This window comes from Dermacentor andersoni, chromosome 2, assembly GCF_023375885.2.
Source record: "Dermacentor andersoni chromosome 2, qqDerAnde1_hic_scaffold, whole genome shotgun sequence".
In the NCBI taxonomy this organism is placed as follows: domain Eukaryota; kingdom Metazoa; phylum Arthropoda; class Arachnida; order Ixodida; family Ixodidae; genus Dermacentor; species Dermacentor andersoni.
Genome location: NC_092815.1, coordinates 203,332,319 through 203,404,407, shown reverse-complemented (window position 1 = coordinate 203,404,407; position 72,089 = coordinate 203,332,319). Strand labels below are relative to the sequence as shown.

Below are 72,089 nucleotides of genomic sequence, written 5' to 3'. Positions count from 1 at the left end.
CGAAATGAGGTTGCCGCAGTTTCTTTAGCTATCCTTTGCAGCTCCTAAACACAACTTAGCAGCAGTTGAATAACACGATTCGAAGCTTCCCACCCTGCCTCAATAAGTCTTACATTGAGTAACAAGATTCCAAGGATCCGGCACGGTGCGCTTTACCGCCTACATAATGTATCAGGGCTACAAAATTCTTACCATACCACATTACCTCTTATATAAGGTAACATGATTCGAAGGTTCCCAACATGGAATGTTATATATTACATGAAGTACCAAAAGTCAGCGGTTACCACCCTGCGACATCACGTTTTATATAGGCAACAAGATTGCACACTTACTACCCTGCCACATTTCCCCTTACATACAGCAGGAAGTTTCTTGTACAACACTAAATAAAGCTATGTCGCTACTGCTCTACATAAGCTTCGTTTACAAGAATGTGACAGAAGCGTATCGTATAAGCGTTGAAGTGTATCCCATCTCGAAACAAGCTTACTCGCAGTGAAAGCGTTTCGCATGAAACGCACCTGGCAGTGGTTGTTTGAGATGGAAAATGCGCGTTTAGTGGGACCGTGCAAACAAAAGCGTTCACACGGGCACTTGTGCAGGGCAGGGCGAATGCTCTAGCTACCTAACTGTTTACACCCCCCCCCCCCCCCCCCAAAAAAAAAATATTTTAGCATTGACAACAAAGTTAGGCACAGACATTGTAAATGTGTATTTGCATTGCTTGAAGTGTTTTCTTTTTGTTTATTTGTTATTTACCCTCCTTTAATAATACTTTGGTGATATGCGCCCAGTTAGAATAAAAGCTGAGATCCTGATTTTCCGCAACGTAATCTGTTTTGAAAAAATTGGAAACATTAGGCTCCCGTGGAAATTATTTCATCTGCTGAGCACAAGCGAGCTTGCATTGTACTTTTAAGCTCTTACACAAGATCGAAACATTACATCGAATGTTCCACACAGCTATGCGCCTTTCTTGAAAACAACCTGCGTATGTTAAATGCAATGTATATCGGACACATGCTCTGGCATCATTGAGAACAAAACAAACCAGGGAACAAAAATAAAGACTGTCATGTCGTGACTGTCGGTAAAAAATTATCACTTTCTAATTACCAGTGCCTCTCATGCTATGAAAAAACGAGCCTTAGTATTGTATGAAAAAAAAAGAAACTGATCTTAAAAGCTGCACGGTCTCAAAATCCTTGTACTGCTTTGATATCTCCGGGTGCTTTTCGGTAGATCGTGGTGTGCTGAAGGATAATTTACTGAATAAGTTGTTTGTCCTTGCATTCTATCTTTTTCTTACCGGGACTTGAAAAATAAAGTTAGTGTCGATAATTATTTCACTTCAATGTAAGGTTCCTGAGCGTATGATTTTTTGCTGCTACCAATGATTTATATTTTATTTTAAACTTTCTCTGATGGTTATTATGATTATCGCTGTTAACGAATAACTTCAACCTGCTGCAGTTGACTCTAATGTTCGGTACTACCATGAAATTGTTTAATTTTTAACGCATTTTTCTTGTTGCTTACTACAGCACCGCTGACAATTCAGCTGAAAATGCCGCCACGTTTTCCTGGCCCGGAGCAACGAATGAACATTTTTTTTTGTATCGCAACCCGCTGTGGTTGCTGAGTGGCTTTAGTGTTGCGCTGTTAAGCAAGAGCTTATGGGATCGAACCCCGGGCACGGTAGCCGCAATTCTAGGGGGAAGGGGGGCGAAATGCAAAAACGACCGTGTACCTAGATGTAGGTGCAGGTTAAAGAACTTCCGGTGGTAAAAACTAATCTGGAGTCCCCACACTACGACGTGTTTCATAATTAGATCGTGGTTTTGGCACGAAAAACTCCATAAAATTCTTTTTTCTATGTTGCACTCAGCCTTAAGAATTTAAACAACAAATACAAGCAACGCAGCCGCGCAGTTGGATGCTCTACTACACATACGATGAAATTCTTAACCGTCAGCAGCAAAATAAAAGCACATTTTTACGTTGGCACTGTTGCAAGTCACATGAAGCTGATCCGTATCTTTGGAACTATTCGACGTGGTCTTGCCGCAGAGTAGGATTTTATCACACATTAGAGCACTTGATTCCATTTTGGCACTTAATCTATGCATCATAGACATAAATCTTCTTGGTTCAACGCAGCATGCTCCTCTTGACCAGCGAATGTGGGCACAACAGGCTCCCAAGGCCTCCCTGGTAAACCATGTCGCCACGTGGTTGTCGTACAAGGCCTATCAGAGAAGTGTTGAATCGGAGCAGCACCGGTGGACGCTGAGGGGTCTGGGGTTGACATCCGAGCAACTTTTCTTCGTGTCTCACTGTGTGCCTTGGTGTTCGGACAAGAAAGACGACATCGCGAAGCGCCAGCAGTGCGTTCAGCCTTTGCTGAACATGCCAGAGTTTGCCAAGGCCTTCAGATGCGGTCCCAACGATCGGATGTTCAGCAGCTCCAAGTGTCCGTTTCTCTAGTGGCTCTCTTGATAAGTTGCGTCAATGGCGATCACGCGCGCGTTGCACTTAAGATCTTCGTCCTGCGTGCGGCGGGAACCGACGACATTATAGAGACACCGCGGTCGATATTTATTGTCTTATTGAAGATTGTGAACGTGTAAAGTCAGGTTATTTTCGTTGTAAACACACAGTTTTTCGTGACATTCGTAAATATACTTCAGAAACAACTGTAATACATATGTAATAGTTCGGTGCACTGAATACATTGCCTTTACACATTGTTGTTCTTATTATTTTGCAAATAAAGAATGCCTTTACACTTCTTGTTCGCTGCAAGGCGTAATCTCGTCGAAGGCGTTTTCACAGTTTTAGTATATTGTGAACCATTCGTTTTTTCATCGCAATCTTCACTACTGATCATCTCAACTATAGGGCAGAAAGTTAATTTTCCAGGACTGGAAGTAAGGGGGACTCCGGCATGACAAGCCTATTTCAACCCTCTCTTTCGGCATATATATTTACACTCTAAAAACAAAGAGAATTCCGGGCATTCTCTTAAGGGAGTATCTGCTTGTCCCATATTTCACTCTTTTCGAGAGTAGATCGACTCTCTTTGATAGAGTGTAGGACAACTCCTACTGACAGAGTTTTGTTATTCCGCCGCAAGGGAGTGCTAGTACTATTCCTGAGTGCTAATAGTCTCCGCACAGCGGTAATAGTACTCCTGCAGACCGAGTGGTTCTACTTCTCCAAACCGAGTACTTCTACTACTCCATGCCGAGTGTTTCTACTCCCCCAAACAGAGTACTTGTACTCCTTCAGAACAGAGTGCTAGTACTCTTCCCAGTACCCTATTGCAAAACCCAGTGCCACTGGGACCCAGTGCGCCGGATTATGGTCCCAGTGCCGCGCGCTGGATGCTGGAGTGCTGGGCAGGCGCGGCGTACTGGGAGGCGCTGGCTACTCGTGCGAAAAACAGCTCTAGCGCGTTAAATATGTGGTGCCTGGACACCGTATATATTTTTTGCATATAGGAATCAACAAAGAGCGTTCTAGTGCAATAAAAAGAAAGGGAAAAAGCGTAATAAAATGCTCCGACCAGGATTGGATCGTCCGACCTATATATCCCAAGCCCGGCACTCTACCACTCCCCGCCACGCCAGCACACGAACATATGCGGCTAATTTGCCATATCAAAATCGAGAAGCAGTTTTAGTTTCGCAGAGCCACGTCTCGCACAGACACGGTAGGTGCGCTATCGCCCAGCAACTAAAACTCACGCGTGTACTAAAAAGAGAAATTTGCTGTCCGTATTCAGTAGCATGCTCGGAGGTGCCACAACATCGATTTTCACTTGCGGTTGGTGTTTTAACTTCGACAAAAGTCCTAAATGAACCGCCGACCCGGGACGCTGTATGGGCTGTTACTGCCTATTTCGGTAGCCGTTTCTTGTTCTTCACGCGATGGATATGCAACGTTTTCTTAGTTCAGTGATGCCTTTCAGTCAACACGTCTGTCTAGTCGTATATCTTTATCAGAGAAGCGCAGGCTAATGCTGGGAGGCTTCGGCGATAGCACGTATACCTGTGTTTATGACGCGTCAAAGTATATGACAAAGTACTGACACTATGACAGAAGAGAAATATGCGCCACATTACTGGCCAGCAAACGCTTTTCTGGCAAAAAATAACGTATATGGCCGAGGTTTCCAGATGAGCTGCTAAGGACGGGGCAGGCAATGTAGATAAATTGCCCAAGAAACTTTTTTTGTGTGCCATATTCTAAGGCAGCACCTCATTTGATAACGTCCTGTGCAGCGTGTGGATGTTCCTTACTGAGAGTACAGTGCATTTAGAAATTTGTTGTATATCCTCATGTGAGGCCGCAGGTCTATCTAGCTTTGCTTATATTCAGGGTTGCCAGATTGGGCTAATAATAGCCAAATTAGGCTACTTTTTGTCCGAGTTGGCGTCAGAATTTTCCTTTTGGCTATATGGCTATTCTTGGGCTGCACCTTTTCCTGTGTAAAAAAAAGTAAAAATAGTTCAGCACAAATGAAACGCACGCTAGAATCAAAATGCAGACAATATCTGGTTAAAGAAATTGAGCGCGTCTGCTACAAGATGAAAATTTGTAAATTATATGTTAGGCAACACATGTGCATGTCAAAAGGTCCAGGTTCGCGGCCATTTGATAATTTTAATTAGGAAAGCTGGCCTCAGGAAACACGTCTCCATCCGCAAACGCTACCCCCGCGCGCGCGCCAGCGAACATAGACTGTTGGCGTCTCCACATGTGAGCTTTCGGCGTACTACGTTTTAAGCATGAAATGCTTTTAGCTCCCGTTGACGGTGTGCCGCGGGTGACCCCAGCGCCAGAACGGAGTGAGAACACCGGGCTGAACCTAACCGAAATTTGCCGAATTTTCTGCCTGCCGCGTGGCGCCTGCGTGGCAATTCGCTCTGACCCTTCCTGCCCAAATTGCCCCTCCTCCAACGCCAACGTACAACATATCCTCTTCCGTTGCCCCACAGTCACCACGGCCATCCGTTCCGTATACAACTCCAAACCCCCCTCGTGTCTTTGCTATCGCTACCCTTATCAAATGCCGCCGTCGAACCAGTTTTCACCCAGGTCTTGCTCATTACAACCGACCTTCGAAATAGAATGTCGATCGAGACATTAGTAGCGCTCCTTCACAAGAAGTTTGACCTAGCCAGGAACGGAGGCTAATGCAAGGAGTTTAAACCGGGCCAAAAATTTTTCTCATTTCAGCTCTGACATTTTGTACGGACCAAGCAGCTTCACTTCTCAATAAGCTCGTGATGCTTCATCATAGCATACTTTTTATGTCTATATATCGTACTAGATTTTGTACCAACCTCCATTTATTGTGTTAGACTTTGTCTTGAAATTTTTTCGTGGTTCTTGTATCCGTTGCACTTATTCACGCATAAACAAAATTAAATTTACAGCACTATCTAGTGTGTAGCAAAGGAGTATAAAATTGCAAGGAGCATGACGTCATGACGTCATTTTTGATGCCCAAACAAAATAAAATTGGCAGCACGTGCGCTCAGCTGTGACAACCGGTAATACATGTAAGCAGTTCGTCAAAACATTTAGTAGATGTAGGTAATTAGGTAAAAAATTTCGAAAGTTCCTAAAAGAAACTTGAGCTGCTAACCTTGGCTAGCAACCGGCATTGTTAGATCAAAAAATTGTAGGCGACTCTAATCTTTGACTTAGGTTTCCCTTAGTGGCACTCGTACCTCGGCGTATTTCGTTAGGTTAACTTCAAGTGAACGCAACGTAGGAACCGAACTAGGAGGCAACTTATTTCCATTAAACAGCTGGTCAGAATCATGCCACCCTCTTGTGTGTGACGTCATTAGTGGCATCATTACTTCCGCTTTCTATTTCCAGGTTTGCAGGAATTTCACCAAAGTCATCATTACGTGGCGTGTCTCTGAATTCTACGATTATGTGCTTTGGTGTGCAGTAATCAGGGATTTCTAATTGATTCTAATTATTCCAGGCGCTTCCGTAACTCAATTTGTAACTACACTTATGCTCTGCTATCATATCTAAAATGAAACCCAGTGCCGTGCTATTTCCCTTCCCGGTCGTCTACGGAGGTGAACCGGAAGTGCTGCGCAAAAAACAAGTGTGACTCGATGCTCGTGCCACTAATAAACACAAAGACAAGCTGCTTAAAGAACTAAAGCGAAAGACAAACAACGTCAGCTTATAAAACAAGTATACGACATACAAGAAAAAAAAGTCGAAGCCTTAGACTTTAGTCGCGAAGTTGTATTGACGAAAAAAAAAAACACATGAGAATGGCGACTGCAAAGCAAAATGGAAAGATTTCAATACTGCCATAAACACTTACAATAGAAACAACATAGGCTCTTTGAATGGAACAATAGAAAGTGACCGTGCTGTAATTGCTGAGAGCTTCAGCAGTTACTCTGCAGAAATGACATGTGCTCTGACTACAACCAATGTATATAATTCACAATCAGAGGCCGCAGTAATAATTAGCAGTCCTAGTTCTGTCTGCCTTCAACGTACTGACCCAAAAAATATCAATAACGTAATCCTATCCTAAAAAATACTTCAAGTACTTTTATATTGCGTTTCTGTGTCCTTTCTAAAACATAGGTCAATTGGTCAGATATTACTGAAATGCTCCTTTTAGGCCTCGTTTCCTGCGCAACTTGGGATTTCCTACGTTTTGCCAGTGTTAAAAAAAAAAGAAAGATGGATATGTACAATTGCCATCCAATCTCTATATTGACTCCGTTCTTCAATATCTTTGAGGACGTACTGCTAGCTCGATTAGAAAAGTCCTTCGTAATACAAGAACACTACGCAAAATAGCAAGTACGAATATATAACAAAGTTGACAAAAACGAAAAGCAAGCATTGAAAGAAAATGATAAACTGTGGGTGTTTTCGTGGATCTAACTAAGGCTTTTAAGTTTGTTAATCATACTGTATTGTTGGAAAAACTTCATATATATGGTATTCGTGGCGCACCCTTAAGTCTCATTAGAAAATATTTGGCGAACCGTCAGCAGTATCTAGTGCTTATTAACACGGCGTCTTCAAGAGGAACACCTAACAGCGGAATACCCCAAGGATCCATATTAGGCCCTTCTAGTTTTCTGGCACATATCAACGATTCACCAAACTATCTTTGAAAATATTGTTTCGTATATGCAGGTGATAGTAATATTTTCTTAACCGTCGAACCGGAAGCAGAACTTTACAAAAGAGCGGCGATGTTTCGAAAAGTTTGCCGAGTTGACTTGAACCTAATTGTCTTCGAGCGAACATACCAAAGAGCAACAACCTAGTCCGCGCTGCGGGAAATACTCAATTGACGAACACTAAATCATTAAATTTTAATACTGGTTTCTCGCAAGAGGTTAATAAGACAAATTACTTAAAGTTGATAGCCAAATGCAATCGCATAGTCACATTCACGTATGTGCATTCACTGTCTACAAGAAAATGCAAATACTTTGTAAATTATTGTAAACGGTATTGTAAACGGTATTGAAACATTACAGCTGCGCCGGAAAATTCAAAGACTGAAACTACTTTTCTTACTAAAAAAACCATAAACTGTCTATGAATGCAGACCCCTTCCTTAAACCTAACACTACGCGCCAAACACGAAATCATCATGCACAATCATTAACCCCTTACAGTGCTAGGATTAACGCCTTTAAATACTCATTTTTTCCACGCACCATTGAGGAGTGGAACAGGTGTCCGCCAGATCTTTTAACCAGAGCTGATTCTTTTGACTCAATGTTTTCTTCACAGCATTTAATTTGAGAGCCATTTATTTCTACGTTTACTTTTTGTATTTTGCATATGAGCCTTGTATTTATTGCTGTATTTTGTGTTACAACTTGTATTTAACATTTTTCAATTTTGCTAATCCTGTTCTTTTTGCATATATTATGTATTCGCCCCTCCTGCTTGGGCCTACTGTAGGCCTGCAGTATGTTCTAAATAAAATAAATAAAATAAATAAATAAATTATGCTATATTCTCCATGGCACACACTTCGTACTCTCCATATGAGTTTCATACACTGGCATATTAGGTACGCAAGTACCCTTTGCGGACTCACGGACTCCACCACCTTATTGCCCATTATCGTTGCACAATATACTGCACTTTGAGTAATGCTCTACCTAAAGAGATTTGACTCAGTTCGATTCCGAAATCCCATGCTTAACATACTGCCCGTAAAAGGTTGCATTCAGTACTGTGTTCTGGTTTTGATTTACAAAATTATGCACAAAATTATTTAAACCCCTTCTGCAAAAATTATGTGAATATCCAATACCTACTGCAAACAATCACCCTGAAAACGCTAGTTGTACCGAACTCTCGTGCAAATTAGGGCTAATTTTCGTTTTTATATGCTGCATCACATCATTTTGAATAGGTAACCAAGAAATGTAACACCACAACCGTCATTTATTAGTTACAAAATTAACCTTCAGTCTTCCTTGCTTGCATCACTCAATCGATGAAAATGCAATAGATTTCTAAAGTAGAAAACATTTCTTTTCTGGAATTCCGGCACTCTCATGTCTATATAAAGACGTCTACGAGAGATGCTTCCTTTACAGCTCCTTAGGGAGTTACGGGGTCTCGCCTTTATATAAGAACTAATGTTTAACCCTTCATGCAAATTAAATATATTCTGAGCTTGAACTTGTGACTTGACCAATTTTTTATTGTTGTCTCGTTGTGTTTATTTATTGAGTAAAAATACCTAGATCTTGATGGGAACAGACTGGATGGTGCTCATTATGGGCGCCTAGCCAAGTTTCTTCAAATATTCACAGCGTCACCTTGTCCGAATCCATTCGAGAAGCTGCCGATATTTCCACGTACGTCGAACTGCAGTAGGTTCTGACTTTACGTCTTCGGAGCCTAAATGTGCGTTATCTGGTAGGAGAATGGTGAGTACTTTGCCGCTCAGGAATTTTCTTAAAGTAAGCAGGCTAGGCTCGGAATCGCTACTGCAGATGCAGGTCACGAATGAGTCATTGATGAGATTAGTCATTACAGTTAGTCATACGCAAGTGTTGTAGACCTATTGATAACATATTTGATCACTGTCTTCTACGTAGTCTCCCCACCGGGGAGCTTGTTCTGGAATGAAGTTCCGTTGGATAATCTCTCCTGCTCGGAGTATCCACCATACATACCTACCTACCTTTCATAAAGAAAAGGAACATGCAATTTTAGAAGCAGAAAAGAAGGGGGGATTTGTTGTGCCCTCGAAGGGTTTATTTGGTGTTAAAGCCTGTGAAGCACTGAAGGAGAATTTTAGACCTATAAATACTCCGAAGGCAGAGTAAAAAGCGATGGTTGTAAGAATGCGCAAGTCCTTTAATCTTGAAAGACTAGCTAGGTACATCATAGCGCTTCGGGCAAACCGCTAAGTGTTTTGTTTACTGCGAAGGCACATAGGCCCGGCATTCCATTCAGGACAATCATTAGCGAGCGTGGAACGTGGCAGGTGCAAGTTAGCGAGTTAATTTTAAAGACTATGAAGACACTTGTTATATCCGACCGCCTTGTTAGAAAGAGGTCTGATGATTTTGTTGACTTTCTAACGGCCAACCAGGACATAGGCCCGGCCTTTGCGGTAGATGGGGAAGATCTTTTATACTCCATTCCACCTAAAGATGTGTTCGTTGCGGTGAAGATGTGTTGAAACAAATGGCATTATTGCTTTCCAGAACGCCCCTGGCATCTCGGTGGAATATTTTTAAAGCTTTTATAAGCTCATCTTAATAACACATTTGTCAGTTTGGGTGAGCAGTTCTTCCTGCAGAAACATAAAATCTGCATCGGCTTGTGCATTACGTCACTTTTGTGCAATATTTTTAGCTACCATAGACTCGGCACTTGATGAGGCGTTTGGAGGTACTTCCCTCGGGCACAGAAGGGTTTGGCGCCATATGACCTTTCTCAGTCAAATATTGTAAAACGAAGAGTAGCGATGCTCTGAGTAGAATCGGCTCTCTGGAAGTCGTGGGGCACAGGATGCAGCTTGGATTTGACAATCAGATTTCCCGTCTTAATACGGTAGGGTTACCTGACTCGATGGTAGCGCCAGTGGTAGAAACACTCCTGCAGAAGGCAAAATGATCGAGGAGCAAAGTAAGGGTGAAAACGACTACTATGACCATAAGACCTGTAGCGGTACCGTATGTTCAGAGGGTCACTCAGAAAAGGAAGGTGGCAGGCAGGATTGAAGTCCCCCTTGTCCTATATAAAGGCAAGCCTGCGGAAAGAAGCGCGCCGAGCCGCATGCGAAATGCAATGTAAGAGTCGTGCATGAAACTATCCTGGCGTGTGGCAAGTCTTACATAGGCAAGACTTGCTTGGGTGATCGAGCCAGGGAGCATGGATGAAAGTTGACTGAAAACAAATCGGCGCACTTGCCTGTGAACTGCAATGCCTACCGCTGTAAAAAAAAATTATGGGGTTTTACGTACCAAAACCACTTTCTGATTATGAGGCACGCCGTAGTGGAGGACTCCGGAAATTTCGAGCACCTGGGGTTCTTTAACGTGCACCTAAATCTAAGTACACGGGTGTTTTCGCATTTCGCCCCCATCGAAATGCGGCCGCCGTGGCCGGGATTCGATCCCGGGACCTTGTACTCAGTTGCCTAACACCATAGCCACTGAGCGACCACGGCGGGTACCTTCCCCTGTAAACCACGTTTCCAGGAGATAAAAATTCTGGGGAGAAGCCAGGACCCGACTGCACGCGAACTGATGGAGGCATATCATATAAGAAAGGCAAGGTCTGTGTTAGTAATACTTCCATTAGGCTGTTTCAATCGGAGCGATATTTTTCTGACAAGTGGTTGCATCGCTACGCTGATGAGTGGTCTTGCTCCTGCGTTCTGTGCATGTGATATTTGTCTATATATTGCCACGTGCTGCCAGGAATACATCAGTTAAAAGTTGCCGGCCGTGTCGTCGTTTTGTGTTTTCTTCCCCTGTCCTCGTCTTTATTAACGGTAAACATGATGCACAGCATACAGAACTCCTCTCGGAGTTCAGCCAAAACGTGGCTAACACCAGCATGTAGCAGGCTGCGGTGTTCTTTCTTGATTAGCAGCGTGGTGGAGGGGTCTCAACCTGGAAGGAAAATCAGATGCTTTGAGCTCTCCCGTGTGCCGCTGAACTGAAGCCGTCCTGCTAGACGCAGTAAACTGCTTTCGTCATAATATTGCTTAAATTGTATGGACATTTCTGGACACACGGCCATTTCTGTAAACCATGTTGCAAAGGATCTCGCTTTTTTTTGGTGGGGCGGGGTTCGTAGGTTCTGCCTCGGACAAGATGGCGTCTGGGCGTATTCTTGATTATGCATTCAAGGTGGTTCCGAGGAAGAAGTGCGATTGCGCAAGGTTTCATAAAGCGCCTCGCTCTCAGGTGAAGTAGCAGCGGAGTGTTTGCAAAGAAAACGTACCCGCCTGTGTACCGGCCATCATCGGACGGACCACCACTAGCCGTGGGCCAATCAGGAGGCCACCGCGGGCCGTAGTTTCATTACCCCGGATTTGGATGAGGAACATGAGTTTATAATCAGCCAAAACTGAAATTTCGCTTATGTCCACAACGCTTCCCGTGTCAGAAAGACCAAAACCACTTCCAAATCTGTAATGTTAAACTGACCCAACAATTCTGATGTTTACGTGCGATTTTCTATAATGATTCAATCCATCAATCCTTCAATTGACTATTCAATCAATAAATGTAACTTTATTTTCAAAACTCCAAAAATGTGTGCAAGGATGTTTGGACCGAAAGCCTAATTCGGCTAGTGGGTGGTGAAGGAGAAGCTTGGCCTTAATATTCACCAACGACTGCATGATATACAATAATATATTTAAGAAACGTGTCTGGTGTCCTTTCTTTGTAGCAGCGTTATACCATGCATACAATTAGTGCAAGATATGGCAAATGCGCTTGATTACGCAAAAATTTAAGCACATTTGATTTTCTCAAGAACGCTCTCAAGTCTTTTTTTGGTGCGTCTTAAACAACGATGCACTGAAAAAACGTGGAACACTACAAATGCTCAGGCATTTATTTTTCTCGTAACTTAACATAGTTGAGGCAAAAACTACATCACAACGAAGGCATGTGGTATGCTTACATTTATCACACCCTAGTTTAAACATCTTCAAAGCATAAAACAGAGATATCGTACTTTAGTAACATACGGCCTTTCTTCGAATACACCTGCCCATCATGTAAACCGTAACCTTCTTTGCTGTCACACGCAGTTGATCGCATTCAGAACCACTCGTTTAGTCAGTAACGACTATTACTACCCAAGACATATGTCTAAAATAAATCCTCCGTAGTATAGGAATTTTAGAGAAACGTCGTCTACGTAGAAAGCTTTTGAACATTTCTTTCAGGTGTACTGCGTTAAAACGGAAATAAGTACAAGAAACGCGTTCACCTGTTATTACCGCAGTCTGCGTCTTCCTTGGAAAATTGTTTTGTGAAAGTTCATGACTAATACTTGCCACAATGATATTTTTCAAAGCATTCTTGCACATGCGTTTACACTGTAGAATACGCTTCCAAGCCGTTACATACTTCCAAAGAGGACAGTATTGTGGAGGTTCTATTTAGTCGGTGCTTTTTCTAGCTATTTCTGCCACACGTACGTTATTTCGTTGCTTTCATTAGTTGTTGCCTTTGTGTATGCTGAAGGTTGTAGTACTAGCCTCCTAAAGTAATAAACTGCACTTGAATGCGAAGCTTTAGATCTTATCTTTTCAGGTCTAATTACGCAGGCGCCCTTCGTATTGCCGAGATGATGCTGCACGTTTTCTCGTAAAAACAAATAAATCAATCAATAAACTAATGAAAATTTTTGCAAATGAATGCTTAGCAAGATTAACCTGATCTAATATTTGTTTTTTTTTTTCACACTACCTGTAAGTGCTGTTCGAATTCGCCGAAAATATATCTTGTATCTAGCCGCGTTTATGGCCACATGCGTATGGGAGACTGAAACCACGACGTTAGAACCATTTAGAATTACTTTGCGGTGCCACCTGCCACGATCAGCAAAATCCGTATACCGCGGATAATTCAAGCATGTTTTCAGGCATTTGAAATATGCGAAATTGACTTAAACTGACTCTACTGACATGCCTCGCGCTGACTTCCTAGTGAGAGCCCCCACCACGCAAAAAGAAAAGAATCGTAGCGCAAAGGGACGAGAAAAAAAGCGATGAGAAGGTTTGAAGTATCACGCAAACAACAAGAAAAAATAACGTAGCGACAAGAGTTGCATAGTTCACATACAGATTTTCATCAAGTAAACAAAAAAGTCGTAGTTTGCGTCCATTTATTGTTCATATTTCTGCACTTCTATTCGTTTTCGAGGGTTTCCGTTTGTAGTCCTATGGATCACGAGCATGTATTCTGAACTGCTTAATTGGAAGTATTGCAACTGCGGTGGCAAAAGGGACTTCAATAGCTTTTCCGCGCAAAGTGTACAAGGAATGTCATAGACCACGGCCGCTCGATGCACAAGCAATGTGCGGCCAGCTACGTCGCGCCGCGGACAATATGCCGGCGGGTCTCGGCCGAGTTTACAGTTGCGACCACTTTTCTTGGTGACGGGTTTTCTCGGGGATAATTTCGCGATTTCGCGCCGGGGCTAAGCGGGCGTTGGTTCGCGCGTCAGAACGTGTTTGCCTCGTGCTCTATGCATTCATCTCGTGATTTTTTGCATGTGTGCATGAGGAAGTTTGATTGTGCTTGCTGTCCTGTGCTTGCTTTGTGAAGGCTCTTCGGTGTCTGTGTGTGTGCCGTAGCTAACGTTGCTCATGTGGCGCGATGCTGCGCAGCTATTGTGTGCCACTCTGCGACACAAAAATCAAAAAGGACCCGGCTGTGAATCACGAGTTCGTCTGCGACTTGGAGCATCGAGAAGCGTGACTGAAAAATATATCTTGCCAAACAGTGTCGGGGAAAGGAAGCGAGTGGGAACCGAGCGACAGGTCTCTGTTATGTTCCCTACACCTTACAGGAAATGACTATAGAAAGAACACGAAGCTTAGGCTCCTGCTTCCGACTGCAGTACCGACCGTGCTTTGCAAATATCCGCAGTACCTGGTAAAAGAAAATGTTCAGCCCAAAAGACGCCGTCGAAGAAACTTTACTGATGACACAGTAGTTGAGGCTGGCGATGATTGAGGCAGCTCAGGAGAAAGTCCCAACATTGAAAGTGCCTCGCACTTTCTCAGCGACGAGGTGGAGCCCTAGTTCCAGAGACTGCTAGTTTTTCTGTTGACCAGGCCTGCTAAACTACATCAGATCTTGTGGACGTCCTACAACAGTCAAAGAAAGTAGTCGAGAGATTTTTTTTTTAAGTTGCCCGTCTAGGAGAAGAGTTGAAAAAATTGGAGTCCGGATGGGACGAAATGAAAAAAAAAATCCTCTTAGTTTATGAAAGCAACAATGAAATTCAGTCCTTTCTTAACGTATTACAAAGAGCGCAAAAAGGAGACAAAGCTGCTGTATTTATCAGCAGCCAAGTGGCCACTTCAGGGGACAAAAAGCCTGTCTACAATCAAAGAATCCTGCGGGAATGCGGTTTATGAAAGAGTGCTCAAATAAAGGGTACGAGCATGTTCGATGCAGAGATCTTTTGAAACTTCCTTGTCGTGCTACACTACAAAAGCATGTAAGACACTCGAGCGGGCGAAGTTGGTCTGACAACATTGATAAAGGATTGGCTGCGTGTGGAGCGCGAAGGGCATTCTGTAGAACAATTCATGAGCAATTAATCCAATGAATGACTTAAATGTAGATATCTAGCGATGTAGCATAATTTTTTTTGGACAGCGCCTGAGATGATTTTGACGCCAAGCAGGATAGGGAGGGGGGAGGCGATGTTTGGTCATGCAGGCGTTGTCGAGTCATACTTGTCAGGAACACTGGCAAGAGAGAGGAAAAAAACTCCGTTAAAAGGGCCGCACTCCTTAGATAAGCTCCAGCATGACTCAATATGCTTCGTCTTGATCAGAAACAATCGACTGATGATTATTTGCAATCATAATCGTTTTTATTTCATGTAAGTTAGCTTGCATTACTTTGGAAACTCGCTACAAGTTCTCCCTATGTAAAGCTTTTTTCTTTGCGTACGTATTAACGAGAAGTGAATAAAAGTACTGATAGATTGCTTCAAGCAGAACCTCTTGATGGAAGTGCGTTACCCGGTCGTGCACCGTACGTGCAACCGTCACGGACAGCGTTCGCGCGTATTCTATAACAGATTTCCACCCCTGTGACAATCTGTTGGCGTTTGTGGCGTAATCAGCAGTTCTAATGACGACTTAAAGATTTCATCAGCAATTTCAAAAAGTAAAACGCATTATGTATGCCTTGATTGGACTGGACATTGCGCGTGCCAACGCAGCCGTGAAGGCGCTCTCTATCAGCAACCGTCCCCGAGCTATGGCGCCGCAGCGGGCGCACGGAGAACTAGGCCCGAGATGCCGTTCAGGCGTGACGCAGCGGGCCGCACTCTGTGCTTTTGCACCGATCGGCCGGGCATAGACAATGTCAAAGTGTACAAAGACGCTTACGCTGTAGCTTAAAGGAGGCGTCGTATAAGCGCTTTCCAACCATGGAGCAAGGCCGCTTCCAAGATCGGCTATTTTACACGCGGCTCTGAACCATTCTTTGGTGGCCCTTGTCGCCACTCTGAGGATTTGCCCGTTGAGCGAAAGTCTCTGCCAATGCATCCTCATCTCATCAGGCGCCTGCGCCTTGGGCGCCGCTTGACTATCAGTTCCCTCTCGTTCCGAAAGACTTCTCCGATGCCGGAGGCAGGCAGCCGAGACCGCGAGCTGTTTGGAATGCCTCCGTCCATAGCGACTAGGGAAACCCGGTAAGCGCTGAAAGTTCTTTCTTTTTCTCATTTTATTTTTTTTCCACACTATGTTTTCATACATCTCAAGTTTTATATATCTCAAATGCCTGAAAACTTGTTTCAATTATCCGCGGTATGCGGGTTCTGCAGATCGCGACAAGTGGCACGGCATAGTAGTCCTCAATGGTTCTAACATCATGGTTTCGGAGTCTCCCGTACGCATGCGGCCATGAGCGTGGCTAGATACGCGATATATTTTCGGTGAATTCGTACAGCACCTAAAGGTAGTGTGAAAAAAGATATTAGATCAAATTATTCCTGCTAAGCATTTTTTTAATATGGGAAACTTGAACTCACCTCCCACAGTACACAACATCTCCAGGCTTGTAGTGGCGCCTGGAACCGGCAAAAGCGCCGAGAGGAAGTAGGGCTATACAAATCCTGGTACAGCCATATTAGGAAGACCTACTAAGCTTCAACAAGACACTCCTTCACCAGAAAAATAAGTGGCCTCCCTGGTACCGTATTCGGCCAATCCCCCCCAAATGACTCACAAATTACCCAATGGCCCTCAGTCCTCAGCAGCTGCGGAGCACCTGACCAAGACGACGGTTAGACCTGTAACGCAGCAGAGGGTGCTAAGAATCTCTGGGTGCGGACAGGCCACCAGTGGAAACTGACCCTTTCAACCTTTAATTGCTGAACTCTGTCGAGTGAGGCTTGCTTAGCAGGACTCTTTGAGAAATTGTCAGACATTGTTTGGGATATCATCGGCCTAAATGAGATTAGAAGAACTGGTGAGGCTTATACATTACTGAATAACGGACATGTCCTCTGCTATAGAGGTCTCGCAGATAAAAAGCAATACGGGGTAGCATTCCTAATCCACAAGGACGTAGCGGACAACATTGATGAATTCTATAGCATTATTGAGGGGGTGGCTGTAGTCATAATCAAACTCAATAAGAGGTATAGATTAAAGGTAGTACAAGCCTACGCTCCAAAATACAGTCACGGCGATGAATAAGTAGATCAGTTTTATGAAGATATTGAATTAGCGATGAGAAAAGTGCAAACTTAGTATACTGTATAATGGGCGACTTCAATGCAAAAGTGGGAAAAAAGCAGGCCGGTAAACCAGCAATTGGCTACTACAGCGTTGACTCTAGGAACGCTGGAGGAGAGTTTCTGATAGAATTCGCAGAAAGTAATAAGCTGAGAATAATAAACACCTTTTTCAGGAAGCATAGCAACAGAGAGTGGACCTGGAAAAGACTTAATGGTGGAACAAGAAATTAAATTGATTTCGTACTTTTTACCGACCCCAGTATAGTGCAGGATGTAGAAGTGTTAGGTAGGGTAAAATGTAGTGATCATAGGTTGGTGAGGGCTAGGATTCACCCCAATTCGAAAAGAGAAAGGATAAAATTGGTCAAGAAGTACAGGCCAACCTAGAAGAAGACCAATTCAGGTTGACACTTTCAAACAAATCTACAGCCTTAGAATAGAGAGATGAAAATGGCATAGAGGCATTGAATGAAACCAATAAATTATATTATGGGGTTTTACGTGCCAAAACCACTTTCTGATTATGAGGCACGCCGCAGTGGAGGACTGCGGAAATTTTGACCAACTGGGTTTTTTTAACGTGCACCTAAATTTAAGTACACGTGTGTTTTCGCATTTCGCTCCCATCAAAATGCAGCCGCCGTGGCCGGAATTCGGTCCCGCGACCTCGTGCTCAGCAGCTCGAAAGTTTCTGGAATGTTATCGGTGGTTCCGTCCGCTTCCAGAACTGAACCTTGTGTAATCTGATTGCATGTATGCGCGACGCGAATTGCGTAGAACCTTGTGGAAGACACGCGGGTCCCAGCGATTACTCTGGAACACTCGACGACTGATGTATAAAAGCCGACACGCTTGACCTACTCATCAGATTTGCTACCATTGCCGACTGTGTTCGCCGCTATCGTTGTGCTTTGAGTGTAGCCTGCTTTTGAGCGCACAGGTTCGCCCAATAAAACAATAGTTTCGCCATTCATAGTTCCGCTGCTTTCTTCGCCGTCACTACGACGTGACAATATAGTAAATGCAGCGGAAGAATTCTATACTGAGCTGTACAATACCGTAAGCAAAAACAATACCTACATTCAAAGTAGTAATGAACAGGTTAAGGAGAGGCTCCTTCGATGACTTGCGATGAAGTTAGAAGGGCCTTGTTAGACATGAAACGAGAAAAGCAGCTGGAGAACACGGACTACTAGTCGATTTAATCGAAGATGGTGGAGACATAATGCTTGAAAAACTAGCAGCCCTTCATACCAACTGCCTATCGACTTCAAGGGTCCCACAAAACTGGAAGAATGCGGACATTATACTAATCCAGAAAAAGGGAGACGTTAAAAAATTGAAAAAAGAATTTAAGCCTATTAGCTTACTTCCAATATTATATAAAATATTCACCAAGAAAATTACCAATAGAATAAGAGCAATACTGTGCTTTAGTCAACCATGGGAACAGGCAGGTTTCAGGAAGGGATACTCTACGATGGATCACATCCATGTCATCAATCAGGTAATTGAGGAATCCGCAGAGTTCAATCAGCCTCTCTGTGTGACTTTCATAGATTACGAAAATGCATTTGATTCAGTCGAGATACCAGCAGTCGTAGAGGCATTACGTAAGCAGAACGCTTACGTAAATATCTCGAAAAGTATGTACTGAGATTCCACACCTACCTTAATTATCCACAAGAAAAGTAGGAAGATACCTATAATGAAAGGCGTCAGACAAGGAGACATAATTTTTCCAATTCTATTCATCGCATGCTTGGAAGAAGTCATCATCATCATCAGCCTGGCTACGCCCACTGCAGGGCAAAGGCCTCTCCCATATTTCTCCAAACCCGCCGTGGTTGCTCAGTGGCTATGGTGTTAGGCTGCTGAGCACAAGGTCGCGGGATCGAATCCCGGCCATGGCGGCCGCATTTCGATTGGGGCGAAATGCGAAAACACTGGTGTACTTAGATTTAGCTGCACGTTAAAGAAAAAAACCCCAGGGGGTCGAACTTTCCGGAGCCCTCCACTACGGCGTGCCTCATAATCAGAAAGTGGTTTTGGCGCGTAAAACCCCATAATTTAATTTTAATACTTCTCCAACTACCCCGGTCATGTGCTAATTGTGGCCATGCTATCCCTGCAAACTTCTTAATCTCATCCGCCCCCCTAACTTCCTGCCGCCCCCTGCTACGCTTCCCTACTCTTGAAATCTAGTCTGCAACCCTTAATGACCATCGGTTGTCTTCCCTCCTCATTACATGTCCTGCCCATGCCCATTTCGTTTTCTTGATTTCTACTAACATGTCATTAACACCGCGTTTGTTCCCTTACCCAATCTTCTCTTTTCTTATCCCTTAACGTTAGACCCATCATTCTTCTTTCCATAGCTCGTTGCCTCGTCCTCAATTTAAGTAGAACCCTTTTGGTAAGCCTTCAGGTTTCTGCCCCGTAGGTGAGTACTGGTAAGACACAGCTGTTATACACTTTTCTTTTGAGGGATAATGACAACCTGCTGTTCATGATCTAAGAGTGGCTGCCGAAGGCACCCCAGCCAATCTTTATTCTTCTGATTATTTCAGTCTCATGATCCGGATCCTTGGTCACTACCTGCCCTAAGTAGATGTATTCCCTTACCACTTATAGTGCATCGCTACCTATCGTAAACTGCTGTTCTCTTCCGAAACTGTTAAACATTACTTTCGTTTTCTGGAGATTAATTTTTAGACCCACCCTTCTACTTTGCCTCTCCAGGTCAGTGAGCATGCATTGCAATTGGTCCCCCTAGTTACTAAGCAAGGTAATGTCATCAGAGAATCGCAAGTTGCTAAGGTATTTCACCAATAACTCTTATTTCCAATTCTTGCCAATCCAGGTCTCTGAATACCTCCTGTAAACACGCTGTGAATACCACTGGAGAGATCGTATCTCCCTGCCTGACGCTCTTCTTTATTGGAATTTTGTTGCTTTCTTTATGGAGTACTACGGTGGCTGTGAAGTCGCTATAGACATATTTGAGTATTTTTACATACGGCTCGTCTACACCTTGATTCCATAAAGCCTGCACGACTGCTGAGGTTTCGACTGAATCAAACGCTTTCTCGTAATCAATGAAAGCTATATAGAAGGGTTGGTTATATTCCACACATTTTTCTATCACCTGATTGATAGTGTGAATATGGACTATTGTTGAGTAGCCTTTACGAGATCCTGCCTGGTCGTTTGGTTGAGAGAAGTCTAAGGTGTTCCTGATTCTACTTGCAATTACCTTATACATACTCTGTAGACAACGGACAGTAAGCTGATCGGTCTATAATATTTCAAGAGTTTGGCGTCCCCTTTTTTTGGAAGAAGTATTCAAGCTATTAAATTGAGAAGCCTTAGGACTAAGGATCAACGGCGAATATCTCAGGAACCTTAGATTTGCAGATGACATTGTCCTGTTCAGCAACACTGGGGACGAGCTACAACAAATGATTGAGGACCTTAACAGAGAGAGTAAAAGAGTGGGGCTTAAGATTAATATACAGAAGACAAAGATAATTATCAATAGCCCAGCACGGAACAAGAGTTCACGATTGCCAGTCAGCCTCCAGAGTCTGGGAAGGAGTGAGATTACTTAGGTCAATTACTCACAGGGGACCCTGATCATGAGAAGGAAATTTACAGAGTAAAAATGGGTTGGAGCGCATTCGGCAGACATTGTCACATCCTGACTGGAAGCTTACCATTGTCATTAAAAAGAAAGGTAAACAATGAATGCGTTCTACTGGTGCTGACATAAGAGGCAAAAAAACTTGGAGAATAACAAAGAAGTTTGAAAACAAGTTAAGGACGGCGCATAGCGATGGAACGAAGAATGTTCGACATAATGTTAAGAGACGAACAGAGTGGTGTGGGTCAGGGAGCAAACAGAGATATCCGATATTCTAATTGGCATTAGGAGGAAGAAATGGAGCTGGGCCGGTCATGTAATGCGTACGTTAGACAAACGGTGGACCATTAGGGTTACATAATTGGTGCGAGGAGAAGGGAAGCGCAGTCGATGACGGCAGAATAGGTCAGGTGATGAAATTAAGAAATTCGCGGGCGCTAGTTGGAGCCGGTTCGTGTAGGACAAGGGTAATTGGGGATTGCAGGGTTTATGTCCACTGCTTTCGTCCTGCAGTGGACATAAAATAGGCTGATGATGGTGATTATTATTATTATGAATATTTGTGTTTGGGGACTAGGCCCACGTTGCTATATTCTTTCCTAACCCATTTGCTCCACAATTTCTTCTTAGCTCAATGGCATCCCTAGAAACCGTAGTTCTCCTGTGAGGCGGTATCCAGTGCTGTTGCTCATAATGTGCCCAGTGTCATTCTGCACTGGCGCGGCGTACTGGGAGGCGCTGGAACTGATGCATAAAACAACTCAACAGAAATACAAAAACGCGGAGCGGGCATCTCGTGAATAAATTTGTAAATAAGGGAGGAGAGAGAGAGAGTATTTTTACTGCAATAAAAAACACAACAAACTTTAAAGGGCCCGACACCAGGCTCCATTCTAAATTGTAGTTATGCCCTGCAAGTTGAAAAAACGCCGTCTAGAGATTGTTTTACCAAAATAGATTTTTAAATCGGCATATTGCTAGAGAATATAGTATCAAGGCGTCTATTGGGGTCGCAGAGCAGCAGCGACAAACGCAGCACCAGCAAATAGGGCGCCGTCGGAGAACGAACTGGGCACGAGCCATGCGATGGCAACGGGCATTTTCAGCGTACCGGTCTTCTTCGTCACATTCACCCCCGGAAATGAAGAGTAGCCATCCTGGCGACCTAGGAAGAGGTGAGCGGATCGTAATACAGCTTCAGCCGGTCAATGTGCACAGTCTCGCGCCATTGACGACGCAGATCGGGAGATGGCGATACGGGTTCGACCACGTATCGTCTCGTATGTATCGCATGTCACTGGTGATGGTTGCGCAACCACGCCGTAGGACCCGTGGTACTTCGGGAGGAGCTTGGACGAAAGGCCAGGAGCAGCAGCAGGCGGGACCCAAAGCCACACGAGTGAGTCGATGGGGAAAGGGTGAGGGGGTGGGCTGAGGTCATGACGCTCTTTTTGGCGGCGCTGTTGAGAAGACGTCGAAGAACGGACCAGTTGTCGGCATTTGGCGGTGTACTGAGTGACCGTAGAAAAAGGTGAGCATGCAGCAGGGTCCGGCCGATACGGGAGAACCGTATCAATGGTACTGGTGGGATGGCGGCCTTAAAGCAGAAAGAATGGTGAGAATCCGGTAGTGGCTTGAGAGGCAGTGTTATATGCGTATGTGACGAATGCAAGTACAAGATTTCAGTTGGAGTGGTCAGACGCAACGTACAGCGATAGCATGTCACCAAGAGTTCTGTTGAATCGTTCTGTTAAGCCATTGGTCTGTGGATGATAAGCAGTAGCAGTGCGGTGAATAATTTGACATTTCAATGGGAGGGACTGCAGGACGTCCGAGAGGAATACGCGACCCCGATCGCTCAGCAGTTCACGAGGTGCACCATGGCGGAGAACAAAGTTGTTTAGAATGAACGAGGCGACGTATTTTGCTCATGCGGCAGGCAAGGCGGCAGTTTCAGCATATCGTGTCGAATGATCAACAACGACAACATTCCATCGGTTGCCAGCGCCAGTAGATGGAAGAGGCTCGTATAAATCAATGCCAACGCGGTAAAATGGCTGAGCTGGGGAAGGGAAGTGGCTGGAGCGGTGCGGTGGAGAGATGCGAGACACATTTGCGTCGTTGGCAGGGAATGCAGGAGCGTAGGTATTTGTGGATGAAGTTGTACATCCCTGGCCAATAATATCGTAGGTGAAGCAGTGTGTAGGTTTTTGACACTCCACCGTTACCACACTGAGGGTCAGAGTGAAAAGCGGAGCATAAATCTTCTCGAAGGTGGCGGGGCACTACTAAGAGCCATGTGCGGCCGTCATTGTGGTAGCTACGGCGGTATAAAAGTCCGTCGCGGATGGTGAAATGCTGCGCCTGTCGGCGTATCGCTCGAGCTGCCGATGTTGCCGGAGGATTTGACAAAAAGTCGAATATCATGACGATCCATAGGTCTTTTCATTGCTCCGAGGCCATGCCCAGGATGTCAAGTGGCGAGATATTATGTCTGTAGGTAGAGGTACTACTGTCTGAAGAAACTGGAAAGCGAGAGAGGGCATCGGCGTCAGAGTGTCTGCGTCCAGAGCGATAGACTAATCGGATATCATATTCCTAGATGCGGAGGGCCCACCGAGCGAGGTGGCCCGACGGGTCTTTGAGGTGAGACAACCAGCAAAGAGCATGATGATCCGTCACCACGTCAATGGGTCGACCGTAGAGATATGGGCGAACTTTCTGATGAGCCCATACGATAGCCAGGCACTCTTTTTTCTGTTACTGAGTAATTGGCCTCAGGTTTGTGAGGGCACGACTGGCATAAGTGACCACGTATTCAACATTATTGTTCTGACGTGTGAGCACGGCACCAAGGTCGACGCCACTGGCGTTATTGTAAAGTTCTGTAGGTGCGCTTGGATCCAAATGGCGCAATATTGGCGGAGACGTGAGTAGGCGACGAAGAATCGTACGTGCATCCTCAGAGGCTTCCGACCAACTAGAAAGTTCATTGTCGCCTTGGAGAAGTTGGTTTAGGGGGGCAATCACAGTAGCGAAATTGCGTACGAAACGTCGAAAATATGAGCATAGGCCAATGAAGCTGCGTAGTGCTTTCAAGTTAGTGGGCTTCGGGAATTCGGATACGGCGCGATGCTTAGCAGGATCAGGAAGAATGCCTTCTTTGGAAACAACGTGGCCTAATATAGTCAGTTCTCGAGAAGGAAATAGACACTTTTGTAGGTTAAGCTGGAGACAAAGATTCGGGAGATAGGTCAAAAGTTGATGTAAACGCCGAAGATGGGTCGGAAAATCAGGGGAGAAGACGACAACGTTCGTCAAGGTAGTAGAGACAAGTATGCCACCTCAGGCCGCGCAGGATGCCGTCCATCATGCGTTCAAAGGTGGCGGGTGCGTTTCACAGACCGAACGGCATTACAGTGAGTTCATACAAGCCGTCTGGTGTTACAAACGTGGTTTTCGAACAGTCAACGTCAGCCATGGGCACCTGCCAGAAGCTAAAGCGGAGGTCTAAGGAGGAAAAAACTCCGCTCCTTGCAAACTGTCAAGTGCGTCGTTGATACGTGGCAACGGGTATACATCCTTTCGGGTAATCTTGTTAAGCCTTCGATAATCAACGCAAAATCGTATGGTGACGTGTTTCTTCTTTAACTAGGACGACTGGTGATGCCCAGGGACTACTAGGAAGCTGAATGACACCGCGTTTGAGCATATCGTTCACCTGGTCATCGATAACGCGTCTTTCAATCGCCGATACTCGGTAGGGACGCTGTCGAATGGGTGCATGGCTCCCAGTGTCGATAGTGTGCGAAACCTTCGTTGTGCGGCCGAGTGATGTTGCTTGGCAGTCAAAAGAGGGAGACAAGCCTTGGAGCAAGTGAAGAAGTTCGTCGCGCTGCATCGTCGTAAGGTCACTGGCAATAGCTGGCATAAAAGAATGCGGCAGTGACTGAGGAGGCGATGCCTCGTGAGCAGCAAGATAATTAGAGTCGTCCATCGTGTCAAATACTGAAGGTGAGGCCAGTGGCTCTGCTCTGCCAAGGCTTTCACGGTGGCTTAAAGTAATTGGTTCGGCCGATGGGTTTGACACGCACATGAGAGAGGCGACAGTTTTGAATTCCATGACGGCGAACGGCAGTGGTAGTGGACGGCGGCGAACTAAGAGTTCAGACTGAACGAAGAGTACTGTGCCGTCATCTACAGAGTCACAAGAAATACCGACAAGAGCCCAACACCAGGCCGGTATAACGGTGGCTTTTGAAACGGCGATTTTGCGACAAGGGTCCTTGTGGTCAGTGATAATATCAGTTGAAAACTGAAACAGCTCGATTTCGGCGTGGGCGCAGTCAATGATCGCATGATGTGTGGAGAGAAAGTGACGAAGGCGAATGACGAAAGAGAAAATGTTGCGAAGATCGGCACGTTGAAAAGGCCCGTTGCCATCGCATGGCTCGTGCCCAGTTCGCTCTCTGACTGCGCCCAAGCTGCTGGTGCTGCGTTTGTCGCTGCTGCTTTGCGACGCGAATAGACCCTTTACAATTGGTGGAGCTGCTGCGTACAAGAGGAATTCTGGAACTTCGCAATCAGGCACTGCAGCCTGTCTTCATTATGCCGGAAGAAGGACCACTAAAACCAGAACCCGCTGCCACGGTGACTAGCGTGCTCGGCCCCTGCCCTTTGCGTCGACGCGACCCACCCATCTTCAGCGGTGCCGAAGACCATGACGTAGAAGACTGGCTCAGTGACTACGACCGGGTGAGGATCCACAACCACTGGGACGACAGCAAAAAACTCAATTACGTGTCAGTTTATTTCAGCGGTGTCGCCAGCGTTTGGCACCACAACCACGAACGTGATCTCACGACGTGGACGGCCTTCAAAACGAGCGTGGCGGAGGTATTCGGGCGCCCCGCCGTTCTCAAGCTTCGCGCTGAGCAACGTTTGCGTGGTCGTGCGCAACTGTGCGGGGAGACATTTACCTGTTATATAGAAGATGTTGTCGACCTTTGTAACCGCGTTGACGTCACAATGACTGATGCCTACAATATCCGCCATATCTTAACAGGCATTGAAGACGACGCCTTCTAGATGCTGTTGGCAAAAAATCCGGCGACAGTGTCTGAACTCGTCAGTCTCTGTCAAAGCTTCGACGAACTACGCAAGGAACGCATAGCCACTCGCCAATCTCCTCCTCAGGCCACTTCAATCTCGAGCTTGGCTGTTGCGCCGGATAACACTTCACTGCTGCTACAGATCAAGGAGTTTGTCCGTGAAGGGGTTGCTCCTCAGCTTTCTCTCATTCTACTTACACACGACCAGTCGAGTTCTCCGTTGGCGCCTGCTCTCCAATCTATCATCATGGAGCAGGTAGCTGATGTTTTTCGTCACAATAGGACTAAATTAAGTGCCGTTGCCATACTGCCAGGAGGCGAGTGCGACTGCCAAAAGAGACAATTTTCCTTTTTCTCGAGTAGCGTCCGCGAGCGGCGCTCCTTCGTCGCTACTGGCCAAATGGGAGCCGAGGGTCCTATCGAGGCGTCGAGCCGCGCGTCGTTATTTTTTTCTTGCGATAGCAACTATATCAACACTCCTGGCGCATTTATGTGGCCGGCGTGGACGTCGGCGTCGCCGTGATGTTCCGTATAAAATCCAAGCGCGATAACACCTACGCTGCATGTGCAAGTGAAGGCGTGCAAGGGGAGCCGACGATAGGGGATCAATCTCGCCCGTACGAAAGAGATGAAACCGGGGAGGAAGCGCGCCGGCTTCAGTCGTGAGCGAGGCGCCCTAAGTTGCGAGGCACCGGGGAGCGGGGGGGGGGGGGGAGGTGGAGTGACGCGGGGGCGGCTTTCTACTCCGACTACAACTGCTCACGTGGCGGCTGCGCGCAGTCACGCGTCCGTATCTTGAGAACGACCTGCGCTGGGGTGAGAGTCTAGGTGCATAGGCTCGTAGCTTCGTGCGTGCTGTCTGTTCTCGGCGCCAACTTAAGAGTTGAAGCGATAAAGAGTATGAATGTCACTTCGCGCACTGCTGCTGCCGCGTTTGCTGACGGCAGCGTTTCGACAGCGAGTTTTCGCGGTCATTGAGTGATATGTTTTCTTGTTCCCTTGTGCGTGCGTGACACCATGCTTGTTAATTTAGTTAGTGTGCCTATATTTACAGGGTTATAATACCGATAAAGCTACTATCCTTACTTCGCATAGCTGTCCACTAATTTGCTACCGCAGTCGCTACTTCGCCTTCCTGGCGAAGCAGCTATTTTTTAAAAGTGAAAGCTTTACTGGCTGCGAACTTGCGATTTCGCCGCGGATATTTCTCTCTCTTGCTCCCTAGTCGCTACTGCGCATGCGCCACTAGTAGCACCGAGCCACACGTGTTCCGCCGCTGCGCAGCGCCGCGCCTTTCCGCCACCCCATTTTGGTATGACGTCACACCGCGTTCCTCGTCGTCGCGCTCGCCTCCGCTCCCTTCGCCAGCTGCGTCGCATGCCTGATAGCATGTCGGAGGATTGAAAAGGGGAGCTCGCGTGCGCCGCAACCACAGTTGAGGCGGCAGTATGGACGGCGACAATTCTGATAAGCCGGAGGAGGCCTGGAATCGACATCCGAACGAAATGAAGAGGAAACGAATCGCCCAGGAAACAGACGAACAGCGCGCCGAACGACTGGCTAAACGCCGCAACATAGCTAGACAACCAGACTAACCTGGACTTGCAATCAAGATTAGCCATGGCTAACCATGCTATACCTTAGCTTTCGCTACGTATATCCTGGCATAGCCAAGTTAAGCCACTGCCAGCGTTTTATTTTTTTTTAGGCGAAGCATCAACTTTTCTTTAGGCGGAGCTTTCTTTGCGAGCGCCCATGCGCCTCTGTTGCTGTGTGTGGTTGCCGCCTACTCCTTCTCGTGCGTTCTCATCTCATAGATCATACTTGACTGCGGGATAGCGGCGCCGTCGGTGAGCGATGACTCACTCTACTTCGACTGCAGCAGTGGAAGGCAGAGGTGGGGATGCCGGCATGCTGGTCTGGCCGCTGGTCGAGAGGACGAGGAGCGTCGTTGCAGAGAGCCACAATAAAATGGCAGAGAGGTTACCGGAAGAGATGGCCTCACGTTGCGCATGCGTTGCAGCACCTGGTAAACGCGTGGAAGGTCGCATCTGCGCCTCCAACAAGAGGTCGGGTGCTCCGAACAAACGTCGCAGAAAGCCAGCGTGCCTCTTTTAACCACTATAATGCTGGTTGCTTTCAAAGGTGCATTGCATTATTCGCCAACATGAATAAAACGTTCGGTTTAACTCTGCTGTCACATAGAATAAACACAAACACGTGTTTCAACACCTTTCGTACTTTAGGGAAACCTTCGCTATATACAGACGCCAAAAAGAGACATTGGTATTGCGGCATTTTTTTTATGTCTTCCTGTCCTGTTTATTACTATTATTTTTCTTTGTGGCCTTACACTATCCGCGTTGAATGATTTGTCTTGGGTGAGTAACGAAACGGGCACTGCGAAGAGGAAAGTTGCGTGTGACTGATTTTCTGACTGAGAGTGGGCCTCTTCGAGAGGAAAGGTGGTCAGCGCTTCACTACTTAGCAGACACAATCGTGAGCACGTGCAATATCATTGCATGTCTGCTTAAAAAACTGAGTACCCTTCCCCTCTGCGAAGTAGGATAACATACGAAGCTGTATTGAGATTACGCACCTGCACGTATATCGGAAGTTTCTCGAATATTATGGACGGTTCATCCGCCGTCTGTTGTCACCAAAACTTGTGTAATCTGACTGCATGTACGCGCGACGCGAATGGTGTAAAACTTTCTGGAAGACACGCGGGCACCGGCGATTACTCTGTAGCATTCAAGTTTGCAGTTCAAGCGGGAAACGCCGCAGGCCGACGCATTTCAAGAACTCAAACAACACATGCAGTCGCCACCGGTACTCGCTCACTTCGACGAGGACGCCGTTACATAAATCCACACTAACGCCAGTAGCTTAGGCCTCGGTGCCGTCCTAGTCCAGAGAAAAGACGGACTTGAACGTGTGATAGCTTACGCTAGCCGGTCGTTGTCAAAGGCGGAAGGCAACTATTCTGCGACCGAAAAGGAATTCCTCGCCATCATTTGGGCTTCAGCGAAATTCCGCCATTACCTATACGGCAGGCCATTCAAAGTAGTCAGCGACCATCACACGTTGTGTTGGCTAGCGAATTTGAGGGGACCTTCACAATGCCTGGCGTGGCTGACGCTCAGACTACAAGAATATGACATCACTGTAATCTACAAGTCCAGAGAAAAACACTCTGATGATCACGCGCCCCCATTGAGCCACCGCCGCATGATGACGAGGATCACGACTCCTTCCTTGGAATAATAAGCGTGTGACACTTCGCTCGGAGCTAAAAAACCTCGTCGCGTATTTGGAAGGGAACACCAACGTTGTCCCTAGGGCCTATAAGCGAGGATTGTCTTCGTTCTCACTTCAAAACAACCTATTAGCAAAGAACTTCTCACCAGTCCGCGCGAACTACCTTCTTGTTCCCTCAGCGTTGCGTACAGAAGTACTGCACGCCTTACATGACGATCCGACTGCTGGACATCTCGGATTCTCGTGGGCGCTATCGAGGATACAGGAAAGGTATTACTGGCCGCGCCTGACCACCGACGATGCCTGTTACGTCAAGCCATGCCGAGATTGTCAGCGACGCAAGACACCACCAACAAGGCCAGCGGAATTACTACAGCCGATCAAGCCTTCTTGCCTACCTTTTCAGCAGACCGGGATGGATTTGCTGGGACCTTTCCCGACGTAGAACATCGGGAAATAAATGAATCCTCGTGACGAAGGACTACCTCACCCGCTTTACTGAAACGAAATCTCTGCCGAAAGGCAGTGCAGCCGAAGTGGCGAAATTCTTCGTCGAGAGCATTCTGCTGTGACTTGGCGCCCCAGAATCCTCATTACCGACAGAGGAACGGCCTTTAGAGCGGAGCTCACCCAAGCCATTCTGCAATATAGTCAGACAAACCACAGGAAGGCAACTGCCAACCACCCGAAGACAAATGGTCTTACGGAGCGCCTGAATAAGACCCTCGCCGACATGCTAGCATTGTACGTCGACGTCGAACACAAGACCTGGGATGCCGTCCTGGCGTACGTAACCTTCACTTACAACACGGCGGTGCAAGAAACAACACAGATCATCCCGTTCAAGCTGGTTTACGGCAGGAACGCGACGACGACTCTCGACGCCATGCTGCCGCACGTCACCGACGTAGAGAATCTTGTCGTCGCCACCTATCTCCAGCGCGCCGAAGAAGCCCGACAGCTCGCCGGCCTGCGTATCAAGAACCAACAGAGGACCGACAGCCGACACTACAAGCTCCAACGACGCTGCGTCGACTACCAGCCCGGCGACCGCTCATGGGTTTGGACCCCAATATGCCGACGTGGACATAGCGAGAAGCTTTTACGCCGCTATTTAGGGCCCTACAAAATCATCCGACCTATTGGCGCACTCGAATACGAGGTCGTACCAGTCGGCATTTCACTATCACAGCAGCGCCGCTCACGACCTGAGCTAGTCCACGCTGTGCGATTTAAGCCGTTCCACCAGTGCTAATGAACTTTTGGACTTCGCGTAACTGGGAACCTTTGGACTCTTTTTTTTGAATGTGTTACTTTGGACTTGGTTTCTTTGATAAGTGACCTTCTGTGTTTCTTTCTCCTTATGTTTATAGCATCGAGACGATGCTTTTTGAAACGGGAGCATTGACACGTGGACTTGTTTATCTCTTTCGGGTGAGTATTTTAAAGTCTAAAATATGTTATCGCTCAGCGCGGGACGCGCCTGCATGCATTGGAAGTTTCTGGAGTTTTATCGATGGTTCTGTCCGCTCTCTGTTGTCACCGAACTTTGTGTAATCTGATTGCATGTGTGTGCGATGCGAGCGGTGTACAACTTTCTGGAAGACACGCGGGCACCAGCGATTACTCTGGAATGTTGGATGACTCGTGTATAAAAGCCAACGCGCTTGAGCGGCATATCAGATTTCGACGATTGCCGACTGTGATCGCTGCTATATTTGTGCTTTAAGTATAGCCTGTCTTTTTTTGGGGGGGCACAGGATCGCCGAATAAAAGTTAGTTTCATCATTCACAGTAGTGCTGCAGTGTTCTATACCGTCCCCACTACGTGACACTCTACTGATTGAACAAAGGCACGTACACGTAAATTCGTGGTTGGTATCGTTTTTTATTTTGTCTCATTCGTTGCCACAGTGACTATGACTTTGTGGCCGCTGTGGTGCACCGACGAAGAAGTGTGCAGCGTCGGCGGCAGCAGCAGCGAAAATATGCGCGGCGACGGCGGGCGAATACGACCGACCAGGAGCGGACCGCGGCTGCCAAGCGTGGCCCGCTCCTAATACGCGTCATGCAGTTCAATGTCAGGCAAGGAACGTGCGTCTCACCGAGACTGTCCTCGATACCACGGCCTTTAAGTATACGTATACGCACTGTATACATATGCCACATTGTCCCGAAAAAGAGATTTCGTGGCTCTCAGGGTTTTTACATACCAATGCCATAGCAGTTGTTCCGATGGTGTATAGCACACAATGCATTTATCATAAAGAGCTTCTGTGGGTTTCTTCAAAGGTATAAAGGGAGTTGGGAAGAGCGATACATCAATACATATGCCAAAGGTTCTTTGATGGATATCCTTGAAACAATATAGTTTCCCTGCAGGAACGTGGTCAAAGCTGGATATTTCGCCCCGTCGCCTGTCAGAAGGATTGTTTTCTTTGCTGCGTACGTGTGTAAATTAAGATATTTTTTTCGCCAATCAGATGGCGTCCAAGTGGACTTTTCTAGCTTCACCACAAAGACAAGCACAATAAATAATTGAGCTTTTCCGATGCCTTCCTTCAAGAAAACAACTTGTAGTTGTAATTTATCGCCAAAATGTCTTTTCGAATACCTGCAGAGACGCACATTTACAACCACGTGACAATATGAAAAATTATACAGAGCGCAGTGTAGCTTACAAATAGGATGCTGACAAGAAAAAACGGAAAGTATTTCCCGCGAATCAACAGAGAAAAACGGTGGCTAGGATAAAGGCTGTTGTAGCAGGCCATGCATTACAAATAGCCAGATTATATCTTGTTCAACTTGCGATAAGAGACGGATAAACGATGTTTCTTGTTCTCTGTTCAGTCGTTTTGAGAATACCAGTCGATCGGCATGAAGTCGAATCTGGTACCTCGTACTATTCATCAAAACGTCATAATAGCCGGAACAGCACACTGAAGAAGGAGCTCATTTGCGTATCCAGTTATATTTTAGAGATGGTGAAGGTATGCGGATATACAAACAAACTTTTTTGTAGCATAAGACAAAGAAAAGCTAATGCTTATTTTGTTGGGAAAAATGTTTTTGTTCGCCGCAGTTCTAAATATGTTCATTGGGGAAATAAATATGATGTTTTTGCTACTACAGTGTTGGTGAAATGAGCAGGAAAGATTGTTTGTAAGACTAAACAAATGTTCCACGACACGCTAGAACAATTGCGTAGCATTAGCATAGCTGTTGTACAGCTGGAGCGAAGGCAACATAATTTTGTAAGGTAATATGGTAACGCAGTGCGAAAATTCTAGATCATACCAGCTCTGAAATATATTTACCTCTTCGAAACGACCAGAAGTCTCTGCCGCAGTGCCTCTATAACTCCAATGGCTATGGTGCCTCTGGTATAAATTGGAAGTGCGATTCGCCAGTGATCGCCATTGGCGCAGCTTCTCAAGAGAGCCGCTAGAGAAACGGACACTTAGAGCTGCTGAACATCCTATCGTTGGGACCGCATCTGAAAGCATCGGCAAACTCTGGCATGTTCAGCAGAGGTTGTACGCAACGCTGGCGCGCCGCGAGGTCTTCCTTTTTGTCCGAACACCAAGGCACACAGTGAGACACAAAGAAAAGTTGCTCCGAAGTCAATTGCAGATCCGTCGGTGTCCACCTGCGCTTCGTCGATGCAGCGCTGCTTTGATAGGCCTTGTACGACAGCCACGTGGCGATGTGGTTTATCAGGGAGACCTTCGGGGCCTCTCGTGTCCACAAACGCCAACTGAGAGGTGCATGCTGCATTGAATCAAGAATATATTTATGACTGTGATGCGTCGCTGTGTTGCCGTAACTAAAGCCTGTGCTCGAACGCGTTACAAGCCTCTATGCGGTAGCAGGACCAAATCGATAACCACAGAAGTTTCAGGTTGTCGTAACTCGCAAATGCGCCAACGTAAAACAATTATTTCATTCGTCCGGATTAACAGCAATTGGTTTCTATGAACATTAAAACCAGGACTGCATGCTCCACTCACATGTTCTCACTGTCACAAAAAGCAGGGCTTCATATAGAAAGACTAATTTGTTGCTCTTGGCTAGGAATGTGTGACGGCAATTTAGGAAAGGGTTCTTGGAGAAAACAACGTTTCCGCCCATGTTTTTTCAAGCTCCAAAAAATTTTTCAAAAAGTAGACTGGGCTGTATTGTAACAATTAGTACATGAATCAATAGCACGCCATGCAAGTTATTTGGTAGCAGCGCCAAAAACAACAATATTTACAACAACATTTGTGACAAACAAAAATGTAACCCACGGTAAGTATATTTCTTCAGCTACAACAAAGAGCTGCAGGCTTGGAAAGGAAACAGTTTGTTGCCAAAATTTTCCATCGAAAGATATTGCTGCACTAATAACATTACCAGGAATAATATATAGTACACGCCTCTCAAGACATTAACCGGGTTTCAGAGTCTTCAGTCGTTCGTAGTTTTTATGTTTTATGAAAATGCTACCGGCAAATTGAAAGCGGCTATTTTTTCATCGACAATGGTGATACACCTGAGCCTTTGTTCACTTGTTTTAATTGGTTTCGTTCTCAATTATGTTGCAATAAGTTTGGATGTGCAACGTGTTCAAAACGAGCGTTTTCTTTTAGCAAAGGTGCGTAATTTGTCCGGACACCGGGCCCGCAAATATTTAACTCATTTGGACAGAGGCATATGCAAGTTGGGCTCGTATCGCTTTGAAGCTTAGCAATTAAAGGTAATGAATCAAATCCAAAGCTTTTAATATTTTTTAAAGCGGATTGAGTAGCACTGCCGCACTATAATGAAGCTAAACACATATAACGCTGTTCATCATCCTCATCACCATCATCAGCCTATTTTATGTCCACTGCAGGATGAAAGCCTCCCCTGCAATCTCCAATTACCCCTGTCCTGCGCCAACCGATTCCAACTAGCGCCCGCGAATTTCCTAATCTCATTGCCACACCCAGTTTTCTGCCGTCCTCGACCTGCGCTTCTTTTCTCTTGGTAACCATTCTGTAACCCTAACGGTCCAACGGTTATCTAACCTATATAACGCTCTTAAAGCAACGTAGCCAGTTTTTCAGTGTTTATATTACGATATTGCTACCAGGCTGAAATATTTTTTTTCGCGCTACACAGTGACTCACACTAACGTAGTTTTTCTCTTAAAAGTCGCACAACTCCTCCCAACATTAAAATGTGTTTAGAATTCTTCATATTCACTAATTTCTTTCTTTTATTTGGTAGGCATACCAGTCAATTACCTCCACTTTGTCCAAAATAAAGCAGTGCTGAATAAACCGAGATAAAAATTTTCTACATTATGCAAGTTCATGAACTTGAAAGTTATCAATCCTGGATAGCCTTTCATTTTTTGCCTTCATAAAATATAACGCCAATGTAGAACAGTAGACATGATAAATGTGTACGAAGGTAAAGAAATCTTACGTCAGCAATGTCACGTGGCTTAGTGTAATAACACTTGAATAAAACAGAATGGAAATACTGAACAGCCGCAGGCATATAAGTAAAGTGTTTGTTCAATAGAGTCTGCAATTATTCATGAAACTTCTGAAAGATTATTCTTAGTAAAGAACGCGTCTATTTCTAATTGCTTTATAGAAATTATTATACTACCGACGCCTTGAGGCTGACATCATAGCCGCTCTTTCTGCTGTTAATTTTTTTGAAGTTCTCAATATGTCAGGTTTAGGACAAAATGTCCACAATCTACGAGTCTTTTTAAATAGATTAAAGTGCGCCGAAGGTTAGTGCTAGCACATTTATTGATAGCTGTCTTCTTAATTTAAGTTTAATAAGCTGCTCAGAATCTCCACAAATTGCCAGCATACATTTTTTGTAGGAGCTTTATGTAGATAAAAGGTTTCGCCAGTCGAAGGATGGACGTAAGTTGCATACTTTTCCTGCATTAAATATTACTACTCGCTTATCACTGTCTTCTGTTAAGTCGACTTCAGAGAAAGAGCACTGACCCTCCACAAAGCAGTGGCCATGTAGCCTGTGTTAAATGTAAATAGTAATGCATGGATGAGCAGCTTCTGAACAGTTGGCTAAACTAATTTGCAAATCGTTATATTTCCTTACTGATTTTATTCCGGTGTGAACAAGAGTGATAAAGGTCCTGTTCGGGTTCACCTAAACATCCTCTTTGTTCTGTTTATGCTTCCCTTCCGATTGTTAGTAAAGCAACGCGCTTTAACGAAATGCGGGAAAGTTTAGAACTATGACTGCTAACACTGTAGAGCTGCAACCCTAGTTAGTGCACATATAAAAAATTTCGGTGAAGCTTGGAATTGTTGAGATGTGAATCCAATCAAATTTCCCGAGACCTCATTTTGAAAGAGTGCTCTGACGAGTCGCTGGCTGCTCGTCAAAAAACAATGCGCTCGGTAGAAAAAAACCTATTGGCGCCGTCTGTCTGTAGCAGAGATCACGGCAGAGCGACCGGCAGATGACAGACAAATCGCGGCGATCAAAGGCATCGCCTCGAGGCGCCATGTTGCGAGGCAGAAATTTACAGGTGTTAGAAGGACGTGGATGAAATGACAGTGATGGACGCTCATGATCGCGGCTCCTGTCCACTCCCTAGTTGAGCGGAAGTACAGGTACAGTGTTACGCGACAGCGTTAAGGAGCTCGTGTCGCTGAAAAGGCGGTGTCGGCGGCGTTGGCCGTGAGCGAAAAATCCCGGAAGGCATTACTTCAATAAAAACAACTTGCAACAGGGGCTGGGTGGGAATCGCACCAGGATCTCCGGAGTGTGACACGCTACCACACAGCCATGAGTTCGATGGTTCAAAGTGGGACAAAAGCGCCTCTAGTGAATGCGGTGTTGCCTTAGAAACGTGCCGTAGAAAGTTATACTGCAGTGTATATCTAATTATGAGCATGTAAATTACAGAAGTCGCAGTTAAACGCGCAGCGAGGTACGTTTCCGCTACATTTCTTCTGCGCTTGCCGCACACGCAGAGCCATCTTGCGGAAAACACAGAAGACCCCCTCCTCGCAATGTACGGCGCTGCCCCCACAGGTGGCGTGCCACTCGCCCGATCGTTTGGATTTTGTGGCGGATGGACGTGCTTTTCGGGGCTCCGTGGCGACGACGAAATCATAAGTTTTTGTGCATGCTTTGAGCTTGCTTCTGTTTTTTATTTGCTGGTTTTTTGCATTTAAATAGTAATTGGGGGGTTTTCCTTTTCTTTCCCTTTTTTTGTCTCTCGTATTTCGGGTGCGCGGGTGTGTTTCGTGTAAATTTGTTTTGCAGGATGATTAGAGCGTCCTTTCGTGCCACGTGTTCCAACACGTGCAGCCGGGTGGGACGTTGAGTGTTTGTAGTCTTTAACTAGTAGCTTGGAAGTGGCAAGACAAATAGCTATTAGCGGTTTTACTGTGCGTGTTTGGTAGAAAAGTGAGAGCGTGGCCGCGTGGTTGAGCGCGTGCGAGAGCGTGTCATACCTTCGGTTTCTGCGACATTGTTTATTTTTGAAACAGTGGTGACAGTTGCTTTGCGGCATTTTGAGGATTTGGATCCTGTGCGTATCGTTTTTTTCTAAAAGGCACGTGCTCTGCATTGATATAGTATTATAGTATTTGCAAAAAGCCGTGCAATATATGGCGAGAAAGCCGGTAAAGCAGGCAGTACGGGGGTGGGGGGGGTCCCTCAAGGCAGATGAGGAGACGGGTGAGAATGGAGAGAGCGTCGAAACAACCGGCACACAATGTGATGTCGATACTAGGCTGCAGAAAATGGAGGCTTTACAGGAAGAGCTTCTCAAACAGGTGCAAGAGCTCAAAAATGAGCTAAACAGTGAGCGTGAGGCACGGAAGGTAGTTGAAAAAAGGCTTGAAGCAGCCGAGGAAAAGCTGAACAGGGCCGCCATTGTGAAAGACAATGTGCGTGACAATGGAACGCAGACCCCCGACGCAAGGTAGGGTCAGAGAAATACGTCGAACGCAGGCAGGGTGATGAGAGGTTAGCTGGAAAGAGCAGCACCTACCTTGAGGCCGCTACGCGGAAAAAGCTGGAGCCCAGGGGACAATCCCCCTTGTCGAGTCCGAATCACGCGGAAAATGACAAAGGGAAGCAGGGAGAGGTAAGAGAAAGTGAAATGGCATTATCGCTGGCGATTCAAACCTGGCTGGGTGCTCAAAAGCAATTGTGGAGAGGGTGAAAGGCGACAGAAGAGTGGCGGTAGGGACATTTCCAGGGCGCACACTTGGTTCTATTATGGAGCGAGCAAAAGAAAAGCTCGCGGAAAATGCCCACGTGCGCAACCTCGTCATAGTAGCAGGTGGGCTAAATGACGTCCTAAACAGGAAAGGGCCAGGACTAGCCCAGAGCTTGGCGAAGGGGGTGGACGACTTGCGTGAGCTATCCCCTCAGGTGCAGATCGTGGTGTGCACGGTACCGGAGGTGCCTGTGCGTGACAGTCACGTACAAAGAGCCGTAGTGGCTGCTAATGAGGCAATCTGGAAAATGAGCCGAGAGAAAGGCTTCGAGGTTGTCGAAGTAAACAGGGAAGTGAGAAGTTGTGGTGGTTTTAAACGAGACGGGATCCACTTCAATTACTGGTTAGCACGAGAGGTGGGCTGGCGACTTGGTGGTCGCGCTGTTGCTTTTTTAGGGAGCCCGCAGGCGCTCAGGAGGTCAGAGTAGATAGTAATGAAGAAGGTCCCCTAGGGGAACATCAGAAGAGCATCGCCGTCGATAATAGAAAAAGGAGGAAAACAAGAAAAAGAGCTCGCCATGCAATAGGCTACATAAACATGCAGGGCGGCAGAAGAAAGGAAAAGTGGGCAGAGATTGAGGAGCAGTTACACAGAGAACAAATAGGGGTGTATGCGGTTACAGAAACGCACCTTAGAGACTCAGAAGAGCCGCCAGTTATTGAGAATTATGTTTGGGAAGGGTGCAACAGAACTAAGTCGGAAAGAAAGGGAGGGGGAGTCGGAACGCTCATCCATCAGGGAGCCAAATGGAAAAGAGTAAATTCACAATGTCAAGAGCATCTTTGGTTATCAGGTACAATGAGTGGGAAAGAAAGTTGGCTGGGCGTTACGTATTTGTGGACCGGAAAAAATTGCACAGAGAAGAATAAAGAGTTAGTGGAATGCATAAGCGCTGATATTAAGGGTTTCGGGAGTGGTGCTGAAATTGTCCTATTAGGTGACATGAATGCCCACATACAGGATTTAGATGGCTATACCGACAATAACGGGAAGTCAATGCTGGACCTTTGTGAGCAACATAACCTCGTGATCGTGAATACAGGGCCTAAGTTTGAAGGACAGGTCACGTGGGCAGTGGGAAACCGGCAATCAACCATTGATTACTGTCTGATGACAGAAGGAGTTCATGATAAGTTGAGAGAAATGGTCATCGATGAGGAAGGGTTTAACAGCATAGGGAGTGACCATAAACGCATCATATTGAAAATGGGATATGTAGTTGGGAAATAGAGCAAGGAGAGCAAAATGGCGAGTCCACATTTGAACGCTGAACAAATAGCAAACACAATCACTAGAGTTGAGGAAGAACTTGGCAAATGGCCAAGTAAAGAGTGGGAATATGGTGAGCTTCTAAGTGTAATAACGACAGAAATACGGAAAGAGAAACATGTTCGTTGGAATAGAAAAAATAAACCAAAAAGCTGGTGGAACAAGGAGATACGAGAAGCGATCGCCGAACGACAGAAAGCATCTCGAGAGCACAGGCAGGCAAAGAAGGCGCAGTTGTCACAGGATGAAGTAACTAGTAAATGGGAAATATACCGGGAGAAAAAGTCTATGGTTCAAATACTGGTGCAAGCAAAATTAAAAGGTGAAAGTGAACGTTGGTTGTCAGAAATACGTGAGAAAAAGAAGGCCGCACCTAGAATATTTTGGAACCACATAAAATTATTAGGCAGGGAGTCAACAACAACACAACAACATATCCTAGACGAAGATGAAAGCAGACTGGAAGGAGAAGCGGCAATAAATTACATCCGAAAAATAACAGCCGAATCTTTCCAAGGCAATGACGAGGTTGTATTTGAGGAAAAAAAGAGCATGAAAGAGACTCAGGAAAAGGAGCTGGTTCTGACAAATTTAAACTGGAAGAAAGCGGAAGAGAAAATTCCTAAGCGCACAGCCACATGGCTAGACGAGGTTCCCGTTAAGCTGATAAATGAACTAGCACCAAAAAGTAAGGAAGCTCTGGTGAAAGCAGTGGAAAAAACTTTAAAAGATAGACGGATACCAGACAGTTGGCGACAAAGTAGAATGAATTTAATTTATAAAGGTAAGGGGGAGAAAGACAGAATTCACTCGTATAGACCGTTGACCATTACGTCGGTAATATACAGGCTAGCAATGCAGGCAATCAAATTAAAGCTTCAAGCATGGACAGAGAATAATGGCATTTTGGGAGAGCTTCAGAATGGCTTCAGAATAGGTAGGCGTTTGGACGATAACTTGTTTGTTCTTACTCAGTGTATTGAAATATCAAAAGCAGAAAGCAGACCGTTGTATGTGGCCTTTTTAGACATTACAGGAGCCTACGACAACGTAGACCGCAACATTTTGTGGGATATTCTGGAAGGGGAAGGCTTAGGTAACGATTGTATACAGCTTTTGAGAGAGATTTACCTAGAAAACACCGTTTGCGTTGAATGTTAAGGGATGAGGAGCGCGGAGAAAGTTCATATCAACAAGGGACTGAGGCAAGGGTGCCCTTTATCCCCGCTGCTGTTTATGATGTACATGGTGAGGATGGAGAGGGCGCTGGAAGGAAGTAACACCGGGTTTAATCTCTCATACAAACAGGCAGGTACAGTAATACAGCAGCAACACCCAGGTTTATTTTATGCGGACGACATTGTGTTGCTCGCTAACAAGCAAAGCGATTTGCAACGTCTGGCTAATATCTGTGGACAGGAAGGCAACAATTTAGGTTTGAAATTTAGTGTTAGAAAATCAGGTGTTATGGTATTCAATGAAAACAGTGAGCAGACAGTGGAGATACAGGGCCAAGAAATACCTCGGGTAACAGAATATAAATACCTTGGTATATGGATAAACGAAGGCAATGGATATATGGAAACACAGGAAAAAACCATAACAGTCAAGGGGAAGAGAAATGCAGCCATAATGAAGCACAGAGCGCTATGGGGATACAATAGGTACGAGGTCCACCGAGGTATGTGGAAAGGGGTAATGGTTCCAGGACTAACTTTTGGAAATGCGGTTGTTTGCTTTAAATCAGGGATGCAATCAGGACTCGACGGGAACCAAAGGTCAGTGGGTCGCCTCGCATTGGGCGCTCACGGGAAGACTACAAATGAAGCTGTGCAGGGGGATATGGGCTGGACTAGTTTTGAAGTGAGGGAAGCTCGCAGTAAAATTGAGTATGAAGAACGGCTGAGGAATATGGAAGAAAGTGAATGGGCTGGGAGAGTGTTCAGGTATCTGTACAGGCAAAACATCGATTCACAGTGGAGGAAAAGAACTAGGAAGCTTACCAGCAAGTATGCGGCCTGTGGGGTGGGCAACACAGCAACAAGGAAGGTCAAGCGGATAGTCAGAGAGGCTGAATTAATCTCATGGGTGGCGGCAATGGAAAAGAAACCTGCCATGAGTAACTACTTAAGAGGAAAAAACGTAATCAGGAAAGAAAACGTTTATGATAACTCAAAGGGAAGCTCATTACTTTTCGAAGCGAGATCGGGATGCCTTAGAACACGCACCTATAAAGCGAGATATAAGAAGGAAGAAGAAGCATGTGCTTGCTGCGGTAAAGCTAGGGAAATGACGGAGCATATTTTATTAGAGTGTGAAGACGTCTACCCAGCGGTCGATTTAGGCACCACTGGCCTCCTTGAAGCCCTTGGGTTCAGCGGGAGCAGTGGTAAAGCAAACAGGTCTGCAATAGACATTAGTAAGAGGCAATTGGAGGATTGGTGGAAGAAAAGTAGGGAAACGACAAAAGACGGAGACGTACAAAAGCACAATTCGCAATAGGGGATCAGAAAGTTTGGACGCGGTAGTTCATAGTTTTTTTTTTTCTTTTTTCATTGGTTAACCTAGGTAGGATATTAGGCAGCATAGTAGCAAGAGCTTGGTGGCGCAACCCACCGCCCCGTTCCAAAGGGGACGCTCATAACATCCATCCATCCATCCATCCATCTCGCCTTCGTCGCGTTCGGGCGCATTGGGGTTGTGGGGGGCCGGTGCGAGGTGCGTCGCGGCCCGGCTGTCCGTGCCGATCACGACGTTTGGCTCGCATAGATCGTTTCTCCCGCCGAGACACCGAGTTCTTCGGTTTGTTCCGCTTGCTCAGGCTCGCATTTCGTTGCCGCGCCGAACGCTGCGTTGCTCGGCGCTCACCATGTGATTGGTGGGTTCAAAGTCCGAAGCGGGGCGCCTCGTAAGTGATCGCTGCGCCTTAGCGCTTTGTCTTACGCCCCTTGGTGGGTTGATGGGAACGCTGTCACGTTCCACTCTTGAAGGCGAAGCTTAAGCGTGCTCCAATTTTTTGCCATAATGTATGCGTCTTTTGTTGCCTGCGACTAGCTGGCTGACAACAGGTTGTTTTAGGGGGTCTCTATGGTATGCCGTAAGTCGAAACACCATCTGGAATAACAATAGCTATTGTACAAGCCATCCAGATACTTGGATTATCAGAAGTAACACTGGAACGTAACTACACAACCGAACAGAATATCTCATATAGGTGCGGAGTAGCCCATACATATTTTGCAGAAGGCTGTAGATCTACCACCATCATTATACGGCAGCATATTTTAAAATCTACTGGAGGACAAACGCCTCTCCCTGCGATCTCCAATTACCCCTGTCTTTCGCTAGCTGATTCCAACTTGCACCTACAAGTTTCCTCATTTAATCACCTCCACCTAGTTTTCTACCTTCCTCGACTGCGCTTCCCTTCCTTGGCATCAATTCGGTAAGTATCATGGTAAACCGGTTATCTACCCTAGGCATTACAGGGTCTGCGCGGCTCCATTTTTTTTCTCTGAATGTCAACTAGAAAATCGGCTATTCCCGTTTCTTCTGTGGCCCACACCGCTCTCTTCCTGTCTCCTCACGTTACCCCTAACGTCCATTCCATAGCTCTTTGAGCGGTCTTTAACTTCTCGAGTTTCTTTTTTAACTACCTTTTCTGGGCGATACCTTTCGTTTGGTATGTGCTCGAATTGGCAAAGTCAATTTTGGGGGTTGGCCATTCAAGTTTTCTCGGATGGTTCAAGGCAATCTTGGGAGTGGGCCAGGTAGGTTTCGAACACTGGTTATCTGTCTGCGAATTGGGCAAAGCCCAATTCAGTGCGTGCCGCCGCAGGTCCGGCACCGGGAACATGACCTCATACTTGGTCACCCGGGTTTTGGTACCATCGGACGTTAACGCCTGACGGACTCTGTATTTTTCGCTTCATGCGGCATAAAATGCTTTCGCATTAAAGGTTGTTTCAGTGTGATAAACCAGCAAAATTAAAGTGGGAGAGAACTCTGCTTCTTGCCAAAGAAGGCGATCGATGGGGAACTTGCGCAAGCCGGGTCTTTTGTTTTTTAATGCGTAAGCATTATTTCGCGACTCACCCAGGAAATCGGTCCGTCGATCTATCGGCCCATCTGTAATGCGAAATACGATGCATCCACCAAGAAAAAAAATCGAAGAACTACGTTGGTGTGTGGAACCTATGACCGTACGCACCGAAGCCGGGTGTCTTCCCCAGTGGGCTAAGTACAAACTTTTACAGCGTCGCTCCTAGGCGCCCATTCCTGCTGCGAGTGTCGGCGCCGCGCTTCGCAACCAAGCGAGCGAGCACAGCGAAAGATGAGAGCGGAGCGGGCGGTGAAAGACAGTGAGGGCGAGAATGAAAACGGAGGAGGGTGCAGCGGAGCCATGAGGCGGAAAGCGGAGGAAGAGCGTAAGCGAAAGCATGAAAAGAGAAGCGTAGCGAAGCGCTGCGCAAAACGAGCTCTGCGGCGACCATTGTTACGAGATGGCGCGAGATTAGGGCGCTTGTTGAGACGCGCTCGCTCGCCTCCACTCCATCGCTGGCGGGCGGCCATCGAGGCACCCTACGCGTCGCCTGTTCATCAAAGCACTGCATAAGCGGAGGTCACTTTGTGGCGGCTACTGTGAATGTCGCCCACGCATCGTCTACGTAATGCGTCTCGGGATCTCCCGATTAGCGACGGAGTCGCGCCACACTTAGCTCCGTTTGGAACGTGTCGCACGAGAGACACTGTCCGCGACAGCCAATATATCGCGAAATGAAAGCACGTATAGAGCTACTCTCCAATTTCGCATTAGCAAGTATCGTAGTCGTCACCTCACTCTTTCTTATTCTTTAATGCATGGGAGCTGAATTTTCAGAGAGACAAGAAAAACAAGGCGCTGCAAAAACATAAGGTGACTGAAAACACATTTAAAGTCAAACACTTGCAAGCGTCCAGTAAAGGCATCATGTCGGGCACTATTTCCTGTGCAGAGTACGCCCTATGAACATAAGCAAGAGGTTCTTGAAAAAACGACCGAGTGCTTCACGGTGCTTCTGTCACACTTTCTACTGCGCCGAAGGCTATGTAGGCCAAGTAACATGAACACGCGCCATGTGCTGGGTCACAGGGATCTTTAAAAGCTAGGAAAACATGCATGGTGTGATACCTAAATATTTTTAGTGTTCTTTGGAGAATGTCCCGAAGAACACAGCATTCCCTTGAATCTACACAACAGTCATCAATCGTTTCGGCGTGTTGACAGAAACGACAAAAATGTCGATCACGCACGAAACTGCGCTTTTTTTTACAACCAGGATTTGATAGGAAGCGTTGCCAACTGTAACGTAAAGGTTTTCATACCTGGAAAAATGATCCTTCAATGGACACGCTCAGGTACATTCCAAATAGGGTGCACGAGAATGCGGTACAGGAAACACCGTGTTTATGAGTGCAGTGAAATTTTCTTTGGGGGAGGCAGTGAAAATATCGACAATGCTAAAGCGACCTTTAAAAAAGTGAATGCTTTGGACAATCCTGTTCAAGCAGCCTCTGGTGCATCTCTGACATATGAATACGCAACTATTTCTGGAATGTAATTGATTAATTGAAATTGCAACAGCCTCTCAGAAATTAATGGTTTGCATCACGAAAGAAGAATAACCGGGAAGAAAGTTGCCTAACAAAAAGGTGAATTAGTCCATGGCCCCCACTCTCAAGAGAAAAAGAAAAGCTTGTCACACTGCTTGGCCTCGACACGCGAGCTCAATACATAGGTAGCAGATACAGATGGAAATCTGGGAACCTAAGCCACGAGCAGTGTAATACGTGCGGGAAATCATAAATCCAGCTGGTGGAAACAAATTGCAAGCTTCAGCTCGGCTAAATATGGAAAGCTGCCTCTCCTGCCAGTTTTTAACCTTACGTTGTACTTCTGCAACTGCCGCTAGCCAGTCAGGATTACTATTGCGATATTGAGATAGGGGTACACCAAAGTACTTAAAGTCCTGCCCCCACGGAATACCTGCGAAGTGAGTTGGCATCGTACACCATCATCATGATCAGCATGGCTACGCCCACTGCAGGGCAAAGACCTCTCCCATACTTCTCCAACTACGCCGTTTATGTGCTAATTGTGACCATGTTCTCCCTGCAAACTTCTTAATTTCATCCGTCCACCTAACTTTCTACCGCCCCCTGCTACGCTTCCCTTCTCTTGGAATTCAGTCCGTAACCCTTAATGACCATCGATTATCTTCCCTCCTCATTACGTGCCCTGCCCATGCCCATTTCTTTTTCTTGATTTCAACTAAGATGTCATTAACTCGCGTTTGTTTCCTCACCCCAATCTGCCCTCTTCTTATCCCTTAAACGTTACACCCACCATTCTTCTTTCCATAGGTCGTTGCATCGTCCTCAATTTAAGTAGAACCCTTTTCGTAAGCCTCCAGGTTTCTGCCCCGTAAGTGAGTACTGGTAAGACTCAGCTGTTATACACTTTTCTCTTGAGGAATAACGGCAACCTCCTGTTCATGATCTGAGAATGCCTGCCAAACGCACCCCAGCCCATTCTTATTCTTACCATACCACCATACACCACCGTACACCATTACACCGTTACCTTTACAGTACACCATAGACCGAACCAAAACCCAGAACTCTTCTCAGAGTTCACTGCTGCACTGGAAGCTGAACAAAACTGTTGCGTTATGGCAAGACAATATCTACACTCTTTTTGCCAGCACAGAAGAAGGCTATGTTATCTGCATAGCCAAGTACACGAATCTCATTAGACAACAATTTGAACCCAAGAAAAGCACGTTGCTTCAGAATTCGGGCACAAAGCGTTTCCAAGTACAAAGCGAATAATAGAAGGGACAAGGAACAACCTTGCCTTACAGATGCTCTGAGGTAGATAGATACGGATCGAGAATCATTAACCATTAACCTTCTTGCGCTATTAGCATAACAGATTGTGGTGCCGTTAAAAGAGACCCATTGTGTGTGTGCTTTTACACACGAAACAAGAAGCAGTGATTAAGTCAACCTTAACTATTCTGATCTGACCGACACTTTTTCTTATACTCTCTAGCACACCTCACAACGTTGATATTTGACTGGATTGATCTTCCTCTAAAGCCACATGTTTGATGGTGTTCTACGACTGATCGAATCACATCTTGAAGGCAATTAGCTAATATATTCGCAAATATTTTATCATCCACGTTGCAAGTTGATATCTATCTACTTTGTACAATTTGGTTGCATCGCTGCTTTTTGGAATAAGTGCTGTGTGAGCAGCATTCCGGGCAAGTTGGTAATCCATTGCTTAAATGATATTGCGCGACAAAAAACAAAATAAAAAAAACGACACGGACGTGAGAGAAAACGACACATTTGCGCTTGGTGTGTCGTCTTCTCTCACGTCCATGTCGTTTTTTTTGTTTTTTTGTCACGCAATATCATTTAAGAAGTGCTGTGTGCCCTTGACACAGCCTGGTGGGTAAGTATCCAATTCTGTAAGCATCTTCGTACACTTTAAGGAGAAAACGAGTGAATATAGAACGAAATGACTGATAAATTCTGCATTCAAGCCGTCAGGCCCTGAAGTTTTGCTTTTAGCTAGCGAATCAATTGCTGCTTCAACTTCTGTGATACATATGCCTCTTTTCACATCAGCATGTTCTTCGTGACTGAGCTGTGGCAGCAATAAAACAAATTTTCCGTTACCACTTCACTTTAAGTTACTTTATTACATGGAAATATATTATCATATTGGTCTGTGAACGCTTTATTTATTCTAGCGTGGTCATTGAGAATTGCTGCGGCATATTCTATCTCGAACACTTGCTTAGAGAGAGCATGCCAACGCTCATCACCGAGTGAATAACTACAAGGGTGTACCTACATATACTGACGAGTACGCGCACGGGCTAGTGCACCTCTGTATCTCTCATTGTTCCTTGTATATATCTGAGCCATAATTTTGTGAATGCCTTCAATGTATTTGCCAGGATGCAGGCATTCAAGTTCGTGTAGCTCATCTAGCGGTTTACACAACTTTTAAATTTTCCTTTTTTTCTCAGAAGAGACTATGGAAGCTTCTTTATTGGCTGTCATTTCAACTTGTTGCTTGAATATCTCCCACTGCGCAAAGATAGATAAAGAACTGCGACTTCATACTTCAATAAAGATTTCTGGGACGCGCTTGAGAAAAGGCATATTAGAGAGTAACAGTGTATTATTGTTCCATAAATTCCTGCTCATCCGTGAACATTGAAATTGCCGGTTGCCAAAACAAAGCTGCACTAAACAATGATCACTGAAAAACACATAATTGTCGCCGTACATTCTAGGAAGGACAGGTAAGGGTATATAAATCCTGATCATGCCTTGCAAGAGATGTACTTCGAAAGTGTGTGTAACCGCATGGGACTTTTTCCTGAGGCCGTAAATCAGCAAGGCGGTAGTCACATGTCATGGCATTCAAAGGCGTGAACGCTGGTATATCATGGTGTTGCCTTATAGACGACCGTTCCTGTGCACTACCCAGACAATTGAAGTCACCTAAGAAAACCAATATACGACCAGTGCAATAGTGCTGGGTCAATGAGAAAAAGTAGTATTCCCAGTCACGTGCCCTAATTGGCGCATACACGCTAAGAAACTTCCAAACTTGCGAGCAATAAAAAACAGCGCTAAACAACAGGACCTGTGAAGGAACAAAGACAACAGCGCTGTTCTCTGTGTCCCTTCGCTCATCCTGTTTAGCGCAGTGTTTTATGGCTTGTAATCATGAACCAACCAGCCCAAATATGTACCCTTCTCCAAACTTGACTTACGTTATTGACATCAAAATTTAAGGCGCTCTTTTCTATCAGTGCACACTCCCGTCAGGTTGCGTTGCCGTGTTTTGCTCACAAATACCGTACACACTAAACATTTTTACGCCCTTATGGGTGTTAAGAGGGGTGCTTTCTGCATTTACACCCCTGTCCACACCCGTTTAGCACCCTTTTCGGTCAAAACACCCTATCACAAGGGTGTACACTACACATAGGTGCGACTTTGCTAGAAGAAGGGTGTTAAATCGACGACTGAAGGGTGTTGAACGCATTGATGCATAAATCTAAGTAACGTGTACACGTCCACGCATTGAGCAATGTGTGTAGGTATTGCATTTTTAATGATAAAGCATTTTATGGCCTTTCAGGTAGGAAAGATGGCGTTCTCCGCAACAACAATCCATACGGGACCCTGCTCATGTCAATCTTGTCATTTCCCTTGAAAGCATTCAGAAAGCATTCAGAACGGCGCCGCCCTTTTATTCTCTCAAATTATTCACGTCATTTTAGCGTCACGTCCATTAAAAGAACACTAGGTCAACCTGACCTTTGGTTACGTCGTAGGTACTTTCGTTTGTGTATTTTTCATAGAATATGGTACTTTAACCCTTCTCTTAAAGAAAATATTTCACCACACCAAGTTGTATCTCGTCTCGCATCGACCATCAACACAAAATTGATGTGCCATTCTTCCTTTTTGCCAAGAACAGCCACTGAATGGAACCGCCTTCCCGCCTCCACAGTCTCAATTTGTGACACCACTAATTCAACATCGCTGTTCAAAGTGTTATTACAGTTTAATTTTCTATTCTTGCCCTGCACTGCAAATATTGTATACTTTCACCCCTTCTTTCTGTTGTGTTTACTAGGCCTTGAAAGTATATTATACATACTTTCAAGGCCTAGTAGACACAACAGAAAGAAGGGGTGAAATCGCGGCATTATTGCATTATTTACCCATAATTGCTCATAATTAACGTTCTATTTACTGCCTTCTGTATCACTACTGACGTCATACAAGACGCTGATGACGTCACATTTTATTGCTTTATTATACAAAGCAATAAAATGTGACGTCATCAGCGTCTTGTATGACGTCAGTAGTGATACAGAAGGTAGTAAATAGAACAACGTTAATTATGAGCAATTATGGGTAAATAATGTGAATTAGGGTGGAATAAATTCGGTTAAGGTTCGTACAAACTGTAGCAAGGTGGATTACGGCAGATGAAGGTAGAATTGTGAAGACACGTGACAATGTATGACGTATCACGGTCACGTGATAATTGCAAGTGTACATCCATGAAGTGATTAAGTTTTCGCATTCCTAAGTGACTGTCGATCTTTTTCTAGGATTCTGATGTTACTGGCATGACGGCCACTCCAAAATGTATCGTCAAGAAAATGTACGCACTTTCACTTACAATTTAATTATCACTATATTTTGTGCTCACAATTATATTATCATGCAATTAAACACTTCTTAGACTAACTGCAGTAGCAGAATGAAAACGCGCGAGCAACTTGCACAATTCTGCACGAATATTTCGGTGCCCTTAAAAGCCCAACAAGAAGTGGCGAAATTAAAGAAGCTGTCTGGATACATTGCTGAACAAACAGGGACGTGCTATTAGACGAGCCTCTGATGTACAATGGCATCAACGTACAATTTGCTTGGTGAAGCCATAACGAAGACATTTATAGCGGCGAGATCACGCTGGAAGTTCTCAAATCCGAATCTCCACGTACCTTGCCTAAGTTATTCAGAGTTTTACTAAGCTACTGGTCTGCCTTCTAAGCGCATCTTCGGACACAGTGTGTAAGGCTCATCCTATATATTAGGGGCTGGTGTCGTCAAAGCTGTAATTGCTTATCCACAGCATACGCTCTTACAAACGCATTCTCCAGTCGCCTCATGAATGCTTACGCGTCGCTGTCGCACGACCAAGATGTGAGGGTCTTTATCGAGCCAGGATATCGCTGTAACTACGCTGTGACCTCGCAAGGTTGCTTCGTTTGGACGCAGCGAATAATATAATCGCACCAGCAGAAGAGCGCCGATCGTCTCGCTCACGGTCCCGATTTGTGTACTGTACCCTCAGTCATGCAGCGCAGACTGCGCCCCCCCCCCCCAAAAAAACAAAAAAAAAATTTGCTCGGCACGAACCGTAGTAGCAACTACCCGCCTCACCGCTCTTGTTGGAGACCACAACGAAGCAGCAGCTAACAGGCGGCCATTCGAGCAAGCAAACCTGCCAGAATAAACCTTCAATTTGCGCGCCCGCCCCCTGCCCAATGAAAAGTGACCGGAAGTGACGGGACGACGCTGTACAGTCACTTCGGCGCGCGGCACGATGGGAAGGCGGAAGCTACGCCATTATTGCATTCTTTAGCTACGTGAAGTGCGTTCGCGTCTCGCGCTGTGCGACATAATTTTAAACGTGTGATTAGTTTTGTGCGCGGTGTAGAAAAAGGTGTGGCCCGTGCTTTGTGTATTACTCGTGCTCCACTTCAAAGCAAAGCGTTCGTACGCACTGGAAGATGGATCCACGGACGCTGAGACGAGCAGTTGCAACGTGCCCTGTGTCGGCGGTCGGTAGTACTGCCATAATGGAAATTTTCAGGCAAGTGCCCATTTATTTGGTATTTTTTTTGGTTTGTTACGTGTTTTCGTTCGCTCTAGAAGTATCTTACTGTGATCTCGTAGCATAATTCACTAATGTAAGAGCAAGAGCAGCTGCACTCCTAGTAGGGCAAGTTAACTACCTCGATCGCGCCCCGTCTTACATCGGGCGTGATACGCCTGCATAGTTACGATTTTCTCAGCGCTTCAACGTTCATAGATGTGCTTCTTTTGTGCGTTCAGCGCGGCTTCTTGTAATACGGTCGCTCGCACTTAAGTTAAATGTGGTCGACAACTTTTGCGTCGCGTAGAAAAAGGACGACTGACTTTGCCACCTTTCGAAAGAACTGGCGCGGTATTGGTTCTCCCTGATGCGGTCGCGTGCTGCTGTTGCTGCTTGCCGGGCGCCTTTAACATGTTTTCGGCTCGCTTTGTCTGTGCGTGTGTGCGCGCTCGCGCTCGGCTCGATTCGTGTGTGTGCGTGCGCTCAGCTCAGCTCGCTTTGTGTGTGTGTGTGCATGCGTGCGTCTTGCGCGCGCATACATGCCGGTTTGTATGGGCCGGCGTGCTTGCGTGTGTCTAGTGCGTATGTACAGTCTCGTCCACTCTTAGGGTGAACACGGCTCACCGTGGCCGCGCTCCGCGGGGCGCCAGTGCGTCCGGCGCGGCGGCGCATCGAAGCGAAGCGGCGCAGGCGCACACGGACCTCGGGGAGGCGCTTCGCGTCGTCTGCTTCAGCGCTGGAGCGCGCCGCTCTGGCTTTGCTGTAAAGTACACTTCGCTAGACCCAGGTGACTGAGGGACCGAGGCGGTGTTGCGGGAAGGCGCACTTCACTAACTGGAGCATTTTCCAGCTGGTTCGGTCTACAGCTTGTGAACAGCCTGCTTAATCAATATACATTAACAGAAACTAGCTTCTCACCACATAAATCACTTAGCATGTTTTTAATAAGTGATGAGGGTAAAAATACAGTCCTTTTTTCGCGCTCTTTATTACGCTGGGGCCATTTTATTTCACTCTCACAGCACTTGGTGTAGTGCATACCGAGAAACCTATTAGGCGCGCTCTTCTTCGTTGGAATCATCATGTGATGAGCCTAGCGCGCCGTTTCGCGCATGTCTTGATGCTAGAACGAATTTGCTTAATTGACCTAAGAAAGAGACCGAAACCCGCAATAAATTCCACAGAAAGTTACAGAGCGACTGTTCAATCATGCATCATTATGATTTCCATCGATGTTACCATTAAGGAGGGCAATAATATTGCTTCGACAGCAACTAAGAAAGTCACAACCGCTACTTCGCGACTCTCTTGTTGACGCGTTATGACGCTGGTAGGGGTGCGTGGAGCGCTTTACGGTGATGTAGGAAAGTGCTCTCCCCGGCATAGCAACTGATTTGGCGGCAATTTTACTCCACCTTTTCATCTTTCTACATCCTATAAAAATCAAAATTCATTTTTGTTGTAACAGTTTGGGTAAAATCACCGAAGCGGTGCCAGTCCTTTGACGGCTACCTGACGCGAGAAGTAACATTCTCATTTAGAGGAATCGTCGGTCAATAATTTGATTACATTGATTAGGTGAAGTAAAACATGTGGCGCCGTCGTTTGTTGGTTTATTTTTTTTCTCCTTGGAGTCAATGCACGCCGCATGCGAATGCTGTTTCCGTCCGTTTCGAATAGGTAATTGGAGTGGGAAATCTATAATCGACATGTTTGTTTTCTAGCTTAAATTACGTCTTGACGGGTAATTAAGTCGTTATTCGCTTCTATTTCATTTCAGTACTTCCTCGGAATAGATCATATGCATATTCTCACTAGCATATAATAATTTGTTAATTGTGCGGTATTCGTCCTGAAGCGACACATGGCCTCTGCGTTACGCCATATAGGTGGGCATCCGGTAAATTTGGAGAAAAGAGGAATTGATTTCTCTTTTCTTTAGGGGTTAAGGGGGGGGGGGGGCGAGGCTGAGTGGGTAAAACCAAAATATGAATACGGCACAGGAACCCTTGCCGCGAACAAGCGATGCTGTTGCCGTCGTGGGGAAGTGGCCGGTCCGTGTGTTAGACGAACGCGGCCATGATAATTAAGCTGGCGGTCATGAGGCCGGCCCGGTGTCGTCTGCCGACAGCATGCCGGTGGTCGGCCAACGGGCTCGACATTTGTAAAAGCCAAGCCCCGCCCAAGCCAGATTGCTGTGGTCGGGCCAGTCTACTTCTTAACTGACCATATGCGTGAGCCGGATCTACCGCCGAGCCCCCCCCCCCCCCCCTTTTTTTTTCTTTTTTTGCTTAGGTCATGCTACCCCGTCCTAGCTTAATATCCTGATGCGGTGCAGCCAACGGCTGCTCAAGTGAGTGACTGGCCGCTCACGAGTTAAAGATTTTGGGATGACTCGTCAAATCGAAAGACACCAGAGGTGTTTCCATTAAAAGCATTTCTGTCAACTTGCATGATGAATTGCATTTTCTTTGGTTGCTGGTTGTCATGGAACTTCGGCGATAAAAACGCTGTAACAGCGCAGGATAATTTTATATCCCCGGCGAACTTTCGGAAACTAGCCATGTCGCGGTTACCGGAAAAAGAAAGACGACGCATTGCAGATCTGTGCCTAAAAAACTATTCTCAACGCGTTATATCGGAGATAACAAAAAAGCCACTGAAAACTGTGTATCGAATCGTCCAGGCTTACAAGAAGATGGCGGATGCTCCCCGTAAAGCCCGGCAAAGAGTGACCACTGAAGCTGAATACATGACCATTGTTGCGGCGGCTGCTGCATACCCGACCTCCACCGTTCGGTAACTAAAAAACAGCCTCAGGCTGGGTTCTCTGACACGACTATCATGAGTCGGCTATACGCCCCAGCCTAATAAACAGCGCGAAAAAATTACTATTTTTACCATCATCACTTATTAAAAACATGCTAAGTGATTTATGTGGTGAGAAGCTCGTTTCTGTTAATGTATATTGATTAAGCAGGCTGTTCACAAGCTGTAGACCGAACCAGCTGGAAAATGCTCTAGTTAATGAAATGCGCCTTCCCGCAACGCCGCCTCGGTCCCTCAGTCACCTGGGTCTAGCGAAGTGTACTTTACAGCAAAGCCAGAGCGGCGCGCTCCAGCGCTGTAGCAGACGACGCGAAGCGCCTCCCTGAGGTCCGTGTGCGCCTGCGCCGCTTCGCTTCGATGCGCCGCCGCGCCGGACGCACTGGCGCCCCGCGGAGCGCGGCCACGGTGAGCCGTGTTCACCCTAAGAGTGGACGAGACTGTACGTGTTTTGTGAGCGTGTTTCTGTGTGGGTCACTGTGTGTGCGTGCACGTGTTAGCGTGTCTGCCTGCATGTATGTGTGATTTGTTTGTGTTTATCAATGTGCGCGTGCGTGCCTTTGTGTCTGCGCTTTGAGAGTGTGTATATTTGTGTGCGCGCGAGTGCGTTTTGTGTGCGTGCGTATGTATTGCATAAGGCCGGTAGAGTTTTACTCGCAATAAAACTCTTCCAATTTGGTGCAGCGAGTGTTGCCGCCTGAAAGCCGAGTTTGGTTTGCAGCCAACCTGGACAACTGCTGTATGAGGCGCTGTTTCTCAGGAGGATCAGTGGGAAGGCATCAGGTATACGCTTCCTCCTTTTTCCCGCCTCTGCCCTGATGAATCGATATCCTTGATTGTTATTCTAAAAGAAACGTTACGTCCAGAGCACAAATAAATGATTAAGAAATATGGTAGTGTGTTTCGCCATTACACTAATTCTGATCTTAAAGACGTGAATTTCCCATTAGCCCACATTTTCGTTGATGCATACAACCGCTGAAATTGTGAACAGCAGGTTATTGAAGACCCCCCGTCCTACGTATATAGCAATTGTCTTCAGGAGCTTCAATGAATTCTGAAAAGTTGAAGTGTTGTTGTTGCGCTTTAGAGGTATCATATGCAAGCTTTAGGTCTCTCCGGGTAGTTTGCATGGTCTTCGAGAGCTGTCGCCTATAGCCCTATTGAAATTCGTAACTACAGTTTGGAGCACTAGGGAAGCTAGAAGGCTTGTCCTGGATCTCGAGAAAGTGTTGAAGCTGGAAGTGTAGGTTGAGGAGTTTAGGGTTGGTCACACGAAGGCTTTTTATGCCTTAGCACTAGGAGTGTCAAAGGATAAAAAAGGCAGTGTGTCAAGCGTGGGAAGCTGCTTATGTGGTAGAGGCTTGTGCGTGTGTGTGTGTGAGCGCGCGTGCATGCATGCGTGCGTGTGTGAATTCGCTCCTCACAAGGGAGTGTGTGTGTGTAAGTGAGCTACTTCTTTGCTGGTGCTATTTGCCAAAAATTGGCAAGAAAACACAATAATCAATATAACTTGAAATAATAAGCTATGCAAAGCATGCTGGCATAGTAGCGACAGCAGCATATGAGCATACAAACATGCAGCTGTGTGACAATCTTAATGCATGACTGCAACATCTGGAAGGAAGCTTGCTTCTTTTTTAGTAAGCAGCGCAAAGTCCATATTTTTGCTTTTCTCGTGCAAACCAAAACGAGGCTCATTACCAGTGATCTTGTCTTTCATTCTAATAGCATTTGTTTATCTTAGAGTGTTGTTTCTCGCAGGTCATGCAGATGATAGCATCAATTTCACAATGCTCAGCCTTGGTGCCCTCCATTAAGAGCAAGCCACTTGCGTTCGCCTTCAGGCAGATGGTTGATGTCTTCTAGGAAGCAGTTGGGAAGACTACATTGTAAGTAGATGTAGGTGTGTAGTTTAATATAGTAAGTCAAGTTATAATTTAAAGCTCTGAGGCTCTTTGGCGGCCTAAGCTTGATGTCATATCCAGTTGTGTGTGTTTGTAAATATTGCCGATTGTAGTGCATACTGCAGGTATGACTGTTGATCCAAAGCATACAATTGCATTTTCTTGATGGCCTTTCATAATGAGGATTTTCTTTGTGCAAGAATATTCACAGATGGGGGCATTCCAGCATGATATTCTTTATTGTGCATTCAGTGCTAATTTCATATGACCTTCCTGCTACCAATGTTTTTGCAGGAAAGGAATATTTCCTTACTCTATGCAATGAGCTTGTTATTTGCTCATTGCATTACTTGTCTACCTTTAATTTAATCCCGTATAATTCTCAAAACCTTAATATTTGAGCTGTTTTTATTTCAAATACAATATTAACATGCGCCGGATTGCAATCTAGACTGCAAGGGAATTGAAGAAATTACAAGAAACTAGGACCTCTCATGGGTGTTAAAAAACATTTCCGCAGGCATTGCACCTATTTCTTGTACTGAGCTAGGTGCTCATGAAAATTGCAAGCATATGTCATTTCATACAGTTTTGCAGGATATAGCAGGCCTATCATTGTCACTAAGCACAACCTTTCCTCATTTGCATCATGAAAATCTGCCTCATGCTTAATTTGGGACAAGTCTTGAAAAATGAATGCTTCATAATTTTGAAACTACACAAAGTATTGGTTGGGGCTTGGCAGTTTTCAGACTTGACCATGTTGAACCTAGCCATTACAAGACGAGAAAAAAAAACATGCACAGGACTCATTCAATCAAATGCAATGCTGTGGTCATTTTCCATGTGGCAAAGTGTACTTTTAGGCGGGGGAAGGTAGCCAATTTACAACCATTGCGACTCATGCGGGTAGTGGCAACACAGGATGAGAAATGGTTGTGGCTCTGAGGTTCATTGAATATGTGAACACTTATATACAATCCCTCCCCACCCCCCAAGTGAAGGGTAACCGTGCAATATATTTTGGGCGGTAAAGATGATTTTTTTAGTAGACAAGAAATTTCAGGCTCTAGTTGAGATGCTACACAAAGGAGGACCATGTATGTATTCACAGAATAACATAAACTGCCTAGGAGGGGTATCACAGTTTAGAGCATGAAGTAGAAAGTGGGAGCATGACGAAGGATCATAAGTTTATTTAAACTTATGATCTTTGAGAATACTACTTGTCACCGTTTGCCAAGCTAACCTAATGAAAGAAAGGGGCCTGCTCTAAAAAAATAGTTAACACATGCTAAATTTTCAAGGAAAGTATGCCGAACTGTCAATTCTTACTAAATTAGTAAATAAGAAATACACAATAAATTTTAGGATACAGAAAGGGTCTAATAAACTGCATTGGGGAGTTGGAGATTGTTGGGCTGGATGCATGTATTGCAGGGCAAATGATAATGCCAGTGGGGGTTCCCTCATTTTCATTTTGTGTGCACTCTCAGTAATATTACTCTTTGTCTCCTAGTGTAATAATGTTGTGTACAAACAGCCATTTTTTAATGTCTTGTGCATGTCAGTCTTAATATGCCATATCCCGTAAGGTTCTCAGCTGCAGTACTTATAAAGTGTAATGCAGAGATATATTCCACATTTCATGTCAATTTCATATTAAGGTCACATACACACTCTTGGACAAATTTCTGTTGTTGAGAGATGTCATTGGTAGTGTCCTTAAATTTTATTCACTCTTATTTTCTATGGTGAAAAGGCTACTGTAAATTTATTTGCTTTTGCTGCTGTATGTGCCTTGTATTCACAGTGACATAGTGGTTTAGTGTTCACAGTAAATGCAATTCCTAAATTTGCAAAATAGAAATTTCTCCTACCTTTCACCTGTCTTGCCCAGTTGCCTGAGCTGTTCATTGTTTCCAGTCACATTAATTAAGTTTGTTACTTTCAGGAGCTTGTTGCCTTATCAAATTTTCCACAGTGCACATGTGTAATTGCACAGACTGAACTCTCATGATTCTCTTCTTATTTTGCTAATGCAGGATGCAAGATTCCAGCAAAGCCATGCGCTGCATTTATTGGTCAAGATGCTCAGAGAATGGAGTCCCTGCACCTCGTGGTGAAACGTGAACATTTTCTTTCTTTTGGAAAGCTAAACGTCATTTGCTGTATCAATTGCATTCTTGCAGCTCAGATGTGTACTATATTTTTTCTAATTTTGAATCAATTAATGTTCGCTGTTCAGTATAAAAATGACGTACAGTGTGAAGGACAAGGACTGCGAGAGATGACATACACTGCGCTGACTTCCAACAATATTTTATTGCGTTGCCACATCGTGTGTTTATACACAACAAGGGCCATGCGCAGAAAATGAAAGGCAGTCACAAGGGGTGTTCTAACAGCAAGTCATTGTACTAAGAACATGGTCACTAAAAAAAAAATCACAATTTCTATCTGTGGAGATACAAGACTTCACTAGGGGTCAGCGTGATAGAGGGGGCACTAACGCACACACTACCCATTTTTCTGGTGAAATAAGCATCAATAATGTACCGGGTGAGCTGTGTTTCGCTAGAACTTGCGTATCTTCAAAGAGGGGCATGCTGCGGCAGTCCCGGCAATGAATGCCGAAGTGGCCTTGAACAGTGTTAAGGGCGTTAAAGTGCACTTTTAAACGATCATTTAGGCACCTGCCTGTCCGTCCAACATATGTACTGCCTAAAACGGGAATATGGTAAACCACATTCGTTACACATATCGCAAAACGTTTTCTGTGCCCGACAGAGCAAGAACTCTGACACGATTTAGGCGCGTTTACACGCTTACAGAGCTTTGCCAGCTTTTCCAGGGCTGAGAAAAGGACTGGGATTCCTGGAGGTTGCCAAATCTTTTTTTAGCCTATCGGAGACATCATGCACATACGGTAGCACTGCGAACCAGTCTTTCAACCGGCTGGTTCCTTGACTGAGTGCGCTCATCACGTTTTGTGCCCTTCAGAAGCTGTTCCGCTATGGCTGAAATTAAGGCCAAAGGGTAGCCAACCCAAGAAAGGCGATCAACCTGTGCAGCAAGACTATCTTGCATTTCATGTGAGCAAGATTTATTGAGGCTGTTAACGAGGCAAATCTTTACAATACCTCGTTTAACAAGCTTTGAATGTGCAGAGTTAAAGGGCAAGAGTGACTTCTTACTTCTCGGTTCAAAGCACTAGCCCACCTGTTTATTTGTAAGGCACTGCCTGAGATCAAGAAAGCGCAAAGAATCATCAGTGGGGACCTCATTTGTTAGTTCTAGAGGCTGCAGCTCTTAAAGATCTCCAAGTCTCCCAAGCAGCAGGCTCAAAAGCATGATCAGTGCAATCAATAAATACCAGGTAGTCGTCCACAAACTTGCACACTTTGACAACGAGAGACGCATCTTGGGGACCTTGAATATTTCAATCATGATTAGCTAGATAAATATCACTCGGTGGCGGCGCCAGGCATGATCCTGCACAATATACAAATAAATGGTATTTGTATAGGATCATGCCTGGCGCCGCCACTATGTTATATTTATCTCGCTCATCATGATTGCAATATTGAAGGTCACCTAGATGAGTCTCCTGTCAAAGTGTGCAGGTTTGTGAATGACCACGTGGTATTCATTGATTGCGCTGATCACGCTTTCGAGCCTGTTGCTTCGGGAGTCTTGGAGATGTTTAAGAAAGCCTCTACAACTAACGCATGAGGTCCCCATTGGTGATTCCTCGCGCTTTGTAGATCTCAGGCTGGTGCTTCGATCTGAGAAGTAAGAAGTCACTCTTGCCCTTTAACTCTGCCCACTCAAAGCTTGTTAAATGAGGTATTAAAAGTTTTCCCTAGTTAACAGCCTCAATAAATCTTGTTCACACAAGATGCAACATAGTCTTGCTGCACAGGTTGATCACCTTTCCAGGATTGACTACCCTTTGGCCTTAATTTCAGCCATAGTGGAACAGCTTCTGAGGGGCACAAACCGTGATGAGCCCGCTCAGTCAAGGAGCCAGCCGGTTGAAAGACATAGGTTCGCAGTGCCACCGGTGGGTATGTGCATGATGTCTCCGATAGGCTAAAAAAGATTCGGCCATCTCCAGGAATCACAGGCCTTTTCTCAACCCCAGAAAAGCTGGCAAAGCTCTGTAAGTGTGTAAACGCGCCCAAATCACGTCAGAGTTCTTGCTCTGTCGGGCACAGAAAACGTTTTGCGATATGTGCAACGAATTTGGTTTACCATATTCCCCTATTTTGAGGCAGTAAATATGTTGGACGGACAGGCAGGTGCCTAAATGATCGTTTAAGAGAGCACTATAACGTCCATAACACTGTTCAAGGCCACTTGGGCATCCATTGCCCCGGGACTGTGACTGCGAGCCCCTCTTGGAATATACGGAAGTTCTAGTGAGACACAGCTAACAGGTCATCCGGGAAACTATAGAAGCAAATTTCACCGGAAAACTGGGTAGTGTGTGCGTTAGTGCCCCCTCTATCACGCTGACCCTAGTGAAGTCTTGTATCTCAAAAGATAGAAATTGTAATGTTTTTTTTTTTTTTCAGGTGGCCACGTCCTTAGTACAATTACTTGCTGTTAGACGCCCCTTGTGACTCATTTTCTGCGCATGCCCGCTCTTGTATACATACACACAATGTGGCAACACAATAAAATATTGGAAGTCAGCGCAGTCTATGTCGTCTCTCGCAGTCCTTGTAATTCACGCTGTACGTAATTTTTTCGCATTAATTGCCAACTATCCCAAGAAAGCACCTTTTTCAGTATATTTATAATGTTTGATACGACCATATGCTGGCAAATGTTAACAGTGTGATATTTAACTTGAACTTTTACATGACTGCCTGTGCCTGTGTTCTTTTAGTAACCAGAGTATGGCTAATTTATTACACCATATTTGCTAATTTGTATACTCACATGCTACAGCAAGCCCTAATCTTGTATTACTGCATCTAAGTGCAAATAATTTAGAAATTTACTATGTATTTTAAAACACTGTCCACCTTTCGTGTTCAGCAAAATTGTTTAATCAACAGTGGTTTGCTTTTATCAGGCCTTTTACAGCACCTTGAACCCACACAATAGTAGATGTGGAATACTCACCCTTGATTTATGGTAAGAAAAGAACCCATTTTCCAACTGCATACTGCATATGTACCAGTGCCTTCGGGTTACAAGACAGAAATTTATAGAAACTGGAATTGTAGTTAGAAAATCTCCTACACAGCACTTTTAGCACAGAGAACTCTCGTTTCACAAAAGAGGACAAACTATGTAGCACTAAAAAATTCTACATATTTTTCGTGCTCAAGTAATCTTGTTGGAAAGAGAAAGTTAGCAATAATACTGCTGGCTTAAACCTCACTTAAAGCACGTCTATGCTTGGAAAGTATTGTTTCAATCCAAAAAATGTTGGCCAGTTATGCTTACCTCGACTTTCCAAACTTTTCATAATGCTTTGCGATTACATTAGTGTACAAAGTAACAGGTGTCTTGTGCATTTGCTCTGCATTTCAATTACTCCCCTAATTCACCTTTGCAATGTCCCTTTTTTTTTTTTCAAGGCATCGAAACTTGAATTTTCGTTCATTGAGCCTTATACTGAAAATTTATTCCTTTATGTGGCCCAAAACACTGCGAGGTCAACTCGGGCTCTTTCAGTGCTGCTATACATAGTTTCTTCTCTAATAACAGATTTGATCAATACTTATATTTTAGATACCTTTGTGGGAAATGTACATGTTCTTGTACTTAACGATGTGTTTGGTGATTGTGCATGTTTATATTTCATGTGATTTATGTATATATTGTACTCTGTGTCGCAGCATGCAATAAATATATTTACATTTTTCTTGAAAATGCCATATATCGTACCAGTCTGTGTTGCATTTTATGTGGATCTGGAAATCGTGATAACCGTTGGTGTTGATATACATGCTCAAAAGTGACATTTGCTAGGTTGTATATGTGCAGCGAAGACAGGTTTTGCAATATACACCGTGAATTACTAATATGTAATGTGATCCACACGTATACGTGCGTGTGTGCCCATCGAAGCTTCAAGGCTGGCTGTTCGACGGTGTGTTTGGTAGCCGAACTTGAACCTTCTGGCACACGCGAGAGTTACGCGTGGATCGCTGTACATAGTAGTAATTGAAGGCGTGTACTGCCGAACCTGCCTTCCATACACACTAGCAATAAAAGGGTGTACACCCTGCCAACACCCACATAGATGGGTGTTAATATGGACTTGCACCCCTACACCCTAAATTTATTTTGCTGGACACCCTTCCTCTAGGGTGATATAACTGCACCCCAACTGTAGGGTGTAGACAACAGCACCCTTAGGGTGTTCGTCTGGCGACAAACTGATTTACACCCTTAAGGGTGTTAAAATGTTTACTGTGTACAAGACGTCAGTCGCGTGGCTGCGCATACTTCATACTGGTAAAGGAATGGCGCTTCAGCAGGCTACTGCTTTGGGCTAATGGTTACAATTCTTTGAGCTTGTTTCCGTCGTCCCCCAGTGTTAGTTCCAAGTGGCGCGTAAATAACATTGTTCATGAGCTACAACAGCCGTTGTCTGATCATCGGATTCAGTTTTTTTCCCTGAATCGCAATGATATCTGGCGCTTGGCTGCGCAACAAGTGCAACAGCTGACGTCGCACGATAAGCGCTGAGTGTGTTTATCGCGTTGTTTCATTACGATTGAGGTATCAGCGCAGATGTGAAATTGCTGAGCAACATAACATACACTCTTAGGCAAAGTTACACCCTTTGGCTTGCCCCTTCTGCCACACAACGATAATCGTCATCTGCCTTGATGCGTTTCCTTTCTTTAACGCTGCGAGCCCGGTACTTTCCAGCAACGAACGGCACGCGCGTTATCAGCATAGAACGGTTTACACCCTTTGGAGTGCCCCTTATGATAACGCGCGTGCCGTTCGTTACTGGAAAGTACCGGGCTCGCAGCGTTAAAGAAAGGAAATGCATCAAGGCAGATAACGATTATTGTTGTGTGGCAGAAGGGGCAAGCCAAAGGGTGTAACTTTGCCTAAGAGTGTAGTCAAGAACAAGGACAAATGTATAGGTCAGTCATCAGCTTTCCTACCAAACGATGAGACAGCATTAACTGATCACTCGTGATAATATGAAGATTTTTACACGTCACCCAAATTAGTTCAGAATCACTGTTTAATCTTTTTCTTCCAACAAAAACCTTCAGTTGCTAGACCAGCGCTTGTCCTGTATTCTCTCTCGTGTTTCGTTTCTAATTGCACTACTTAAAATTGGATTCTCACTCGCCCGTTTTTCAATGCTTCTGCAGCACAAATGTATGGCCCCTTCATTCCCCTCTCCCTATGTATTTCCCACGGACATTAAGCGTGAACTAAAGAAAAAACGCCATATACCTCTTTTTCCTGATGAAGAAGGCAGCGAGTTATTGACTCGAAGTGATGCCTGGCTTGTTGGTTCCACATCTTGCTGTGTGGATCCGTGGCGCTCTTCAAAGTCCCGTTGTTGTAGATATTCAGGAGACCCAGTAGCTCCGTAGCTAGTATCTAAAATGACCACAAAGCGTGTGTAAACATCGAGATCGTATATAATTGACTGACCCAGGCTTAAACCTTCACGAAAAAGTATTTTGCAATAAAATATTGCGTGAGTCCTCGGTTGGTATTTCAAATGTTTTTAAACGATGAATGGATTGTATAAAACGTTAGAATATTTAGCAGTTGGAGTTGCGGTGGCTGGTGCTTTTGACTAGTTGATATAGTAGAATAATTTTACGCAATGAATAAGAAACGTAAATGTACGGTAATGTACGTTCACAAAAGCGGTAAAAAAAGGGCTCGGCTCGCCGCAGTCGGCAGAACGTGCCTGCTTTTAGACGGCCACACTTACGCACGTTTTTCCCCCGCGGCAAGCAAGTCATTTGCTACCAATTGGATTCAATGCAGCTCTGATCAGCGATGATCAGAGAGGATGACATATCTATTGGCGGCATTTGAACTGGCGAACGAAACGGTCTTTCCTGATTAATTTTCCCGATCGGCGGTAAGAGGCCGGCCGCAAAAAGTAGTTCCGAGATGGATTCGGTCCGCGGCAACAAAGGATTGCCGCTTGACTGTTTTCGCGCCACACTTTCTACTGCCTGAAGCACGCTGCGGGATTCTTCGCCGTTAGTGTGAACGTACCTTAATATGGCATTGGCAGCATAGCCTGCTAAATATTTCGTGAAAGGGATGCCGAAGAATAAACTGAAGAGTGCACTGAAGACGACGGCCCATACTGATTTAAGCTGACTTCACGCACAATCTTGCATGTGACTCAAGTGCTGTAGTTTGCCTGAAATTATATTCATCTCACTGTTAAGAAGCGGGTACTTCTGTGTGGTCGTCGGAGCTGTGTGCAGTGGTCGCTTTTTGGCTGTGATGTGCACTGAAGCCAAGGCGCCTACCTGGCGTGCCTAGAGACGATCTCGCTCTTTCCCGCAGGGCTGGTGAGAAGATATCGGAAGCTCGCAGATAAAATGTGTATCTCGAGGGCAATGTGTGTGTGTGTGTTTTAATGCGATGGCATTACTTGGTCCTTTATGCGACCCCACCGTAACCAGAAAGGCGTGACAGAAAGCCGTGGGAGAAAACTGACGCACAAATTACGTCATCTTCATCTAACTACAAAACACACAGTAGCCACAGTGGGCATAGGATACACTGCCCCACCGCCACTCCCCATGGCCGCTACTACCGTTCCGTAGCCGAGTGCGCTAACCACTGCACCACCGTTGAATCATGCGACTACGATGAATATCTTCGATACTGTGCACGTGGTTGGGCTCTGCCTAGCGGGCGATTCGCTTGATGACGCGTCATAGGAATGGCGCCACTGTCGGCGCTATGGAGTCTGCGTCGCCCCACGTTGAACCCCTCGCTCTTACGTCATCGAGCGAGACACCAAAGCTTGGCAGGAGGCGCCATTTCGCTGTCCACGGAGTACGAGACTACCTCAACGCAGCGAAACGTGCGAATCGAGCTAGCAACGTTCACCACCCAAGTCGCTGACAACGCGAAAGGCAGAGCGAGTGGACGCGGAGCGAGCACGCGGCTAGCGGCAGCGGCTGCAGCGAAGCAACGTGCAAACCCCAGTAGCTCTAAACTCAGTCACGTTCCACCGCATCACTAAACTCAGCGACGTAAATGAGCGACATTCTCGGCGAGAAGTAATGCTCTCCGCATCTTCCTTGGGTGTCAAAGTCTTTTTCTTTAGGTGTTACGACTGTTTACTGGTAATATTGATCAGTTTTTATGTAGTGCTTGCTAATGTACCATGTGTCCTGCGCTTTTTGTTCCTAGTAGATAAATTATGTTACGGTACTATAACGAAAGCGACTTCTGCCTTGTCTTTCCGACTCTGGCGGGGATGCAGCCAGGTTTGAGATGCGCTGAAGGAACATAGGTAAAGGTTTGTAATAGGCCTTCCGACGGTAGCGGACTCATAGCACTAAGACGCAGTGTAAGGTTAGCGAGACAGATTATAGTTTCAAAACTGGCATTTGTGCCAATATCAGGTGTTTCTTTGAATTTTTGTACTTGGAGATATGTGAAGCCACGACAGCGTTGTAGTGAATTGATTGCTTAATAAATGTTACTCCCATGATGATGCTTAAAATTCGTGCGGGGCTAAAGGTTGTTTGCCGCCGCTTCCTACCTAATCTACGCTTCCTTTCTGATATTTGTGTTAATTTCTTTTTAGTAGTGCACCTGTTGAATGAATCAATACCGTATATTTTATGAACAGTCGTGAGCTCCTTAACATTTTGGAGCAACACAGTAAAATAAGTACTTAGCACCCTTACTGTCGTGTAGTGTCTGTGCTACTTAGATGCACGCACTTTACAAAATGGTGAAAACCTTTAGGCGGGTGAAATTCAGGAGGGAACTTTCCACGATACCCTCAGCGAAGTACCACACGTAGCAGTAGCTTTGTTAAACCCTTTCAGCTAGTGATGGTGTACGCGCTTGAACCCGTAGCATTTATTGCGATAGCAAAAGTACGGACCGTCCAGACACATTTCCGCCGTCGCCGTGATGTTCCGTACAAAGTCCAAGTGGATTAAGTGGTATAACATCTCGGCCGTGCGCCGTATGCCGTAGGTGCGAGCGAAAGTCTGCGAGGGCGAGATGAGAAGTGTGAGGCGCTTTCTCGAGTTCTTCTCACGCGCGCAAGGAAGGAGCGGGAAGATGTGCGTACGCTACGACGGGGGCTGGCTAGTGCGCGTCTGCTCTTTTTACTCCAGGTGCGGCAGCTGAGCGCGGCCATGTGCTGAGCAATCGGCGCTTGGTTCCAAGGCTAGCCGACCGGCTAGCCGAACATGGCGCCGTGTGCGCCGTGTTCTTGAGCTCTCAGTTCGTGTTAAAGCGACAGGCAGCAGGAAGGAGAATTCGCCCACTGATGCTGTCGCCCTTCACCGCACCAGCGTTCTGACAGCGAATGACCGCAGTCATTTAGCGAGATGTTTTCGTGTTTGGTTGTGCGCGCGTGACAACGTTCCTGTTACTTTAGTTAGTAAGCGAACGTTTACATTAGTTTATGCAGCTGATGAACACGCTAACCTTAATTCGTATATCTGTCTAATAATTTGCTATCGCAGTAAATGGACACTGAACGACGAGTAAACTAAACTGCATGCAAACTCAGAGTGCAAAGCATCACTGCACGGGACCATGTTGGCAAACGCGCTGCCATGTAAGCTTCACGTGATTTCCCGCGTACCACGTTCCCTGAAAAATCCCGAAAAAAAAGTTCCTTCTTTCTCCTAGCGCTGGCAGGCATCATTAAAGCTGCACATATGTTCTTGAGGTTGTTTTATTACGTTTGTGCAAAAAAGAAAAAAAAACGCTACATTTCAGAGTTCAGAATAAATTGTGTTTTACTAGGCGATATATGAAGTTCTGTGAAGAAGGCTTATCCACACATCTAACTTACCCTCACTAAGGTAGGCGCCCTTCTACTAGTAGCACTGTTGAATCTGAGGCATGCGTTTTGAAAGCATGGGTGGTGTGGGGAATGTAGGATGGCAGGAATGACTTCAAGAGCCCGCATGCTGACATCTCGATTAGGATTCCGTTGCGAAGTCCGTCATCTTTGCTATGCCGAGCAAGATGTCAAAGACACAGAGCTTTCATGCCGTACATATGGTCTGTTACTTGTGGTTATGAAGACTGAATAAAGCTAAGTGTCCGTTCCTGTGAACTATACAAGGCCTTGAAAAAAGAAATTGTAACTTTACACACCCATGTATCGAATGTCCGCATTAATTTTTCACTAAAGCTCTTAGTATTCGGTCTCTGTGGTGAAAGTGCAAACTTGTGAACCTCTGGGTGCAACTCACATTTCCAAAGATTCCGTAATTGTAGGCTGGCGATCCTTTGGCGTAAAGCAATGGTGAAGAGAGCAGGCCGGGAGGGAGGTAGATGTGACGTCGAGGGCCGTCGTACAGGGCGTTTGTCGCTGCCGATTCGGTCAGCCGGGCTGCCCCACTATAATCGAGCCAGAGTAATGGCCACAACTTCACAGTCCGCACGGCTGCCAGAGACGCCAGGTATCCATTCGCATTGAAGTTGAACTTGAATTGACGCAAATATTCGTTAATGTACTTGACCGTTTGATCCGAAAAGCCCATGGTCACGCTGATAGCGCTAAGAGCTTCCTCGTAACTCTTGACAATCGAGGAACCGCTGGCGAGGTGAGACGCGAGCGTCGAGACAACACTCTGTCGGATCCGATCCGCTGCAGCCAAGGATTCTGATGACACTGCGCAAGAAGAATTTCAGGAATATATCAGTGATTGCAAAAATATGGATCATGCTGATGCCCACATAGGTGAGCAATTTCGCAGTGTTTCCATTGCCATTTTTCAATGTTTCTGTGTTTGTGCTACACTATAAGGACAACAAAAGAAAAAGAAAATACCTCTAAACGAACGAGGGATTGATATTTCCAAGTGTACTGTTCAGAAAAGACTACTACATGTGCAGACCTGCTGGACAGTGCATATTTTGGCAACTGCTTGCTGTGTCATTGTCGCTGCCTACGGTGTCATGCCGCGAGACATAAATGCAGTCTACCCTATTCACTGCCTGCTTTAAATGCTTGGCATGCGTACGCCCAGACGTACGGATGCATCATCGTTCTGCGACTGTATCATGTGCATAGAGGGCAAAGCCCTTGGAGGAAGGAAATGAACTAGGCGGAAGCATTACGTGACGCAGCCAGCTTTTGAAGCCAAATCTCCGTGAAGCCATCCCCTTCGCCTTGTCTCTCTAGAAATTGGTTGATCCAGCTTTTTAGAGGAAATGGTCATAGCAGCAACGTGAAGCGTGTATGCTAAGAAGCTGTGCTAGCGTTGTTGTGCAATCATAAACGCGATTATCTGAATGTACGCATTCCTTTATTTTCTGAAAAGCACTTTCATTTGAAAGTCGAACCAATGACGGTGATTGCAAGAATGTGAGGCATGTGCCTCCGCACAGCGCACACATCACCCCGGAGACGTGCGCTCGTAGATATGTTGAAATGTGCGCGGACCTCTGAAAACAATGTGAGCCATGGCAGCGCCACCGCGCGGTGACGGTATTCGGGGATCTTTTCAGAAAAAGCACCAGGAATGCCGTCGCCCGTACATGCTGACTGTGTCAGACTGGAAGACAATTCCAAGCGCAACCAACTTTACTGTGTATGCCTTTATAAGTGTCTCGGCTGTCGGCCAGGCTATCTGCAGAATTGCTCAATGATGAAAGACATCACACCTGCTTATCCCATCGCAACAAATATGCGCCATCAAGAGCGCTATTATAAAATTAAAGCAAACCATGCCGAAGCTTACTTTTCTACATGTAAGGTATTCTCAAAGCGGCAAATTGCTCATTCGAGAAACTTCTAACCACTACGACCTTTACTACACCCACAGACGTAAAGGGGCCCAGCATTTTTTAATACAGAAACACACACTTGTGGAACAAACGCGACCTAAATAGTGTCATTGCAACAAATATACGTCAGCAAGGCGCAATTTGTGTAATGAAGCACATTATTGTAACCTTTCTATGCCTACTGTTCTAACGATTAGGTCGGCACAAAACGGTAAGGTATCGCCATCTTGCGAACTGTTGATGATTGCCTGACGTACATACGTGGGATAGATTTTAGGTGCGTCTTGTCAAACGACGTTGCGCGTTAAAAATCCGACCGGGCCAGCACGTGCCCGTGCACTTTGCGGCCTCCGAGTAAAGCCTGTTTCACATGGCGTGATTTTCGTCCCTCCGGAAAAAAGATTTCCCCACCGCCCTCTCTCTCTACGACGCGTCGCGCCTGTCGGTGCAATGTTTTGGGCGCCAACATGCTAAAATAAGAAACAAGTAGGGTAAAAGTCCCTCGAAATTGAAACGAGAGCCATTTCGCGTTTTTTGACAGTTTTTAACACTTTTTTTTCTGATGGAGGTTTTGAGAAATTTCTGTCGTTCAACAAATCCATCAAACTGCAGCTAACCGAGTGAAGCTGTGGATTGCGAAAGCGGTACGTACCACCAAGCACCGACACACGATAAAGGCAGACAAAAATTCGTGGTTCAGATTCGGCCCTCTGATTTCTATGCGTTTTTGACATGTGACATTTCTAATCAAGCGACATTTTCTTTCATGTAGGTTTCGGGAGGTAACTGTAGGTAGCTACGCGCATTTCTATTATTCACCTGCGCTGCAAGTTGTAGTTACTACGAGGTGTCCCTCACGAAAAGACGTGGCCTTCGGATGGCGTCTCAGCTTTCTGGCTCGTTGCATACGCGCTGGTCGTTATAAGCGAAAACGCGAGATTTGTAGCGCGGTATGCTTTTACGGTAGTCTGTATTATGATTCATTCGCTCGTACTGGTCAATTCAAAGAATATGCAACTACGGCGAAATGCTGTATCGAGGGCATATTATCTGACCTCTTAATGTCGCTCTGCGCGCACGACCGTTTAGTTGCCGTCTCTTCGTGTTGGCTTTCGCGCGTGACTTTTCCCCGTGAATTAAGCGTCTGATTTCGAGAGGTAGAGAGAGCAAGAAACAAGCTTTAAGGATATGCTGGAGATGTCATCCTGGCGTTTCCCTTAACGTTGTGTTGTTAACTGTGTGGGGCATGAGCAAACATTGCATAGGAGTACTTGTCGCATCAGCGTCAGAAGAAAATAAAGCACACTGCCTCGTATTCTTGTGCTTGGCCACCTTTTCTTGGCTTCAATTTTGGTGAAGCCAATCTTACTCGGGCTAAGAACCCTCACAAATGGTTGCGTTATGACGTGCGCCAATGCCGAACGCGTTTCTATGGCACAAAGCACCATGATAGCGTTATCTGCTACGCAGAAAGAATAGGGCAATGCAGACTAATAATCAAGGCAGTGGCGCTCCGCTATTCTTTCAGTTAATTCATTCAGACAGGAGGTACATTTCCTAATGCCCCAGATCTCAACATTTGTAGACAGCAATATACAATACACCACAAGAAATCCCTCCACCAGGGAATACTGGCACGTTTAAGACGTGTATGATAACAGAGAAAACGGGTAAAGACGATATTCTAATAGACATTAAGATGAAAAATATGCCGCTAGGCAGCTCATGTTATGCGCAGACTAGGTAACCGTTGGGCCTTTAGGGTAACGGAATGGGTACCAAGAGAAGAGAAGAGAATGGCAGAAGTCTAGATGGGGGGGGGGGGGGGGGGTGCGACGAAATTAGAAAATTTGCGGGTGCTGGTTGGAATCGGTTGGCGCAGGACAGGGGTAATTGGAGATCGCAGGGAGAGGCCTTCGTCCTGCAGTGGACATGAATAGGCTGCTGCTGCTGCTGCTGCTGACGATGATGACGATGATCATACGTCTTAAAAATAATTAAATTGCGGAGTTTCTCGTGCCAAACCACGCTGCGATTATGTGGCACGCCGTAGTGGGCGGTATATACGAGCCTAAATCAAAGTGCATGAGCGTTTTTGTACTTCGCCTTTTTCGAAATGCGGCTTGTGCGGCCGCGGTAAAAACGGTGACGTCGAGCTTTGCAGCGCAACCACACAACCATTAAGTTATCCCAGTGGGCCGGCACTTCTTGCCGTTCGTACGTAAACCGATACTTATGTATATACGTCATCACAACTAAAACAGCACGATGTAACGTCGCTCGTGCTCATCCAAAGACAGTACCGCTACCTAACGGCCGCGACCACTCAGGCAGACCTTAAACGGCAGCTAGAGAAGGGCTTTGTATTTGAGGTTATCTTATGTTGTCTCAGGTATTCGAATTACAGTTCGAAGCTATCGTGTTTGCAGCTTCTGCGTAAGTCATACATTGCGAATTTTCTGACGCAACCTATTTTTCGAAAAATCAATTGGATCAAAAGGCACTTGGCGGATAGCCTAGACGAATGAAGGTATATGTTGTACTTCCGCACACGTTCGCGCCCGCGACGTACAGTGCTCAGCAAATCTAACGCGACACTCGGAGACGCGTGGCCGCCGAAGTTTGTTGCGACGTCGGGGAGCGCTCGTGAAGGCAAGCTGGCGCATTGTGGTATACGCTGGGGGCAAGAGGGTTGGCGACACACGACGGCTGCATTCGGCCGACAGTCATTCGGTCTGTGTTTCGCAGTGGCGCTGCTGGAGCGCTGCAAGCCGCGGTTTCTTAAAGCCCGCATGGTTTCTACACCCCGCTCGGCTGCCGCGCCACTCGAAGCGGACGTGCCGCGGGCGTACTTTGACGCGAGGCTGGCAAAGGAATTTTATTTCGCGCTTTCGCAACGTGATAGCATGGCCTAATGTTTTCGAGCGGGGTTAATTTTCACGCAGCGTATTGCGTGCTCAGGTAAACGAGAAGAACGGGCGCAGACAGCCGTCTAAGGGACTTACTACAGAAAAGGGAAGAAATCAAAACGCATGAGAAACGCAAGAAGAAAAAGAACGAGAGACTGCGACCACTTTCGGTATTGACTCATCTGCATGCGCTTTTGCAGCTTGGGACTCTATATGTAGCGAACTACGTTATTATTAAAAAAATACTATAAGGTTTTACGTACCAAAACCACAATGTAGTTATGAGGCACGCCGTAGTGGGGGCCGGAAATTTTGACCACCTGGGGTTTTTTAACGTGTACCTGAACCTAAGTTCACGGGTGTTTTAGGATTTCGCCCCCATCGAAATGCGGCCGCCGTGGCTGGGATTCGATCCCGCGGCCTCGTGCTTAGCAGTCCAAAGAATTCTTCATTATATCAACTAGAGTGGCCACGACCGCCAACATACGTAGGGACAGGTCTTTAAACAGGCAGGCTGCTGAAGTCGGAGGCTACGTGGTTGCGCTGCTGAGCTCGAGGCTCCATTCACCCTTCCCCAAATGACGCTGTGCTTAACGTTTATTGAAAAAATAGAGCGACAAGTTGTACCTTTCTCTTGACTGAGTATTTCAGATGCACAGATATGCATATGTTATTTCAGTTTACCTTGTATATTCTTGAGTGTGGACGTTTCAATATTATTGATAGAGAAATACTACACAGTACATTAACTCGTGCCACGTTTTCGAGGCACACGGTGTGTTGTACTTGCGTGCTTCTACTGTTCAATCACATGTTTAATTTTATTTCTTCAAAATTGTTCTCTCTGCGAAATGTGAAATATGCCTGATAGGCGCGACAAACTCAATAAACAGTGCTTGGTGCGCAAGATTTCTGTTCATTTCTTGAATTGGCGTTGATGTATATGTTGGCGTAACAACACGCCCTACGGCGTCATAGGTAGATCGTTCTCTTGCACGTAAAACCTAGCGATACATTCACCCATTCACATATTGTGTCCACGCAGCCGAAGTCGTCTAATTGACGCCGTCATATGAAGTAGCGTTGGTCTCTGTTACGATGAAGAAGTCGTCAGCGAAAGGCCAGTGAAAAAAATAGAGGTGGAAGTCGTTGTCCACGAGATCACCGTTTTCGCCGGCGTAAGATCGGCTAGAGGATTACCAAGCAGTACAAACGTTCTTTGATACGCCACTCACCCGATGCGCTCACTGCTCATGAGGCATTGCTGCTGCCAATAGATAACATTATGCTTCGAGCCTCAATGGCGAAAAATTCTGACAGCGACCGACGTTGCCCGTCCTATATAATAGACTGGACACCAAAGAGAGTAAAACACGTTGTGGGGCTAGTTGGTGCATAGCTTTGAAAAAATGAAGCGCCAACGGTAACGGCACACTAAGAAGAAACAAAAGAC

The 72,089-nt window shown here is 45.7% G+C and overlaps 3 long non-coding RNA genes across 4 annotated transcripts in view; 2 read left to right on the top strand and 1 right to left on the bottom strand.

The window, feature by feature from the left end:
• The window catches only part of LOC129387363 (uncharacterized), a 10,064-nt gene extending 7,268 nt beyond the window's left edge, over nucleotides 1–2,796 (top strand). Inside the window, exon 2 of the long non-coding RNA XR_008614614.2 lies at nucleotides 2,164–2,796. This is a non-coding gene — a long non-coding RNA (uncharacterized lncRNA). The remainder of the gene's footprint in view (nucleotides 1–2,163) is intronic.
• A 29,728-nt stretch (nucleotides 2,797–32,524) lies between these two features.
• Nucleotides 32,525–66,327, bottom strand: LOC129387167 (uncharacterized). Its single transcript, XR_008614458.1, has 3 exons — nucleotides 66,188–66,327; nucleotides 62,205–62,354; nucleotides 32,525–32,799 (listed from the first exon to the last, which is right to left on the bottom strand). It is a non-coding gene; the product is annotated as an uncharacterized lncRNA (long non-coding RNA).
• On the top strand, nucleotides 48,911–57,414 carry LOC129387166 (uncharacterized). 2 transcript variants are annotated; one of them, XR_011892642.1, is made up of 3 exons: nucleotides 48,911–50,022; nucleotides 54,616–54,743; nucleotides 56,804–57,414. It is a non-coding gene; the product is annotated as an uncharacterized lncRNA (long non-coding RNA). The 2 variants fall into 2 exon arrangements; XR_008614457.2 differs by lacking the exon at nucleotides 48,911–50,022 and adding an exon at nucleotides 53,286–53,634.
• Nucleotides 66,328–72,089: the final 5,762 nt, after the last annotated feature.